General features: G+C 42.6%; 1 protein-coding gene across 1 annotated transcript; it reads right to left on the reverse strand.

Annotated features, from left to right (window-relative positions):
- Positions 1 to 5,016: 5,016 nt before the first annotated feature.
- On the reverse strand, positions 5,017 to 58,679 carry LOC309549666 (mast cell carboxypeptidase A-like). The gene is made up of 11 exons (XM_082250069.1): positions 58,561 to 58,679; positions 58,372 to 58,447; positions 51,791 to 51,915; positions 51,493 to 51,589; positions 51,310 to 51,411; positions 44,980 to 45,081; positions 43,039 to 43,149; positions 39,663 to 39,753; positions 37,729 to 37,931; positions 6,426 to 6,510; positions 5,017 to 5,415 (listed from the first exon to the last, which is right to left on the reverse strand). The coding sequence occupies exons 1-11, from the start codon at positions 58,662 to 58,664 to the stop codon at positions 5,228 to 5,230; spliced, it is 1,284 nt and encodes a 427-aa protein (XP_082106195.1). The 5' UTR covers positions 58,665 to 58,679; the 3' UTR covers positions 5,017 to 5,227.
- Between the last annotated feature and the right edge of the window lie 13,410 nt (positions 58,680 to 72,089).

Here is a 72,089-nt window from a genome sequence, read left to right on the forward strand (position 1 = left end):
GGGGGACCCCACTTTCCACACCCGCCCAATCCGAGTACTCCCCATTAATCACCACCCTCTGTACTCTCCCCTGGAGCCAGTTCTCTATCCAGGTACTCACCTTATGGTCCATACCTATCTTCCTTAGTTTGTACAGTAATCGTTTGTGGGGAACAGTGTCGAAGGCCTTTGCAAAGTCCAGATACACCACATCCACAGGCTTACCTTTATCTAGGTGGCAGCTCACTTCATCATAGAAGGTTAATAGATTGGTTTGGCACGAACGATTTTTCATGAATCCGTGCTGATTAATACTTATAATACCGTTTTCATTACTAAAGTCTTGTATGTGGTCCCTTAACATCCCCTCCAATATTTTGCAGACTACAGATGTTAGGCTGATCGGCCTATAGTTACCCGGGATATATCAGTTGTGATCTAGACTTTGAGTTGCCTGTTTTTACCATCCCCTGACCGCTCAGAAAAAGTCTTAAATGGGCAAAATTATCTGAAAAAACTGACCCTTTAACTACTTCAGCTCCCCCTTAATGACCAGACCATTTTCTGCGATACGGCACTGCATTGCTTTAACTGACAATTGTGAGATCGTGCGACGCTGTACCCAAATACAACTGATGTATATTTTGCGCTATAAACATAAAATTAGCGACAAATCCTTTTTACTTTCTGCTATAAAACATTCCCAATAAAAAAAAATCAAATTTTTTCATAAATTTAGGCTAATATGTGTTCTGCCACATATTTTTTGTAAAAAATCCTAAGGGTATTTTGATTGGTTTGCAAAAAAGTTATTACATCTACAAACTATGGAACTTTTTATTTTTTAATTGTTTTTACTAGTAATGGCAGCGATCAGCGATTATTAGAGGGACTGCGACATTGCGGTGGACAAATCTGACTCTAAATAACACTTTGTATATTGACCCCCCAAAATAATACCTTGCCACCCCTTTGCCACCCCTGTTTTAAAAGTCTAGCTCCGCCACTGTTTTCACATGCAAGTTGCTGCAATAAATTGTCAACTTTTCATTCTATATTGTGACTTGGCGCCCTTTGTTTTCTTTTTTTCTGCCACATGCCTGGAGGGTCTCTCACCTCCCGAGGAGCTATCTGCACTTTATATGCCACATATACCCCGATTTGGACCCTATGACCATCCACCACAAGGAACTATCTACATTGTGATTATCACCGGACTGTGGAAGGATTTCATTCACAGATGAGGTTTCTGTACTCCTATCTCTGACCTGTTTGCATTCAACCCCCCCCCTTTTTGCCTCACCATTTTTATATTTATACATGTTTATATATGTTTTTATATATGCTTTTATGCATTTTACCTCCCATTGTGGGACAGTGAGCGCTGACTTACTGACTTAGGTCAGTTTTTTGTTTACAGCAATGTAAGTACTGAGGGGGCACTGTCACTACTGAGAAGCGCTGTGAGTACTAAGGGCACTGTGGGTACTGAGAGCACGCTCTGAGTACTGAGGGCAATTGCAATTACTGAGGGAGCACTGTGAGTACTGAGGACACTGAGTGTTGAGGGACAACGTGAATAATGAGGGAGCACTGTGGGAGCACAGTAATTACTAAAGGGCACTGTGAGTACTAAGGGGCCATCGTGTATAATGTGGATCACTGTAAGTATTGAGGGGATGAGAGGGCACTATTAGCACTGAGAGTACTGAGGGGTTTTGTGAGTACTGAGGACAATGTGAGTACTGATGGTGCATTATGAGTACTGAGGGGCACTGTTAGTACTAAGGAGCATGATGAGTACTGAGGACACTGAGTATTGAGTGTGCACTGTTAGTACTGAGGTGGCAATGTGAATAGTGGGGAATGTGTGTACTGAGGGGGCAATGCGAGTACTAAGGGGCACAATGAGTACTGAGGGGGCAATGTGAGCACCAAAAGGATCACTATGAACACTACGGGGCAACTGTGTGGGATTGAGGGGCTTTTTAAGTAACAAGTACCACATTTTAAAACATTTTAGGGCAAGCAAATAGTGATGAAAAATTGAAATTTACAAATTTTTTTTAAATAAATCATTTGATTATCCCCATTGCATTACTGGGTAACATGTCCTACAAGAGTGGTGATGCGACCTGGAGCGCATCCTGCTCCATGTAAACATCCTTGAACAACCGATCGAGGGCAAATTCTGCTGTACAAGATTTGAACAAATTGTTTGTTTGAAAGCCCAGATCCTGGATCTAAAGATTCAACTGACAACACTGCGAAGCATGAACAACCTGGAAAGGAGTATAGATCTTAGCCATTATTGCAGGTTGGGGCTAGTATAAAGAAGGGAGGTGCAGATGCAAAAGGTAGGTAGCTGAGTTACAGTTAAGAGGCTGGGTAGTGGAAAACATTATATAGAGGCTGGTCCTGAGTTAAACCCAAATGAAAAATATTGGTTTTGCGATTGATAGCCCCCCATGATCGCATACTGGATTAGATACATTTTTTCCGAAAGCACATGTGAATGTTGCTAATTAAAATCATTTCTGGGATGCATTCAATGCGTTTATTAGGTGCAGCCTCAAATCCACAGCCAAAAAACTTGCCAAGGCATATGAGCATGCAGAATTTCCAGAAAACCTTACTGATTATATGCAACATGAAAATTCTAAATGAAAACATTTTTTTACTAAAAGGACATAATGAGAGTATGGTAATTATTCCAGCGAATTGTTGGTTTTAAAATCCGGAACAAGGATGGGTCCATGATCACTGATGCTCTAGAAATGTTGAATCCTTCTGCAATTATTCCAACACATGTATATCTCAACACCTAACAAAATTCAATATGATTTACAAACATATCTAGAAACAAAAACCTTCCCACTACTGTTATCTACGCAGGTTCAACTGTTAAAAAGAGGAAATGACTGGGGAAGGAAAAATACAGGTCTTTATCATGTCTGCCCTCCAGTAAAGTATCTGGTCCAGGCGGCTTGCTTTTGGAGGCAGCATACAGAAGGTATATGGACTCCATCATATCTACCCTATAGATTTCAGACCTTTAACTATTGGCCAACTACCAAAATCAGCATTGGCCAGCTGGCAAGGATCCCACTAATTGCACTTCTTATAGGCCTTTGCCCCAAACCTTGATTTAAAAATTCTAAGATTCAAAATAATTTTATGCCTGGTAAATCAACCGCATTTATTGTTCACATGGTTCAACTTTTGGTGCATATCTGGGAGATGTGTGCCCTGGCCTCTCTGGATACAGCAATGGCCTTTGATTCTATTGAGTGGGTATTCTTTTATCCTGTCTTGTTCATGCTGGTATCTCTGAAATGTAAAAAGATAAGTATACTTTATGCTTTTCCACAATCTAATATTTTGGTTAATAGTCTAATATTTCCATCATTCTCACTTAGCATAAGCGTGAAAGGCTAGGGGACATTTTTCAAAGTGATTTCTCAACAAAATAAAGCATGGAGAAATAGATGGATGGGTGAGCTTGCTCTGAATATATACAACAAATTAAATATGATTTTTGGTTTGTGGTGCTCAGATACAGGTAGGTTTCACTTTACCATGTACAATTCTGGTGCAATAAGAATTGGAAGGACTACTGAATGTCTAGGGATATATGCTGATTATTTAATATTATTTTTTCAGGACATAGGCCCCTCCATATTCTTAGCTATAAACACTTTTTTTTAACAGTTTGGAGACTATTCTAGGTTCAGGGTTTGGATGCATGTCTACTTCTAATTGTATAAGATGCTTCGAACCTCACACTGACTTTGTACATCTCATTTGGAATTGACCAGAGATCGTTGCTTTTTGGAGACAGGAAGTTATCTTACTTGCTATTTTATTAAAACAACCTCTCCTCTAGATGCCTGAAACCTGTTAGTATTGTATACTTAATGATGAACATTGAAGACAAGAAAAGAGAAGACCGGGCGCCGATCTAAGTGTAGTAATGCAGAATTTAATAACAATTTAAAAGAGTACTACTCACAAGAGTATGGTAAAAACAGGCATCTCAACAAAGTAGTGGGTTTGGGCAGAGTTCATCCAGGGGGTCCTTCCGTGATCCTGGCGGAGCTGGTGCTGTGGAGGAGCCTCTAACCTCCAATTCACCGACGAGTGTGATAGACTAGAGGCGGTTCTGGTACCGCCCACGGGGGAGGGGATTCTCCTGTAGAGAAGCAGCAAGTGTTCCTGGAGAAGAGGTTGTCTGATGTCCGAAAATCATGAAGAGCTATCATCTGCCTTTCATAAGAGAGGAGGAGGAGGGGCCGAGTTCATCCAGGGGGTCCTGCCGTGATCCTCCGCCAGGATCACGGAAGGACCGCCTGGATGAACTCTGCCCAAACCCACCACTTTGTTGAGATGCCTGTTTTTACCTTACTCTTGTGAGTAGTACTCTTTTAAATTGTTATTCAATTCTGCATTACTACACTTAGATCGGCGCCCGGTCTTCTCTTTTCTTGTCTTGGATCTATACAGGGTAACTTCACCCTTCACTGGAGGCGGCCATCAAAGTGCATAGCAAACTATACTGGACTTTGTTTTATTGAAGCCAACCTTGCCATATCTGCTCTATGCATAGATTACTGCATGCGGTTCTGACAATCTGATTGCGCCAATCTCTCCCCTTCTCCTTAATGATGAACATTGTCCACATTATACTAGAAAACAAGTCTTAGGTAAGCATAGTTCATGGCATGTAAAGTCATTGCTATCAAATAAATGACCGCATTCCCTTTTTGTGTATCCTAGTTGAAAATGTTTATTTTCAAAAATTTTCAACCACATGATACCATATATGAAAAAGTTGTGTATGGAAGAAGGAACTGCCCTCTAAAATTACATAAAATATGGGGATTTATGATGTGAATCTCATTTTACCCTAGCAACATGAGGAGTTGGCCATAACACTTATAGAGCACAGCATGGTTACCTACACGTATTTTAAGTACTTTATTTTATTTAAAGTAAAAATGTATGATCACTCAGATTGTCAAAGTAAATACTTTTATTTTATTATACTGAATGCTTAATATACAACATTATATTCTAAATATAACACACACTGGATTTCTGCAAGCTTATAGTGTATTTTACAACTGTTTGAGATTAATAAAAAGAGAAGTGTACTTATTTCTTACATGAAATTGTAACAAATGCTTAATGCAAATAAAATACATTTTAATTGAGTAGGTCATGAAAAATAGACAGTGATGTGTACTTCCTAATTATCCAGATCAATCAGATAGCTAGCAATTTGTTTCACAGCTAGCATGGTCTCTCTGCAGGTTGGTTCAATATCATGTTCAGGAAGAAGAAAACCATATGTTCCATCATCACGCAATTCAAAAACATATGAGTATTTAATTCCTTCATCATACATCCAGTCAATTGATGAGCCGAAAGCCTGGTCTGCAAATACAAATTGTACATATATACAGTACATACACACATGATGGAGCTGTTTTCTAGCCAATACCTGTAATCTGCCAAATATCTATAAATTAGTGGTGGGCTGCATTTTGGGATCACATTAAAATTTACAGCTTGTGAGAGAGATCTGCAATTTCTAGAAGTGATTGCAAGGCAGATAGAAGGTAAACATTTACTTTTTTAAGTTTTGGATAGAGTATGGAAAGGATAGAACTTCTGCCAGGTTTTTACTGCTATCCCATGCCCTGATTTCACAATACAGAAACTGAAGAAACATGATCAACAGCAAAACAATCAGAGTATACACAGTAGAGGGGTACACTGCTTACAAATTCCATTGGAGATGTGATCAATGCATAAATGCTTTTGTATTTTTGTGATGCACGATTTCTGTTCCTGCCTAACGAAGGTGCCTATGTGCATTGTAATGTTGCTAATATGTACAACCCACTTCTAATTTTACTATTCACCTTATTAAACTAATAGTTAGCATATTTTGTTGTGAATATACATCTGATTGCACCATATACGATTCATTTCAGCTTGGTGGATGACAATTTTTGTTTATTAGAATGTGAAAGGAAAATAATGTGCTAATTTGGGGGTGGGTCTCTGTCAGAGTGGATTTTTAGCTGGATGGATTGGTGTGTACTGTCTGCCTAAGTAAAGGAACCCCGTGTGGCCCTGAAATGTTGAACTTTGTTTTTAATGGTAACTTTATAATAAAGTTGAATCAAAGCAGCTTCATTGTAAAGTCACCAGTAAAACATGGCATGGGTAGCAGTACTCTTATATACCACCTTCTTTTTAGGGTCGCAAACTGTATATTAGTAATTACATTTTTGTGACAGAGTCGATTAAAAGGACAACTTGTTATTTTTCTATGATTGAACAAGGCTAGAGGGAGTGTTAGTCTGCAGCATCACTACCTCATCACTTATGGGTATTGCGAAGCTTTATTTTTGTCCCTTTACCCTTTGTATACTTACATATTGTAGTGGCAATGGGTCCATATGTGTAGCTGGTGTTATAAAGGCTGTTCAGGGAATCCACTGCAGATTTTGCTATCTTGTTCTGCAGAAAAAAAAAGAAAGATTCTGTATATAGTATGATATAGGGTAAATTGGATAAACCTTGACTAGGGATAGGCAAACATTGGCTGTTCGCCTATTTGGCGAACACACAAATTATCTGAGTGTTTGACCATTTGTTTGGCTCGCACGGTGCATTGGAAGCCCTGATTGGCTGAAGCAATGAAAGCTTTGGGCACAGAGCACTGTCAGAGCCCTGACTGGAGAAAGTAATGATGACTCGATCTAATCACGGCTCATTGTTCTTAGTCCTGTCCCACACTATAAAAGTACTCTTTCAATAGCGGCCATTTGTTTGTTTTTTGAAAGGTGTTTATTTTTTATCTTTTCACAGTACATTTCCATAAACTTAACATGTTTTACAAGAGCAAATGTATAAGAAAATGCATATCACAATGAGCCTTAAAAGGCCAATAAGTGGTAATATAATAGGTTTGTTTCCCCATAGGGAGAGATAGTACCTAGGATAACAGAGCTAGTTCGGTTGGACCACATCGAGCCCTGAATATAGCTCAGCTATCTTTGTACAATTGAAAAGTCAAACAAAACAAAACAACCAGCCATCCACACACATCCATACAACACTCATGCCCCCCCCCCCGGCGCCTCCCATTCCCTCTAGAACGAGTGCCAAGAAGCCCACAGCTTGGGCTGTGGCACACAATCAAAACATAGATATTGAATTATTGCTGCCTTTTACAAGTGTTGAGATAGTGGGGTATCCTTCCAAAAAGGAGTCTGTGATATCAAGCCAGATTTTAAAGAATTGATTGGGGCAGGCCCTACCCTTATATATCAACTTGTAAACAGGTAGATCTTTATTCACCAATTTATAAAAGTTTTGTACCAAAGGTGCCCCAGTATTCTTCCTTCTCCACAGAATAAATTTCCTAGCATAGAATAGTAACACACTAACCAAAGTTTGAGCATGTGTCCGGTGTATAAAGTAATTTAGAATACCAAGCAGTCCAAACCTTTGGGGTATGAGGCACAGGCAGATGGAGGGTTTTATCAAAAAAGGAGAAAATGTCTTTCCAATACTTTGATATTTTAGCACAGGTCCAGAAGATGTGTATAAGATCTGCTCCTATCGAACCACAGCGGGAGCAGGCAGCAGCAGAGTCAAAGATTTATAATGCAGATGATATATAAACCTACATTGTGTATAAAGATCATTAGAGCTAATAAGATCCTGAAAACAGACCTCCAAGGCCTCCTCCCATCCCTCCTCAGATAACCTAGGCATCAGCACCTCCCATTTCTGTTGTGCCAGATGGAAGGGGTTGCTCCCAGCAGACTGGAACCGTGAATAAACAGTAGTAACCAGTCTGTTTATATCAGGGTAAGATAATAACACCTCTATAGGTGATTATGAGAGCTCTTGGGTCAAGCCCCCAAACTGTGCCCGAACTGTGGTAAAAATAGGTATTTAAAAAGAATTTATTTGTCACACCATTCCGAGCCTTCAACTCATCAAACGAAATAAAAAGGATAGAAATAAAAATTTGTGAAGTGTGGGTGACCCCAAATCAGGTCCACCACAGAGAGTCAGGGTGACCCAAGAGCTTTGTGAAATTCATATAATGCCACAGCGGGGCATTAGATGATACCTTGACAGTCCGTGATAACACTTTACCACCCTCAGGCCAGGCCAGCAAATTGAGTTACGTAAGCAACATGTAGCACTGGATCTGTGTAGTGTGTCAATAACATTGGGCTTAGACCCATTAAATGCAGACACTAGGGCGGTGGTGGAGTTTGAGGGAGACTAACGAAATTAATCATAAATAAAGGTAAGTTGTGATACCAGGAAATAGTTCCGAAGATTCGGACAGATCAAGCCACCATTAGACTTGGAGGCTTGGAGAGATGCTTTAGCGATAAGTGGGTTAGCCCCTGCCAAAGAAAAATTGAGTCAATTTTTTTAAATAATTGTTAAGGGGATAGCCAAAAAACATATAAAATTGTAGGTAGGTAAATCATTTTAAAAATGTTTACCTGGCCAATTAAATTCAGAGGCAAGGAAGACCAGGTAAGCAGCCTAGTCTCCATATGTGATATAATTGGTAATATATTAAGAGGCTCAAGAGTGGACAAATCCGAATGAATTTGTATCCCTAAATATTTGAAGGTGGGCCAAATTGTCAGATTTGGGGCCTGATTGGAAATGCCCCTGATTTGTCCTATCCAGCTCGTAGGCCAGAGACAACAACAAGCTCCTCCACCACCCCCATCAGAGACATAAATGACATCTCAAAGCCATCCAAATATATAAGCGCAACATCTGCATAGAGGGAGATCTTTTCAGTTACTCTTCCACACTGCCAAAGCCAGGAGCTCAATGGCTAGTGCGAATAGAATTGGCGAGAGAGGGCAACCCTGTCTTGTGCCTTTGCAGGGAGAACATTGCCGATACATCTTTATTCGGGCACACCCTGGCCCTTGGTTTGGTATAGAGTAGGGATGAGCAATTTCGAGATCCCCCATTATCATGGACTCATACCTCTGAATTCCAATAAATCTCTTGGTGGCTGGCTAATTCAAACCCACAGCCCTCTTATTGCAAGCCTGGTCTTCTACCACCTACACCATCATTAAGCCTGCTTAGCTGAGCACACTTTCCCTAACTTTTATCTCATCCACTGTGTGTAGGGTGAGATAGGAGTTAGTTAGTCAGGCAGGGAAAGTGTGTTCAACCTAAGTGTACTTGATGGGGACGTAGCTGGTAGAATACCAGGCCTGCAATTGTTAGGTTGTGGGTTTGAATCCCTTGGCCAGCGGGGGATTTATAAGTGGAATTCTGTAATTAATAACACATTGCTGGCAGGGAGATAGATTTTTGCTTTTTACAGTTTGTTGAGATCAGATAGTGCAGTGTACAGTGTATACCACAAAGTTATAAATATATATATATATATATATATATATATATATATATATATATAAATATATATATATATATATATAGGCACTTCAGTTTATATCAGTTTATGTCAGTATTGCTGAAAAAAAAACAACATCATGTAATTTATTCACTGCACCCGAGCAGTGCATTGTGGGGCGGCTCGTGACGTCAGATCCCTATAATAGATCTGTCAAAATCAAAACAGCTCAGAGCGCGGGAAGCGTCCGGAGAAGCAGGAGCTTCTTTTTTTTTTCTATTTTTCAGGCGGGTGGGCGGGCGACTGATCATCGGGGGACACTATATTTTTATTTTCTAATTAAGGACTTTTCCAAAACTGACTTTTGTCTTTATTTTTTTGTACACTTTTTTGGTGAATGGGTAGGAGTACCATAGGGGTGGGGGTCGGGATCTGAGGGCCCCCTTGTTAAAGGGGACTTCCAGATTCTGATAAGCCTCCCCCCGCAGACTGCCACAACCACAGCCCACGGTTGTCAGGAAGAGACCCCTGTCCCCATCAACATGGGGCAAGGTGCTTTGGGGTGGGGGGCAGAGCCCACCCCCCCCACATGTTGAGGGCATGTGTCCTGGTATGGTTCAGGAGGGGGGGGTGCTCGCTCGCCCCCCACCCCCATCCTGGCCAGCCAGGCTGTGTGCCCAGATAAGGGTCTGGTATGGATTCTAGGGGGAAACCCCACGCTGTTTTTTTCTATTTTATTTTGGTACGGGGTCCTCCGAGGGGTCTGGTATGGTTTTTTGGGGGGACCCCCACACCGTTTTTTAAATTTTTTTATCTGTATTGCGGGGAGCCGACAATACATTACAGCCGCGAGCAAGTTTTTTTCTTTAGAAATGTCAGTATTGCTGCAGCAGGCTACATACATCGCACAAATGCGTCACTTTACAGGCACATTAAGGGGGCCCCCCAGGCACGATATTTAAAGGAATTTTTCATTTTTATTGTTTCACTTTAAGCATTATTAAATTCACTGCTCCTGTAAAAACGTTCGTTTTAAAAGAAAAACAATTTCTGCATTGATTCATGTCCCCCAGGGCAGTACGCAGGTCCCCATACACTTTTTTGGGCCAATAACTTGCATTTAAGCCTTTAAAATGAGGACTTTTGATTTTTCATGTTCGTGTCCCATAGACTTTAATGGAGTTTGCATGTTCGCTAGAACATTTCCCCTGTTTGAGATGTTCTGGTGCGAACCAAACAGGGGGGTGTTCGGCTCATTACTAGTATAGAGCAAGCAGACCCTTTAATGTATTGGATACATGGTCTCCCAAAGAAAAGACCACCTGACATTGTTGAAAGCCTTCAACACATCCAATGAAAGTTCCAAAACACTCTTTTTGTCATTGATTGCTTTATATATGTGTAGATAAAGGCGACAGATGTTATCATATGTGCTCTTTCCAGGCATGATCCGGGTGTACAGGTTGGGAAATAACCTTTTGTAGTCTTACAGCTAAGAGCTTCGCAAGCACTTTCACGTCACTATTGAGCAATGAGATGGGACGGTAAGATCCGCATTGCAACTTATCTTTCTCAGGTTTGGGCAATCCCACTATCAATGCCTTGCACATGGAAGCAGGAAGCTCACCCTCCGCCTGTCAAGGAAGAAGTCCGAGAAGAACTGGCAAATATGCCAATGCCCAATATAACTGCACTAGTTCGTGCATGTGCATTAGCGAAAGGCACGCAGTGGCGAATCATTGTACGCAACGGCGCATTGGCGTACACAAAGCATGCTAATTGCCAGTGTTCACTGGCCTATATAAGGACATCAGTGGCTATCATACATTGCTGGATTATCTTCAGCTTGTATCCTGTGTTCCTGTGCCTTGTGCTTCTATTTGATTGGTAAGATAATAACACCTCTATAGGTGATTATGAGAGCTCTTGGGTCAAGCCCCCAAACTGTGCCCGAACTGTGGTAAAAATAGGTATTTAAAAAGAATTTATTTGTCACACCATTCCGAGCCTTCAACTCATCAAACGAAATAAAAAGGATAGAAATAAAAATTTGTGAAGTGTGGGTGACCCCAAATCAGGTCCACCACAGAGAGTCAGGGTGACCCAAGAGCTTTGTGAAATTCATATAATGCCACAGCGGGGCATTAGATGATACCTTGACAGTCCGTGATAACACTTTACCACCCTCAGGCCAGGCCAGCAAATTGAGTTACGTAAGCAACATGTAGCACTGGATCTGTGTAGTGTGTCAATAACATTGGGCTTAGACCCATTAAATGCAGACACTAGGGCGGTGGTGGAGTTTGAGGGAGACTAACGAAATTAATCATAAATAAAGGTAAGTTGTGATACCAGGAAATAGTTCCGAAGATTCGGACAGATCAAGCCACCATTAGACTTGGAGGCTTGGAGAGATGCTTTAGCGATAAGTGGGTTAGCCCCTGCCAAAGAAAAATTGAGTCAATTTTTTTAAATAATTGTTAAGGGGATAGCCAAAAAACATATAAAATTGTAGGTAGGTAAATCATTTTAAAAATGTTTACCTGGCCAATTAAATTCAGAGGCAAGGAAGACCAGGTAAGCAGCCTAGTCTCCATATGTGATATAATTGGTAATATATTAAGAGGCTCAAGAGTGGACAAATCCGAATGAATTTGTATCCCTAAATATTTGAAGGTGGGCCAAATTGTCAGATTTGGGGCCTGATTGGAAATGCCCCTGATTTGTCCTATCCAGCTCGTAGGCCAGAGACAACAACAAGCTCCTCCACCACCCCCATCAGAGACATAAATGACATCTCAAAGCCATCCAAATATATAAGCGCAACATCTGCATAGAGGGAGATCTTTTCAGTTACTCTTCCACACTGCCAAAGCCAGGAGCTCAATGGCTAGTGCGAATAGAATTGGCGAGAGAGGGCAACCCTGTCTTGTGCCTTTGCAGGGAGAACATTGCCGATACATCTTTATTCGGGCACACCCTGGCCCTTGGTTTGGTATAGAGTAGGGATGAGCAATTTCGAGATCCCCCATTATCATGGACTCATACCTCTGAATTCCAATAAATCTCTTGGTGGCTGGCTAATTCAAACCCACAGCCCTCTTATTGCAAGCCTGGTCTTCTACCACCTACACCATTATTAAGCCTGCTTAGCTGAGCACACTTTCCCTAACTTTTATCTCATCCACTGTGTGTAGGGTGAGATAGGAGTTAGTTAGTCAGGCAGGGAAAGTGTGTTCAACCTAAGTGTACTTGATGGGGACGTAGCTGGTAGAATACCAGGCCTGCAATTGTTAGGTTGTGGGTTTGAATCCCTTGGCCAGCGGGGGATTTATAAGTGGAATTCTGTAATTAATAACACATTGCTGGCAGGGAGATAGATTTTTGCTTTTTACAGTTTGTTGAGATCAGATAGTGCAGTGTACAGTGTATACCACAAAGTTATAAATATATATATATATATATATATATATATATATATATATATATATATATAAAAATATATATATATATATATAGGCACTTCAGTTTATATCAGTTTATGTCAGTATTGCTGAAGAAAAAACAACATCATGTAATTTATTCACTGCACCCGAGCAGTGCATTGTGGGGCGGCTCGTGACGTCAGATCCCTATAATAGATCTGTCAAAATCAAAACAGCTCAGAGCGCGGGAAGCGTCCGGAGAAGCAGGAGCTTCTTTTTTTTTTCTATTTTTCAGGCGGGTGGGCGGGCGACTGATCATCGGGGGACACTATATTTTTATTTTTTAATTAAGGACTTTTCCAAAACTGACTTTTGTCTTTATTTTTTTGTACACTTTTTTGGTGAATGGGTAGGAGTACCATAGGGGTGGGGGTCGGGATCTGAGGGCCCCCTTGTTAAAGGGGACTTCCAGATTCTGATAAGCCTCCCCCCGCAGACTGCCACAACCACAGCCCACGGTTGTCAGGAAGAGACCCCTGTCCCCATCAACATGGGGCAAGGTGCTTTGGGGTGGGGGGCAGAGCCCACCCCCCCCCACATGTTGAGGGCATGTGTCCTGGTATGGTTCAGGAGGGGGGGGTGTTCGCTCGCCCCCCACCCCCATCCTGGCCAGCCAGGCTGCGTGCCCAGATAAGGGTCTGGTATGGATTCTAGGGGGAAACCCCACGCTGTTTTTTTTTATTTTATTTTGGTACGGGGTCCTCCGAGGGGTCTGGTATGGTTTTTTGGGGGGACCCCCACACCGTTTTTTAAATTTTTTTATCTGTATTGCGGGGAGCCGACAATACATTACAGCCGCGAGCAAGTTTTTTTCTTTAGAAATGTCAGTATTGCTGCAGCAGGCTACATACATCGCACAAATGCGTCACTTTACAGGCACATTAAGGGGGCCCCCCAGGCACAATATTTAAAGGAATTTTTCATTTTTATTGTTTCACTTTAAGCATTATTAAATTCACTGCTCCTGTAAAAACGTTCGTTTTAAAAGAAAAACAATTTCTGCATTGATTCATGTCCCCCAGGGCAGTACGCAGGTCCCCATACACTTTTTTGGGCCAATAACTTGCATTTAAGCCTTTAAAATGAGGACTTTTGATTTTTCATGTTTGTGTCCCATAGACTTTAATGGAGTTTGCATGTTCGCTAGAACATTTCCCCTGTTTGAGATGTTCTGGTGCGAACCAAACAGGGGGGTGTTCGGCTCATCACTAGTATAGAGCAAGCAGACCCTTTAATGTATTGGATACATGGTCTCCCAAAGAAAAGACCACCTGACATTGTTGAAAGCCTTCAACACATCCAATGAAAGTTCCAAAACACTCTTTTTGTCATTGATTGCTTTATATATGTGTAGATAAAGGCGACAGATGTTATCATATGTGCTCTTTCCAGGCATGATCCGGGTGTACAGGTTGGGAAATAACCTTTTGTAGTCTTACAGCTAAGAGCTTCGCAAGCACTTTCACGTCACTATTGAGCAATGAGATGGGACGGTAAGATCCGCATTGCAACTTATCTTTCTCAGGTTTGGGCAATCCCACTATCAATGCCTTGCACATGGAAGCAGGAAGCTCACCCTCCGCCTGTCAAGGAAGAAGTCCGAGAAGAACTGGCAAATATGCCAATGCCCAATATAACTGCACTAGTTCGTGCATGTGCATTAGCGAAAGGCACGCAGTGGCGAATCATTGTACGCAACGGCGCATTGGCGTACACAAAGCATGCTAATTGCCAGTGTTCACTGGCCTATATAAGGACATCAGTGGCTATCATACATTGCTGGATTATCTTCAGCTTGTATCCTGTGTTCCTGTGCCTTGTGCTTCTATTTGATTACCAGTTACCGACATGGCTTACCCCTGACCTGCTCTGGCTTCTCTCCTGGCTCTGAACCCAGCTTGCTTCACGGACCTGCTCCTGTCAATTCCAGATTGTCTTCCTGTGTTTGACCCTGGCTTCACCTTGACTATGCTACCTGCCTCTGCTCCTGATTGACATCCAGTGTTTGACCCCCGGCCTGGCTTCTGACCTTGCTTTTGCTTACCCTACTGTCATGACCCGCCAGCACTTCCAGAGAGCCATTGGCTCTGACCACCTTCTCTACCGTGGGTGTCCTCACATCTGGTTTCATCAGGCAGCTTCAGCTGCAGGCAACCTGTGCATCTTTGGGCATAGCACCCTCTGTCACCACCTTCAGGGGTACTCTGCACTCAGCAGCAAGGGGAGCCCTCTCGTCACCTCAGCCTCCAGCCAGATACGTGACACCGCCAATGCTGTGTCAAATAGTGCATGTAGTCTCTTGGCTAGGTCATCCTCATAGTTCTGGTACCATTCTGCAGGTAAACTATCCAACCCCAGGGTCTTGTTTGAAGGAAGGGAGTGAATAGTTTCAGCAATTTCTTTAATCGTCAGGGGATTATCTAGTATGAGTCTGTGGGAATCATCTAATTCTGGAGCATGAATAGACTCAAAGAACCGATCAAAGTTAGTTTCATTGGGCAATCCTTGTTCAGAGTAGAGGGTTTAATAGAAGGATTGAAACGCCTGATTAAAAATCAATGGGTCAGAAGAGAATGATCCATCAGGTAGCTGTATCTGTGGTATAGAACAGTCAGTATTTTCAGTTCGAGAAATGTAAGCCAACAGCTTCCCATTTTCCCCATTGTTATCATGTAATCTAATAGATAAAGAAAGCTGTTGTTTCCGTGTCATATCTACCATAAGGAGTTAGGGAGTATTCTGTGCCCCGACCAATGCTCCATGGGAGTCTGGGGTAGGTTGTGCCATATATTGGGCCCTAGATGCATCCAAAGAGGTCTCTAAGGCCTGTAGACATCCACATCTGAAAGGATGACCTATGTCCCAATATAAGATGAACTCGGAGGGCAGAGTGGTCAGATATTTTTTAGGCTATATAGGAAATTGTTGAATGCACGGTACCATATCCGCAGTAACTATTGCATAGTCTAGCCTGGAAAGAGCATGATAGATCTGAGATTGACATGAATAGACCCTGGCCGTAGGGTACTTCCATCGCTAGAAATCCACATATCCAAATGAAGCACACCACTGACTAAACAGCTTAGATTCAGACTGGAGAGGCCTCAATCAGTCCAGATGTGGGTCAAGCACCAAATTGAAGTCACCCAGTCCAGTATAATAATACCCACAATTGGTAAATCAGACAAATGAACAATCAATTCCGTAAAGATTGCAGCCGTGACCGGGGGGATGTACTGTATACCACCACCAATAGCAATGGCATAGCATATATAGTACATAATAGGAAAATATATTGCCCTTTGGGATCAGAAATCACTCGGACACAAGAAAACGGGAGTCCCTTTCGGATCCGAATGGACACTCCCCTGGCATAGTTAGAGTAAGTGGAATGATAGCCATACATTACCCAGTGTTTTTTCAATGCGAGAACATTAGACCCTGTCGAGTCGGTTTCCCGCAAACTTAGAATATGCAGTTTGTGGTACTTAAGAAATTCAAATAAAGAAGCCCTCTTAAATTTTGAGTTAAACCCCTTAGATTCCAGGAGATACATGTGACATTAAACACAGTCATATATTAACCTAGGTGGGCAGAGTGAGAAAGGGGGGATGAGGCCCCGTGGACCAGCTATGGGCCCCAGCATGGCTGCAAGTCCCGGGAGGGGGAGGGAGGCAAAGCAAAAAGCATTCTCACTCATACACACCACATACCCACCAACAAAAACAACAAAGAAACCAAAGAACATTATCAGTGAAAAACCACACATAAAAAAATGTGCTCCTGCCCAACACCAAAAACAGAAAGCAAAAGTAGAGATCATGGCCAACTAGGCCAGAGTTTCAGGAACAAAACGTGTGGATACATTAGTGGGTGTGGATACATTAGTGGTGGGATATTACGGTACATTGTGGCCTCATCATGTTTACAAAATAAAGAAAGCTTGCAGGGAAAATGTCATTTGTTTGGCTTTATAAATTTAATTATTGCTGCAGCAGCTTCTATACACAGTACCAATGTGCCACTTTACAGGTAGACTAAGGGGAGCCCCCAGGCACCATATTGAAAGGAATTTTTCATTTTTATTGTTATTTTTTAATTTTTATGCTTTCACTTTAAGCATCAGTAAATCACTGCTCATTTAAAAAAGACATTTCTTACAAACTTTTATTTCATTAATACATGTCCCCCAGGGCAGTACCCGGACCCCCATAACTATTGTATGCCCAATGACTTACATATAAGCCTTCAAAATGGGCACTATTGATTTTTCTAGTTTGGGTCCAATAGACTTCAATGGGGTTCGTTATTCGGTTCAAAACTTTTGCGATGTTTGAAAGTTCTGGTGCGAACCGAACAGGGGGTCGTTCGGCCCATCCCTAACCTTGACAATCAAAATACAACTTTTGGGGGGGCGTGGCGTCCAGCGAAGAAAATGGCAGCATGAGACAATCGTTCGGCTCGGCCACCCAGGACAACAGGCCGTAGCAGGGACCTCCTTCCACACCGAAAGCCGCAGATCACACCCGCTGCTCCACAGCATCCGACGCCATGACCAGCTGCAAGAAAGAACACCCGCAGTTAAGCAAACTGGCAGGTTTCTTCAAGCCGGCAGGCGCCAGGCTCCTGAAAAATGGCGGCTGTCCACGGCAGCAGCAGTCACGAGGAGCGGTTTCAGGAGCACATTGTGGGGCAGCCTCTGCACAAACCAACCGACAGATAGGCAACCCTGATAGTGTGAGATCCTCTGGCTCCTCTTCACCCTCCACCAGCAGCCCTGTAAAGGCAAAGCCACACCACCACTCACCACTAAGGCAGGTACTGGAGGCAGGCATGGAGTTAGGCCCTTCATAGGAGCCCATATTGAGCCCCATACAACAGGCACCAGACCCTATATATGTATTCCCGACTGGGGGGCAACCTGTATCAGACACTGTGTTAAAGGAAATGCTGATATCCTTGAGATCTTCCCTTCAATCTGGTCTACTTGATTGTGTGAAGCAATTCCGAGAGGAATTGCACTCCCCAGGAGACAGGATCAATACTGTAGAATCCTCAATGGGAGAATACACTTTCTCATTCAACTTCATGGTGGATGCTCACAATGCACGTTCTGAGGGTATAACATGACTCAAGGCCAAGGTGGCTGACGTGGAGGACATGTCCAGTAGAAATAACCTAAATATAAAGGGAATCCCAGAGTCTATACACACCACCCAGCTATTACAATATGCTAGGAATCTCTTTTCCACCTTGGTGCCTTCCCTTTCTAAAGGCAGACCTCTCCACAGATAGGATCCACAGGCTACCCAAACCTTTCTTTGTAGCCCCGGAATTACCCAGAGACATTCTACTCAGAGTCCATTTCTACCAATCAAAAGAAAAAATCATATCAGCCTTCAGGCAAATCACTAATCTCCTAGAGGAATGCTCGGGTCTTCAATTGCTTTAGGATCTGTCTAGACACACTCTCCAAAGCCGAAGGAATTTGGCTATGATTACAAAAGTGCTGAGAAACCATAACATTTCCCACAAGTGGAAGTATCCAGCATCCCTCTCCATCACCCACAATGGATCCACATCCTTAATTATAACACTAGAGGAAGGCATAGAAATTCTCCAACGATGGGGGATACTACCTCCTCAAACGATGCCTGCACCCTTTTTCCACGCTTCAGCGGCCCTCTGTGACAAATGACAAGTGGTTTCAAGAAAGAGATCCACAAAGTCCCATGATGGAGGTACCTGAATATCATAATATGAAGTCTGTCATCACCCAAGTCCCTGGCCAAAGGATAACAATACATCCTACTGGCCCCTCACACTGTTTCAACAGTTCCACCTGTTCACAGGTCACTCTGGTGGTCCCCTTTTTATGTTCTACATCCTACCCTATACCTGTTCTTGGTTTATCTGTTTCATCTTCTGGTTTTTAGGGTCCCAACAACAGAAGAATACTCGAATATACATATGTCCTTTTCTTTAATACCTAATAGTGACCACATGCGCAAAAGAACTTTACATCACGAAGCTACGGATTCACTCATGTTTCGCATCTTGCCATACAATGCCTATCAAATGCCTATCTAATAATGCCAACAGACTCAATCACCCTGCCAAGAGATTTTCACTATGGAAAGAAGTATCGTCAAGCAAAGCAGACATAGTTGCAGGCCAAGAGACCCACTTCTACAGTCAGAACCATCCCAAGTGCGAACACAAGGACTTGCCACATGTCTTTCCAGCAAATGCACCAGAAAAGAGGAAAGGTGTCATGATAGCTATTAAGAACACAGTCACCTTCAAGCTCAAAGGTTCCATCTTAGATGAAGAGGGATGATTTATCATACTCACGGGGGGCATAAATGAACTGCCTCTCACTCTGATATCCCTATACGCGCCTAACTCACACCAACTCCATTTCCTTTGCAGGTTATTTAAGCTGATGTCTAAAGTTGAGTATGAAAACCTATTGGTATGTGGGGACTTTAATTTAGCAGTCGACCCCAGGATGGACTCAGCATCTCCTGCCGGGGGACAACCAGTCTCTTTGAGACCTTTGCTTCACGAGGAGCAGTTGTATGATGTCTGGAGGTGTCAACATGCCACCGAAAAAGATTTTACATTTCCCTCCTCCAGGCATCATTCCTACTCCCGTATAGACCTTTTTGTCACAGAACCTCCTCCACATACATTAGGGACATCACATGGTCCGATCACGCTGTGATTGAATTGATTCTTGAGGAGGGGGTGCCTCTGGGAAGAGCTTCCCCATGGCATTGCAATATTAGAAATTTACAGAACCTTCTAAGTGGCAAACATATCTCTCCGCATCTTCTGGAAATTTTCCAGATTAACTCCCATTCTGTAACAGACTCATGGGTTCTGTGGGGCGTACACAAAGCCTTCATGAGGGGAGTGTGCATTCAGCAGAACTCTAGAATTGAAAAACAATATAACATCAGATTATCTGAATATTTGTCCGAGATTCACACCCTAGAGACCATGAATAAACAAACACCTATGCAAGCAAACTCTGAATCCCTTTTTAAAATGAGACAGGATTTACAATCCTTGCTCTCTGAACAATATGATAGACACCTGAGGAAACTGAAACTTAACTATTACGCCCATGCTAACAAAGCTGGGAAGTTCTTGGCAAACATGATTAAAATCAAACAAGCCCAATCCAGAGTATCATACTTAATTCATCCTACATCCAAACACAAAATAACACCCCCACCCTCCAAGAAATAGCTGACGAGTTTGCAAATTACTACAGTGCTCTGTACAATTTAAAAGATAATCCTGATACCCTTCAACCGTCTATACCTATATATAAATACAAAAAGTGCAGCACAATCAAATATATAGAAAATATTAATGAAATGCTAAGATAGTGACCCATATATAAACATAGCAATATTGTGTCAATATAAGCATAAGTCCAATGTATAGCTCAAAGTTTACATATAAATTATAAGAAAGTTCCAACGTTTTCTGACGCCAAAGAAATAGGAGTGTAGAGGGAATCCACCGTGGATGAAAATAAAGTGCTGACAATATTGCATAAGAGGTGACTTCTTTAGTGCAGCAGAACTCCAATCACCCAGGCATTATCTGCCTCTCACCTCCAAACTTAGACCCTGCAGGGTCAAACAGCATATAATCAGGCTCCAAACGAACCAGCTCCAGTCCTCATCTCCTTTCCTCTTTAAATAACACGTTTTTAAGATAATTTTATCTTTATTACTCTTTCATAGAGTTCTTTGTGGATGTATTTAGTTGGGTGTGAGTAGTATATATGGCCATTGAGTGGATTAAGTACAAACATTAAAAACGCTGATTATATATCCTCTCCGTTTGCCTGTGAGGGAAGCAGGGTTTCCATTAGAGATCGACCGATTATCGGCAACACTGATATATCGGGGGCCGATATGCACTGCCCCGATATATCTGTATCGGCCTTTGGATTTACCGATATTGCCAATATTTTCGTGACGTCATTGCGTATGTTGCGCGCACATGTTCTGCCTTCTAACACTGCCTCCTACGCCTGAGCGGCCCATACGTGATGCAACTTCACCGCGCGCTGCACATGTTCTCTGCCTTAAGACCGCCTCCCACGCCTCACACAGCCTCATGTTATAGCCAGCTGCAGTCTGGTCTGGTCATGGTGCCAGCCATCCATTCACCCACAGGCCCTGGCCTCAGCCACCCACCACAGGTTGCCAGCCGCCAGCCATCCAACCTACAACAACAGAACAGGGTGCCAGCGGGTCAGTATCCAGCCACACACTCTACAACAGGGTTCCAGCGAGCAAAGCAGCCACCCAGATGACACCAAGACAGCCACCGTGACCAGTGACCACACAGTGTTCCAGCAAGTCAGCTACCCACAACAGGCCAGGGTGAGTGAGTGACACCAAGCCAGCCACCTACACAACACGGTGACCCCAAGACAGCCACCCACCACAGTGTTCCTGCAAGCCAGCCACCCACCACAGTGTTCCAGCCAGCCACCCACCACAGTGTTCAGGAAAAGCAAGCCACCCACAACAGGGTGACACCAAGCCAGCCAGCCACCCACCCACCACAGTGTTCCTGCAAGCCAGCCACCCATAACAGGGTGACACCAAGCCAGCCAGCCACCAAAGACTGTTCCTGCTAGCCAGCCACTCATAACAGGGTGACACCAAGCCAGCCACCCACCACAATATTCCTACAAGCCAGACACCGATAACAGGGTGACACCAAGCCAGCCAGCCAGCCAGCCACCACAGACTGTTCCTGCAAGCCAGCCACCCATAACAGGGTGACACCAAGGCAGCCACCCACCACAGTGTTCCTGCAAGCCTGCCACCCATAACAGGGTGACACCAAGCCAGCCACCCACCACAGTGTTCCTGCAAGCCAGCCACCCATAACAGGGTGAAACCAAGCCAGCCAACCAGCCACCCACCAACCACAGTGTTCCTGCAAGTCAGCCACCCATAACAGGGTGAGACCAAGCCAGCCCCAGCCAGCCAGCCACCACAGACTGTTCCTGCAAGCCAGCCACCCATAACAGGGTGACACCGAGCCAGCCACCCACCACAGTGTTCCTGCAAGCCAGCCACCCATAACAGGGTGATACCAAGCCAGCCACCCACCACAGTGTTCCTGCAAGCCAGCCACCCATAACAAGGTGACACCAAGCCAGCCAGCCACCACAGACTGTTCCTTCTAGCCAGCCACCCGTAACAGGGGGACACCAAGCCAGCCACCCATAACAGGGTGAGACCAAGCCAGCCACCCACCACAGTGTTTCTGTAGGCCAGCCACCCATAACAGGGTGACACCAAGCCAGCCACCCACCACAGTGTTCCTGCAAGCCAGCCACCCATAACAGGGTGACATCAAGCCAGCCACCCACCACAGTGTTCCGGCAAGCAAGCCACCCACAACAGGGTGACACCAAGCCACCCACACTGCCAGGTGTCAGCCACCAACCCACACTGCCAGGTGTCAGCCACCAACCCACAACATGGTGCCAGCAAGCCACCCACACTGCCAGGCATCAGACACCAACCCACAACAGGGTGCAAGTAAGCCACCCACACTGCCAGGCATCAGCCACCAATCCACACTGCCAGGCGTCAGCCACCAACCCACAACAGGGTGCCAGCAAGCAACCCACACTGCCAGGCGTCAGCCACCAACCCAAAACAGGGTGCCAGTGCCAGCAGCAGCAGAAACTTCAGCAAGCCATTTTTTAAATCTTTTTGGGTCTTTCAAATTGAAATGGAGATGGACGAGGAGAGAAAAAGTAAAAGTGTGGTCTGGGGCTATTTCTCATCTCAACCTTCTCCAAGAAAAGCAGCAGTGTGCAACACATATACAAACAACATAAGCATGGGATCAGTAACTGCAAAAAACAAAAATACGTCAAATCTTTGGGCCCATTTAAGAGTTCATCATATTGAATTGTATCATGAAGCATAGAAAAAACAAAATGAATATCAATGTGATTTTGATTCAATACCTCCTCCACTATCCCAGGCAACAATAACAGATATGTTTGTGAAAAATAACAGATGTCACTGTCTAGATTCAGATGGAAGATCCCAACTGCTGGACAGAGTAATCACAGAGATGATTGTCACTGATAACCAGCCATTTACAATGAAGTCTGACTCAGGTCGTTGACAAAGTAAAAGCTATGCTGCAACCAGAGAATGCTGGCAACTGGCTCTCATTCACGACGGACTGCTGGTTACAAACATAGTCAGAGTCACTAATCATTCTTACATGCCACTTCATTGACAGCAGATGGACAAAAAGGCAATTGGTTTTGAATACAAAAGGGATGCAAGGATCCCACACTGAGTACAGTAGAGAAATGTTTCTAGGCATGCATTGAACAATGGGGAATCAACAAAGACCGAGTAATGCTTGCGCAACTTCGAGACAGTGGAGCAAACATGCGGAAAGGAATGAGGCTTGCTGATATGTCCGACCTCTGTGTCATGGCACACAACACCCTCCAACTTTCAAATGATGGTCTATCAAGCCAAAGAGCTTTGATTGATATATGTTTTGAGAAGCATTAAGAGATTAAAAATGCTGTGCTTGCAAGTCTTTTGAATCCTCGATACAAGAACCATGCTTTCTCTTCTGATGATGTATTGGCTAAGGTGAAACAATGGCTGACAGAAGATATTCAACAGGAGGTGTAGGAGGTTTCTGCCGAAAAGACAAGTCCAGGGCACAATTTTTATGAAGAGCAGCATGCTGAAAAAAAGACAAATGTCCAAAAATATACGTCAACGAACAGAAGAGAATCTTCTTCATCGTGATCCAATTTTTAGGAAATTTTCAGTGTTTTATTGGGGCCTCATGCGGAGGATTAAATTTCTTCTGAATCTGCAACTATGAGCCTGGATAATGAACTTCATCTCTATTTGAAAGAAGCAGTAATTGACAGAAGAAATCATCCTCTTCAGTGGTGGAGAGAAAATGAGGCACGCTACAAAAGACTTGCTTCCCATGCTAGAAGATACCTCTCTCTCTCTGCTCTTCTGCCCTCCACTCCTCCTGAGCATGTTTATGAAGTGGCAGCATTGTATGAACAAAACAGAAGACCTTTAACAGGTGACCATGGACATGTTGGAATGTTCTGCTTTCTGCATTATAATATTGTTCTACTTAACTGGGAGTATTGAAAAGTAGTGTCCACTCCACTCCAATCCACTGTGTAGCTGTTGCCTAGATTTTTTTCTAGCAGTTTTGCACTGACTGCAGTAGTTGCAGTGAGTGCCGTACTGCAGAGGTAGTCCACTGAGTGACTCCAATCCAATCCACTGTCTAGCTGTTGCCTAGCATTTTTCTAGTAGTTTTGCACGGACTGCTGTACTGTAGTTGTAGTGAGTGCCCTACTGCTAATAGTCCAATCCAATCCAATGTCTAGCTGTTGCCTAGCTATTTTTTCTAGCAGTTTTGCACTGACTGCTGTAGTTGCAGTGAGTGCCCTACTGTAGAGGTAGCCCACTGAGTGACTCCAATCCAATCCATTGTCTAGCTGTTGCCTAGCTTTTTTTTAGCAGTTTTGCACTGACTGCTGTAGTTGCAGTGAGTGCCCTACTGCTGTTGTGAAGGGTGTTTTCTTCACCAGGGAAAGAATTCTTCGGTCATCCGCCACAGTTGTTTTCCATGGTCTTCCAGGTCTTTTGGTGTTGCTGAGCTCATCGGTGCGTTCCTTTTTAAGGGTGTTCCAAACAGTTGATTTGGCCACACCTAATGTTTTTGCTATCTCTCTGATGGGTTTGTTTTGTTTTTTCAGCCTAATGATAGCTTGCTTCACTGATAGTGACAGCTCTTTGGATCTCATATTGAGAGTTGACAGCAACAGATTCCAAATGCAAATAGCACACTTGAAATGAACTCTGGACCTTTTATCTGCTCCTTGTAAATGGGATAATGAGGCAATAACACACACCTGGCCATGGAACAGCTGAGCAGCCAATTGTCCCATTACTTTCGGTCCCTTAAAAAGTGTGAGGCACATATACAAACTGTTGTAATTCCTACACCTTTCACCTGATGTAAATACCCTCAAATTAAAGCTGAAAGTCTGCAGTTAAAGCACATCTTGTTTGTTTCATTTCAAATCCATTGTGGTGGTGTATAGAGCCAAAAAGATTAGAATTGTGTCGATGTCCCAATATTTATGGACCTGACTGTACCTCGTATTCTGGCCTTCCTACAAACAGGTCTTGACCAAAATCTAGCTCTAAGCACTCTAAAAGGGCAGGTACAGGCCTTATCTATTCTGATTAAATGGTCTCTAGTAGGGTTGAGCGGACACCTAGATGTCCGTGTTCGACGGGTTCGGCCGAACTTTAAAAAAAAGTCCGGGTCCGTGTCCCGGACTTTTACCGAACTTTTCCCGGACACCGAACCCCATTGAAGTCAATGGGGACCCGAACTTTAAGGCACTAAAATGGCTCTAAAACACCAAAGGAAAGGGCTAGAGTGCTGCAAATGGCAGCAAAACGTAATTAAGAGCATGACAAGTGCTCTGCAAACAAATGTGGATAGGGAAATAACTTAAAACAACAAAAAAAAAACAGAAAAATAAAACAATGTTCTTCTTCATCTCTGAAGGACGAGGCCCATATGGAGTAGGAGGGAGGTTGAGGTGGTGGTGGATGTGGCGGTGACATAGGCATGCGCACAGGGTGTGCCGGGTGTGCCTGGGCACACCCTAATCACCTAGGGCACATAGCATTGCCAGTGAGGAGATGGGAAAGATCTCCCTCGGACCTGCTCTGCTCTATTTCTCTTTGCCTACAGGTACATGGCCCCGATACATTACTCTCCCTGCTGGCAAACACATGCATGTGTATTTCAACTTTGGGGTGCACACCTTAATGCAATAGGCTGCGCACACCTATGGGCGGTGTAGGTGGAAGCGGCGGTGGAGGAGGACCAGGGCCGGATTAAGAGCATCATGGGCTTGGTGCTGAGGATTTTGAAGGGCCTTAAGGGCCGTGCCTTGCCATGCACCCAGAGGAGGAAGGGTGCAGCCATGCATGCCTAATTCAACATGGGATGCTGTCTCTGAAGCCCATAAACACATCCATGCATCGGCAACTGTCCCTCCTTGTCCGGCCTTCGCGCTGTGTGGGGAGGTTCTGAGGGTGCTGCCTGGGGAAGCGAGCATAGAAGCCAGACTTCTGTGTTTACAAGTGACAGAAGAGCGGTAACAGTGAATATGGCCAACCCGGGGCCTATATAAAAAGTAGGGGCCTGGAGCTGCAGCTCCAATAGCCCCTACGTTAATCTGGCCCTGAGGAGGAGGACGAGGTAGCCAACACTGCTTCTTTTCACAAATTTTAAATGAGGGTACACCCCAAAAGAGTGAGAAAGAGCAAAAATGGAACAATGGGTGGGTAAGGTCGGTATCCATTGCTATTCTGCATAAGGTACGGAAAAGTCCCGTGGGATCCATGCCTGGTTCATTTTAATGAACGTGAGCTTGTCCACATTGTCTCTGGACAGGCGGCTGCGCTTGTCTGTTATAACGCCCCCAGCCGTGCTAAATACCCGTTCAGATAATACACTGGCTGCAGGGCACGCCAGCACCTCCAAGGCGTAAAGGGCAAGCTCAGGCCATGTGCCCAATTTGGAGACCCAGAAGTTGAAGGGGGCAGACCCCTCATTCACTACATGTAGGCGTGTGCACACATACTGCTCCACCATGTTGGTAAAATACTGCCTCCTGCTAAGACGTTCCATCTGAGCTGCTGGTGCTGCTGTTTGTTGTGGCGTGTTGACAAAGCTTTTCCACATTTCGGCCATGCTAACCCTGCCTTCTGAGGTGCTGGCGGTGCCCTGGTTGCGTTGGCGACCTCCTCCTCCTCTGCCTTGTGCTTCCACTGCGGCCCCGCTGTCAGATGGGAATGCCAGCAGCATGGCGTCTACCAGCGTGCGCTTGTACTCGCGCATCTTGCGATCGCGCTCCAGTGAGTGAATTAAGGACGGTACGTTGTCCTTGTAACGGGGATCCAGCAGCGTGGCCACCCAGTAATCAGCACAAGTTAGAATGTGGGCAACTCGGCGGTCGTTGTGGAGACACTGCAGCATGTAATCGCTCATGTGTGCCAGGCTGCCCAGAGGCAAGGAAAGGCTGTCCTCTGTGGGAGGTGTATCGTCCGTGTCCTCTGTATCCCCCCAGCCACGCACCAGTGATGGCCATGAGCTGGCCTGGGTGCCACCCTGCTGTGAACATGGTTCCATCTCCTCCTCCAGCTCCTCCTCCTCCTCATCCTCCTCATCCTCCAGAACTGTGCCCCTGCTGGACAATTGTGTCCCTGGCGTTTGTGTGTGCAGGAACCCACCCTCGGAGCCCCTTGCGAATGACTGCCCTGAAAGCCTTGGAAATGTTACCTCTTCATCCTCCTCCTCCTCCTCATCCTGTGCCACATCCTCTTCCATCATCGCCCGAATTGTTTTTTCAAGGAGGCATAGAAGTGGGATAGTTAAGCTGAGAACGGCGTCATTGCCACTGGCCATGTTGGGGGAGTACTCAAAACAGCGCAACAAGGCACACAGGTCTCGCATGGAGGCCCAGTTATTGGTGGTGAAGTGGTGCTGTTCCGCAGAGCGACTCACGCGTGCGTGCTGCAGCTGAAACTCCACTATGGCCTGCTGCTGCTCGCACAGTCTTTCCAGCATGTGCAAGGTGGAGTTCCACCTTGTGGGCACGTCACATATGAGGCGGTGAGCGGGAAGGCCGAAGTTACGCTGCAGCGCTGCCAGGCGAGCAGCAGCAGGGTGAGAACGCCGAAAGTGCGCACAAACGGCCCGCACTTTCTGCAGCAGCTCTGACATATCGGGGTAGTTTTTAAGGAACCTCTGCACCACCAAATTCAGCACATGCGCCAGGCAAGGGATGTGCGTCAAACCGGCTAGGCCCAGAGCTGCTATGAGATTTCGCCCAGGCCGGGCTTGAGGCTCGCTGGCAGCAACCACTCATTTGTCTGCTGTTCCATGCTCCTCCACAACTCTTGCGCGGTGTGTGGTTTGTCCCCCAAACAGGCAAGTTGTAAAACTGCCTGCTGTCGTTTACCCCTGGCCGTGCTGAAGTTGGTGGTGAAGGTGTTACACTGTCCGGATGAGGAGGCGGTAGAGGATGAGGAAGCGGAGTAGGAGGAGTTAGGAACAGGAGGCAAACTGAAGCGCCCTGCAATCCTCGGTGGTGGAAGGACATGCGCCAAATTGCTATCCGCCTCAGGCCCATCCGCCACTGCATTTACCCAGTGTGCCGTTAGGGAGATATAACGCCCCTGACCGTGCTTACTGGTCCACGTATCGGTAGTTAGGTGGACCTTGGCACAGATGGCGTTGTGCAGTGCACACCTGATTTTTTCCCCCACTTGGTTGTGCAGGGAAGGGATGGCTTGCCTGGAAAAGTAGTGGCGGCTGGGCACGACGTACTGTGGGACAGCCACCGACATAAGGTTTTTAAAACTGTGCGTCTCCACCAGACGGAATGACAGCATTTCAAAGGCCAATAATTTTGAAATGCTGGCATTCAGGGCCAGGGATCGCGGGTGGGTAGGGGGGTACTTCCTCTTCCTCTCAAGTGTTTGGGAGATGGAAAGCTGAACGCTTCCACGGAACATTGTGGAGATGGTTGTTGGTGACCCAGGTGGTGGTGTTGCTGACAGATCGTCTGTTTGCGGGGTGGCAGGTGCCGGTATCACTACAGATGTGGCTGGAGCGGCCGAGACTGCAGCAGAAGAGGAAGCAGGATGAGCCAGAGACGTTTCTTGGTTTTGAAGGTGTGTACTCCACTGCAGCTCGTGCTTTGCACTTAGATGCCTGATCATGCAGGTTGTGCTCAGGTTGAGAAGGTTTATGCCTCGCTTCAAGCTCTGATTGCACAGGGTGCAAACCACTCGTGTCCTGTCATCAGCACATTTTCTAAAGAACTTCCACGCTAGAGAACTCCTTTGAGCTGACTTTGGTGCGCTCGTTCCCTTGCTGCGTTGGGCAGTAGCGGGCGTAGTGTCTAGGGCACGGCCGCTCCGCTTCTGCACCCTGCTCCCTCTTCTGCTGTGCTGGTGGCTCTGTGCGACCACCGCCTCTTCCTCCAAACTACTCAGGTCACCTGCATGACGTTCATTCCATGTGGGGTCGAGGACCTCATCGTCCTCCACATCATCTTCCACCCAGTCTTCACCCCTGCCCTCCTTGTCGGTCTCCACAATGCTGAACACCACAGCAGTTGGCACCTGCGTTTCGTCATCATCGGAGACGTGCTGCGATGATCCTTGCATGTACTCATCTTGAGAAATAAGTGGTTGGGCATCGCTGCACTCAATCTCTTCCACTTCTGGGGCAGGGCTAGGTGGATGGCCCTGGCAAACCCTGCTGACAGAGTCATCAAAAAGAAGAAGAGACTGCTGTATGGCTTGGGGCTCAGACTGCTTGCCTGATTTGCAAGGGGGTGAGGTGAAAGACGGTTGGACATCGGCTGCAGGTGCCAACTGTGACCTTTCTGCAGTAGACTGGGTGGGAGACAATGTGAAGGAACTGGAGGCACTGTCAGCAGCAAACCAATCTACTATCGCCTCCACTTGTTCTGGCCTCATCACTTCTAGGGGCGTATGATGCCCTACCAAATACTGATGCAGGTTCTGTCGCCTACTCACACTTGAGGAAGGTGTTTCACTTGTGCGTGTAGCTGGCACAGATCGACCACGTCCTCTCCTTGCAACAGGAGCTCTACCAGCAGCACCACGACCCAGGCCACGGCCCTTATTTGACGGTCTCCTCATATTTCTGTAATTTAAGATCTTGCCCTAGAAAGGTTTTTATTGAATAGCGGAATAGGAAATATGATCCAAAAAAGTGTATGTATCTCGCACGTACAAAACCACACTAGGCCCCAATTACTATTGTTTCTACCCCTAAAAGGATGGATGAGGAGTAGGAGGAGTATGGAACAGACAGCACCCTCAAATCTTCAGAAGTATGAGATGAACCTCAAAAACTTGGAAAGGTGGATCTCACACGTACCGACACAGACTATCCCGCAATTCAATTGATCCTCAAAGGTTTTTATTGAATAGCGGAATAGGAAATATGATCAAAAAGAAAGTGTATGTATCTCACACGTACACCACCACACTAGGCCCCAATTACTATTGTTTGTACCCCTAAAAGGATGGTTGAGCAGTAGGAGGAGGAGTATGGAACAGGCAGCACCCTCAAATCTTCAGAAGTATGAGATGAACCCCAAAAACTTGGAAAGGTGGATCTCACATGTACCGACACAGACTATCACGCAATTTAATTGATCCCCAATGGTTTTAATTGAATAGCGGAATAGAAAATATGATCAAAAAGAAAGTGTATGTATCTCACACGTACACCACCACACTAGGCCCCAATTACTATTGTTTGTACCCCTAAAAGGATGGTTGAGCAGTAGGAGGAGGAGTATGGAACAGGCAGCACCCTCAAATCTTCAGAAGTATGAGATGAACCCCAAAAACTTGGAAAGGTGGATCTCACACGTACCGACACAGACTATCACGCAATTTAATTGATCCCCAAAGGATTTAATTGAATAGCGGAATAGAAAATATGATCAAAAAGAAAGTGTATGTATCTCACATGTACACCACCACACTAGGCCCCAATTACTATTGTTTGTACCCCTAAAAGGATGGTTGAGCAGTAGGAGGAGGAGTATGGAACAGGCAGCACCCTCAAATCTTCAGAAGTATGAGATGAACCCCAAAAACTTGGAAAGGTGGATCTCACATGTACCGACACAGACTATCACGCAATTTAATTGATCCCCAAAGGTTTTAATTGAATAGCGGAATAGAAAATATGATCAAAAAGAAAGTGTATGTATCTCACACGTACACCACCACACTAGGCCCCAATTACTATTGTTTGTACCCCTAAAAGGATGGTTGAGCAGTAGGAGGAGGAGTATGGAACAGGCAGCACCCTCAAATCTTCAGAAGTATGAGATGAACCCCAAAAACTTGGAAAGGTGGATCTCACACGTACCGACACAGACTATCACGCAATTTAATTGATCCCCAAAGGATTTAATTGAATAGCGGAATAGAAAATATGATCAAAAAGAAAGTGTATGTATCTCACACGTACACCACCACACTAGGCCCCAATTACTATTGTTTGTACCCCTAAAAGGATGGTTGAGCAGTAGGAGGAGGAGCATGGAACAGGCAGCACCCTCAAATGTTCAGAAGTATGAGATTGTGTTCACTGTACCCCACAAAGATTGTGTTCACTGCACCCCACAAAGATTGTGTTCACTGCACCTCAAAAAGGATTTTGTTCACTGCACCCCACAAAGATTGTGTTCACTGCACCCTAAAAGGATTTTGTTCACTGCACCCCAAAAAGATTGTGTTCACTGTACCCCCCAAAGATTGTGTTCACTGCACCCCACAAAGATTCTGTTCCCTGTACCCCACAAAGATTGTGTTCACTGCACCCCACAAAGGATTTTGTTCACTGCACCCCAAAAAGATTGTGTTCACTGCACCCCAAAAAGGATGTTGTTCACTGCACCCCAAAAAGGATTTTGTTCACTGCACCCCAAAAAGATTGTGTTCACTGCACCCCACAAAGATTGTGTTCACTGCACCCCACAAAGGATTTTGTTCACTGCACCCCAAAAAGATTGTGTTCACTGTACCCCCCAAAGATTGTGTTCACTGCACCCCACAAAGGATTTTGTTCACTGCACCCCAAAAAGATTGTGTTCACTGTACCCCCCAAAGATTCTGTTCACTGCACCCCACAAAGATTCTGTTCACTGTACCCCACAAAGATTGTGTTCACTGCACCCCACAAAGGATTTTGTTCACTGCACCCCAAAAGATTGTGTTCACTGCACCCCAAAAAGGATGTTGTTCACTGCACCCCAAAAAGGATTTTGTTCACTGCACCCCACAAAGATTGTGTTCACTGCACCCCACAAAGGATTTTGTTCACTGCACCCCAAAAAGATTGTGTTCACTGTACCCCCCCAAAGATTGTGTTCACTGCACCCCACAAAGGATTTTGTTCACTGCACCCCAAAAAGATTGTGTTCACTGTACCCCCCAAAGATTGTGTTCACTGCACCCCACAAAGATTCTGTTCACTGTACCCCACAAAGATTGTGTTCACTGCACCCCACAAAGGATTTTGTTCACTGCACCCCAAAAAGATTGTGTTCACTGCACCCCAAAAAGGATTTTGTTCACTGCACCCCAAAAAGGATGTTGTTCACTGCACCCCAAAAAGGATTTTGTTCACTGCACCCCAAAAAGATTGTGTTCACTGCACCCCACAAAGATTGTGTTCACTGCACCCCACAAAGGATTTTGTTCACTGCACCCCAAAAAGATTGTGTTCACTGCACCCCAAAAAGGATTTTGTTCACTGCACCCCAAAAAGGATGTTGTTCACTGCACCCCAAAAAGGATTTTGTTTACTCCACCCCAAAAAGATTGTGTTCACTGCACCCCCACAAAGATTGTGTTCACTGCACCCCAAAAAGGATTTTGTTCACTGCACCCCAAAAAGATTGTGTTCACTGCACCCCACAAAGATTGTGTTCACTGCACCCCACAAAGGATTTTGTTCACTGCACCCCAAAAAGATTGTGTTCACTGCACCCCACAAAGATTGTGTTCACTGCACCCCACAAAGGATTTTGTTCACTGCACCCCAAAAAGATTGTGTTCACTGTACCCCCCAAAGATTGTGTTCACTGCACCCCACAAAGATTCTGTTCACTGTACCCCACAAAGATTGTGTTCACTGCACCCTAAAAGGATTTTGTTCACTGCACCCCAAAAAGGATGTTGTTCACTGCACCCCAAAAAGGATTTTGTTCACTGCACCCCAAAAAGGATGTTGTTCACTGCACCCCAAAAAGGATTTTGTTCACTGCACCCCAAAAAGATTGTGTTCACTGCACCCCACAAAGATTGTGTTCACTGCACCCCACAAAGGATTTTGTTCACTGCACCCCAAAAAGATTGTGTTCACTGCACCCCAAAAAGGATTTTGTTCACTGCACCCCAAAAAGATTGTGTTCACTGCACCCCACAAAGATTGTGTTCACTGCACCCCACAAAGGATTTTGTTCACTGCACCCCAAAAAGATTGTGTTCACTATACCCCCCAAAGATTGTGTTCACTGCACCCCACAAAGATTCTGTTCACTGTACCCCACAAAGATTGTGTTCACTGCACCCTAAAAGGATTTTGTTCACTGCACCCCAAAAAGGATGTTGTTCACTGCACCCCATAAAGGATTTTGTTCACTGCACCCCAAAAAGGATGTTGTTCACTGCACCCCAAAAAGGATTTTGTTCACTGCACCCCAAAAAGATTGTGTTCACTGCACCCCACAAAGGATTTTGTTCACTGCACCCCAAAAAGATTGTGTTCACTGCACCCCAAAAATGATTTTGTTCACTGCACCCCAAAAAGGATGTTGTTCACTGCACCCCAAAAAGATTGTGTTCACTGCACCCCACAAAGATTGTGTTCACTGCACCCCACAAAGGATTTTGTTCACTGCACCCCAAAAAGATTGTGTTCACTGCACCCCAAAAAGGATGTTGTTCACTGCACCCCAAAAAGGATTTTGTTCACTGCACCCAAAAAGATTTTGTTCACTGCACCCCAAAAAGGACGTTGTTCACTGCACCCCAAAAAGATTGTGTTCACTGCAGCCCAAAAAGATTGTGTTCACTGCAGCTCACACACAGAAAAATGGATGTGGATCACTGACACCTGCCTATCTCCTATCCCACACCACACAGCAATATCGATTGTAGTTTGTAGAACACACTTTCCCTAAAATTCAGCAGCAGCAGCCTCTCCCTAACAGGATTGAGAAGAGATCGTAGATCAGGATTGAGTGCAGAGTCACCCCACCCCCCACACAGCAATATCGATTGTACTTTGTAGAAGACACTGACCCTATAATTCAGCAGACTCTATCCCTAAAATGCCTACAACTCGCCCTGCCTAAACACTCCGACCTGTCCCTCAATTCTATCCGGACACAAATGGTTTTTTCCTGCCTGTCTTTCCCTAATCAGCTGATGTGTGCTCTGTCCCTGATCTAAGCAGCAGAATGAAGACGCTGCGGCTGCCTGGAACTTATAAAGACTTGGTCACATGCTTCAGACGGCCAATCACAGCTACTGAGACATTTGCAGGCATGGCTGGGATGACTTAACCACTTAAGCCCCGGAAGATTTTACCCCCATTCCGACCAGGGGGTATTTTGCGATTCAGCACTGCGTGACTTTAACGGAGAATTGCGCGGTCGTGCAACGCTGTACCTAAACAAATTTGGCGTCCTTTTTTTCCCACAAACAGAGCTTTCTTTTGGCGGTATTTGATCACCTGTGCGATTTTTTGATCACGCGCTATAAACAAAAAAAGAGCGTCCATTTTGCAAAAATAGCAATATTTTTCCCTTTTTTTTATATGAAATTCCCCCCAAAAAAAATGTAAAAATCAAAATTTTTTAAAATTTTCGGCCAATTTGTTTTATGCTACCTATGTTTGGTAAAAAAAATCGCAAAAAGCGTATTTTGATTGGTTTGCGCAAAAGTTATTGTGTTTACTAACTAAGGGAAAGATTTTTGTCATTTTTGTTGTTTTTTTTTTTAACGCATAATGGCGGCGATCTTTGCGGTACTGCGACATTGCGGCGGACAGATCGGGCCCTTGACTGACATTTTTGACACTTTTGGGGTTACCAGTGACATTTCTACAGTAATCAGTGCTATATATATGCACTGTTACTGTAAAAATACACTGGTAGTGAAGGGGTTAACTTTATTTGAGAGGGAGGGGCTGTGTGTGTCCCTAGGGGCGTGATTCTAACTGTGATTGGCTGGGGCTTCAGCTGTATGCAGACTGATCAACGGATCTACATAGTAGATCCAGATGATCAGCTCTCATACAGCGAGGAGAATGACAGGCAGCTTGTTTATACAAGCTGCCTGACATTCTCCCTCTCCCCCGCCGATCGCAGAGTGGCCGGCGGACATCGGGTCCGCCGGTCACACGCGCGGGGGGGTCCGTGACCACTCGGGAGCGGGAGCGCGCCTCCGGGGGCGCGCGCTCGCTCCCTAGACCCTCACAAGCTAGTGACGTAGCCCTACGTCACTTTGCTTGTGAGGGGCTGACCGCCGACGTAGATAGTCGTGCGGCGGTCGGCAAGTGGTTAAGGCACACCAGTTAAACAATTGTTGATTGGCTGTTGAAAGCCCGCCATGAAAAGAGCGCCAAAGCATGCAAAACCCGGAAATAAAACGACCGAACGCGGATTTTTACCCGAACATACAGTAAAGTGTCCGTTTCCGTGTTCGGGTACGAAAAATCCAATTATTCGGTACGAACACGAATAATACAGTCCGTGTTCGCTCAACACTAGTCTCTAGCTTCACACTCCCTTGTAAAAATCTTTATTCAAGGTGTTTCTCATGTTAGCCCCCCTTTACAGCATTCTATGCTTCCCTGGGACCTTGGCCTGGTTCTCTCTGTCCTGCAGAAATGTTCCTTTGTCCCATCAAGGAGATTCTACTGCTTCTTTTAGAAAAACAGATTCCCCGTTTGTTCCTTTTTTTTTAGAACCTTGCAGGGGACACCCTGCTATAAAATCCACCATTGCATGGTGAATCAGGAACTTAATTGCAAAAGCTTATGCTCTTAAGGAAAAAACCTTCTATATTGCATGCTCACTCCACTAGATCTGTTTGGGTAATCTAGAATTTTTTGGCACCAAGCCTCTAATGCCCAACTGTCGATGACGGCCACTTGGTTGTAAACAAGTGCAGTCTATTTTCTCCACTGCAGGTGGCACTTGACCGTAGTGGTAATGCAGGTGGAAGAGGAAGGTGAGTGGAACCTAGTTCCTCTATGGTTTCCTTGGTCACAGGGAGGCAGCATCTGATTGTATGCTGGCGCCCCATATGACATTGGTGGCCATCATGGGTCAGGCAGAGTCTATTTAAGACCCTGTCTCCCAGGTTTAGCACGTATTTTGTGTGTGGCTTGAGTAGGGACAGGTCACCCGACTGACAGGGAAAGTGTTTAGCATCAGAGAGAAGTTTTGGAGGAGTAGGGAGAGCACAGGGACAAGCCATCTTTTCTGGAAGCCTCCCCCCTTGGGTACAGACTGGACAGGCCACATTTCACCCCTCAAGACAGATGTTGTAGGCACACCTGAGACCTACGTTTACTGACACAGTTACACGCTGTTATATGCTGTGACTGCTCCTGGTCAGGTTGCCTTTCTGCCGGGCCTGTTCTGTATTGCCGAACTTCAGTTACAATATATTTCTGTTTTTTTAGCACCGTTTCTGCCGCCACACCACACGCACCTGCCCACAAGGTCCTCTGTTCATATTTTCTAAAACTTTTGGCTACAAGGTTCCTGTGCTGAATGATGAAAATAACAAAAAAAATTTACTTGCCTGTAAATTCCATATCTTGGAGTGCAGTGCAGGAAGCAGGTCACCCTCCCTTACCCTCTTTGGTTTACTCTGAATTGCTTTGCTCCAAATCTGAGGACTCACGCAGTGGGTTAGGGTATAGGGTGGCACCCAAGAGGAGCATGTCCTCAAATCTTGCCAGTTTCCAATCATCTGAAGGTATGAGCCTATAGTTCATGGTGTGTAAATACGTTTCCTGTGTCTTGGACGGTAGTCCAAGATAATAAAATGTACAATTAAGTCAAAATTCCTTTTTTCTTATTCCCAAATTTTCTGTAAAATATATTTATTACCAGTGAATTCCAAGTGTTTGTATTTGAAAATGGAAGCTTTTCTCTAGTGACAGCCCAAGCAAAGCATCAGAGGAATGTCTGCAGCCACTACTATGCCCCCATCTCTCATCAACAGCGGCATTACATTACATTGTTAAGTAGTAGACAGATCATGGTCAGTCTGTTTTTCTCAATCCTTCTCCCAAAACGGTGCCTGTATTACCCCTCATGTGAATGCTTTACATAAATTGAAGCCAGCAAAAAGTAGACATGGGAATGATACTTTCAAAACAAAACACTTGTGCAGCTGCATAAGTCTAGATTCACACTGGTGCGATGTGGGAACCACAGTGATTTCTGTGTGGGTTCCTGCAACATATCTGTATTGCAGGCAGTTTTGCACTCTGCGAGCCACTGTAGGTGTCAATACAAAGGTAATGACACCCTCAAATCAGTTCTCAGTGCGAACTGTGTAATCAGATAGCATGGGTCTGAACATCCATGCAATCCGATTTCCGTGCGGACAGTGCTTTAAGTGGCCCAAAAGAGGTGATGGTACTCTATTATAGCCTATACATTTTGTCCCCCCCCCACCCCACATCAGGGTCCCCACAGAGCACCCCCCCCTGGCCTGGGCTGGGACTCCAGGGCAGGGGGACTCACTGGTGGGGGGGCAATTAAGGGCGCAGATGTCCAAAATGAGCGTACTGGTACGCTAAGGTGCACGGAGAGGTGGCGGTATGCTCAAGAGCCATATTTGGAAGTGGCACGAATGTGATGCAATTTCAGCCATACAAAGTGTATGGCTGAATATGCATCGCACAGACATTGTATGTGATGTGCACAGCAATGCAGTGCGAATCACATGCTATGTCTGGCATCCCACCAATGTGAACCCAGCCATACAGTATATCTTTTAAACTTTTATTGTAAAGTTTGCCCATTTGCTGTAAAAAATGTAGTACTGTAATCCCAATATTTTCATTATTTATGATGCATGAAAATAAACTTACCAGTTCCTCATGATCTGGTGGCAATTCCATAGTATATCCATAGGGATACAGGAGCAACTGTGAGAAAGCATGGAAACTTATGTACGCCTTCATAATAGAAAGGTGTTTACGGATGTGTGCAGTAACTGCTTTAGTCTCTGGTTCAGACTCAGGGCCAGCTCCAGAATAAATGTCAAAGCATGGATCGCCATACAATTCGTCATCTAAAAGAAGCACATTTCTCAATTACTATTGCAGGTGTCTATTTAAAGTACTCCTTTATATGACACTGGATAGAAAGGCAAAGGCAATGACCAGACATTTTGTAGTGTGATTAAAGAATAGTACTTTGCCAGTTTTTATTGTTTTTTTTTTTTTAAATCGGTCGAACTAGATGGACTTTTTTCAACCTGGCTAACTATGTAACTATGTCAGCAGTGGACATGTCCTCTGATTTCCTGTCCCAATGGCAGTGTTATCAATTGAACAGGGAGACAGGGAAATCAGTATGATAACAGTAAAAAAACAAATTTTGTAGAATTATAAAAGGCAAGAATCTTGTAATCTGTGCATTACTGTTTGTGTATGTGAAAGAGAATTCTCTTCTTTGACAATGTTGCCACTGGGACAGAAACAGAATTTTCCCCTACGGAAACAAAGACAGCATAAAACCTGCCTTAGTCTAATCAAAACTAAAAAAAGTTTATCTGGGATGCTCTATCAACAGACATTCCTATGTCATCCTTTCCACTATGGAAAGAGTTATAAGTTGCTTGCATTAGCCACTTCCCGCGAATCGGCGTAGCTCTACGTCGGCTCAGAGAAGTGGTTGTACCGGGGTGATGCCTACAGCTAGAGGCCATTACTCCAGCGAGCGGGAGGGGACACCTCCCCTCTTCCAACGCCTTCCACGGCTATACCAGGGTCTCCCGTCCCACCGGGAGTCCCGATCAAAGCCGATTATAGCGCAAAAAATAAAAATCGGAGAGGTGATCAAATACCTCCAAAATAAAGCTCTATTTGTGGGAAAAAAAGGACATCAATTTGATTTAGGTATAGCGTTGCACGACCGCGCAATTGTCCGTTAACGCAGTGCCGAATCACAAAAAAATGGCCTGGTCATTAAGGGGGCAAACCCTTCTGGTCCAGAAGTGGTTAAAAAAAGTCAGTCAGTATTCAAAAATGCAGATTTCGGCATTTTGAATACATGGAAGTGCAGTGGAGGGGTCTGGGGTCTTTTAGACATATACATGTCACTGCCTATTACTGTCAAAAGGGATGTTTACTTTGCTTGTGACAGCAATAAAAGTGATCAGATTTAAAAAAAATTTTTAAAAACTGTGCTAAAATTTTAAAGCGCCCCCGTCGCCGTGAGCTCACGCACGAAAGAAAACGTATATGGAAGTCGTGCCCGCAAATGAAAGCGCTGTTCAAACCACACATGTGAGGTATCGCCGCGATCCTCAGAGCGAGAGCAATAATTCTAAAAAAAGAGCTACTGTGTAACTCTAAACTGGTAACCGTTAAACATTTTTAAAGCATCGCCTATGGAGATTTTTATTGATTGTAGTTTGTCGCCATTCTGCGGAGGTGTGCAATTTTAAATCATAACATGTTAGATATCTTTTTACTCGGCATAACAACATCTTTCACAATATGAAAAAAGAGCTAACTTTACTCTTTTGTTTTTTTTTAAATGCAGTGAAATTTATTTTTTCCCAAAAAAATGGCGTTTGAAAGACCGCTGCGCAAATACCGCGTGACAAAAAATATTGCAACAACCACCATTTTATTCTCCAGAGTCTTTGATAAAAGAATATATATATATATATATATATATATATATATAATGTTTGGGACTCTAAGTAAATTTCTAGCTAAAAATACAGATTTTAACTTGTTAACAACATGTGTCAGAAATGGGCTCAGCCCAGAAGTGGTTAAAGAGAACCCACCTGTCCATGAAGCATTGAAATTCCTGTTGAGGTCAATGCCAAAACAGTTTTTATTTGGAGTTGGGGCACGATTCTTTCTCCATAACCGATCCTAGAATAAAAAGAAAATGTTTTGCATCATACACAGCTGTTTTTGAAAAGTTAACCTGTTCATGCTCAACCAGTATATGAATGTTAGAACATCTCTTACTGACCTCTGTAGCTTCAGGCATTGTGGATAGACATGTGCAATTTGTTTCATTACAAATTAGTTTTAGGACGTAATTCGGCATATTCGTTCATTCGGAAGCATCCGAATGAATGAAAGACTCTTTAACGAATGCATACAAAAACAAATTGTCAGAACGAAAATCTGAAAGAGCGAAAAACAATTCAACCTACAAGTTTAACCATCTATTTATATTTGGATAATTTCATTTTTTTTTGTATTTTCGTTCTTTCCGACTATTCATTATTGCTGAATATAAAGAAATAATGAATGCATTCGTATCTCTTTTGGATTTATTTTGAATAATTTGAACAGATGTGACACATTTAGCGAGAGAGAAATTATTATTCATTTCTAAATAAGTTTAGATAAGCTTACTCTTATTCCCTTTCCTGCAGTTCTATTTTTTTTTTCTCCTTTTTTTACAACAAAACCAATCCAAATAAACGAATGGTCCGAGTTCGAAGTAACTAATTCCGCATCCAAATGAATGGAATGAAACAAATATGAATGCATCTGAAGTTATGAATGATCTGAAGTAATGAATGCCCAATCTAAATGAATAGAACAAAACGAATATGAATGCATCCGAAGTTACAAATGATCCAAAGTGACGAATGCCAATCATAACGAATGATCCAATAAATGAAAAAAACAAAAATGAATGTAAAAAAAACAAAACTAATTTGACGGCAGTGCACATGTCTAATTGTGGAGCAATATATTCCAAAAGTTAATAACAATGTCACTTCTGGTTTGGTTGGATTCTTAGCAGCTTTCTCTCACTTTGTCCTGTCCCCTTAGAATCTTTTCAGGGTTCTAGTGTAAACCCGGTGTACTTGTTCTTTGTTTACATTAGAAGGCTGGAAGGCCAACCCTAGTGTTGTGGATAGAACTATAGCTAAGAGAGAGAGAGACCAAGCAACCAACACTTTCAGAAGTTTGTTGGACAGAGATGATTTTACAGCCAGCACAGATTTTTCAAGTGTTAGTTCACCTTTAATGGCTTTTGCCAAAAACATCTCTATGCATTACAGTATATTAATATGCAGTGTTATGTTTTTTGAATGAATGCTTATTTTTTAAGCTGCTTATTCCATTTTCAACCCTCTCTGTTCTGCAGATAGAGAGGACATAGTGAGCATCGGATGCGCGACTCCGGAAACTCATAATTGAGTACATGGCTTTGTTCCCTATCCATACGTGTCCATTCCACTCTCTCTCTTGCAGCTTAGCGTTCTGTGAGAGTGAAAAAGAGTGGACTGCACATGTGTGGGTAGGGAGCAAATCGAGTTCTTGTTCATGAGATTCCAGGGCCACATTCTAGAGGTGCATTATCTGCCATCTGCAGGACAGCATAAAAATGTACTATTGATGCTCTAGTGCCCAGGGACATTTTTGGCAAAAGCCATTTAAGGTGAACTTTATTATAGCAAAGACTGGCGAAGCAGGCTATGGGCTGAATTTTTTGCTAAACTATTTTTATCTAGTTACAGAGTCTCTTAAAGTGTAACTAAAGGAAAAACTTTTGAATAGAGTGCAGGAGAATTAGAATGCTTATTGCTGTCTGTACCCCCTGGAGATTCATCCTCTCTATTTGTCCTGTTTACCATTATCATTAAAAGCTAAACTAAAAGACAATCCCAAATTTTACACAATACAAAGGAAGCACACAGAATATAAAATACTTCCACTCAACGCTAATAAAACCACAAACTCATAATATGTAGGAGAGATGAAAAATAACAGCGGCCACTATAATAGAAGATACAATCATAAAAATATGCTAGATAACCCGAAGAAGAACTAACATTAGCAGCGCTAATTAGATATGTATTGATATATAAGTGCAGAGTCTATATAGTAGTCCATGCAATGAAATTAAACACAAAAGAGATCTAGTTAGTCCATATGTTGAGATGACACAAAATAAGATCAATGCGGTGGTGAAATCACACAGAAAGACCAAACGGTAAAGGAAGGATGCAAAGCCATCACCACACCTTGTGGAATCCTCTCCCCTTAAGTAATGCACTCACCACAAAGCAGATTCATTAAGCCATAAATCTCATGACACTAGCACAGATCTCCTAGTAACTCCCCTCCGGACGGGTAAAGATGTACTGGGGGTCACGGATTCTTAATCGCCAGACACTAGACCACAGAGTCCTTAACATAGAGGGCACTATACAGCACATGGCATGGTGGACACTACACTTCACATGACCTGGGGGGGGGGGTAGCAGCAGTCTTCCCCCAGTACAATCATTGCACCCCCAAAGGTCAGTTACTGCACAATCCTCAGTTTGCTGACCTCATCCCAGCAGCATGCTGATCTCCTTCCTCGCGGGCTCCTGCTGAATGAAATCAGCGCCCCTCCCCCAGACAGCTGCCTGAAGCTCCCAGAGAGACCTTTGGGGTGAAATGATTGTACTGAGGGAAGACTGCTGCTACCCCCCCAGGTCATGTGAAGTGTAGTGCCCATCATGCTATGTGCTGTATAGTGCCCTCTATGTTAAGGCGATTAAGGATCCCCATTACATCTTTACCCGTCCGGAGGGGAGCTACTAGGAGATATGTGCTAGTGTCATGAGATTTATGGCTTAATAAATCTGCTTTGTGGTGAGTGCATTACTTAAGGGGATAGGATTCCACAAGGTGTGGTGACGGTTTTGCATCCTTCCTTTAACCGTTTGGTCTTTCTGTGTGATTTCACCACCGCATTGATCTTATTTTGCGTTATCTCAACATATGGACTAACTAGATCTCTGTTGTGTGTAATTTCATTGCATGGACTACTATATAGACCCTGCACTTATATACTGTATCAATACATATCTAACTAGAGCTGCTAATGTTAGTTCTTCTTTGGAATCCCAAATTTTAGGTTGTCCCCAGAAAAGAAAAGAGGGGAAATCTTAAAATGGGGGCACCAATTCTGGTGACCTGGGGGTCCCCAAAGAATCCCCTTAAATTTCAGGGATTTTCTCTCACTTCCTATTTAGCTATGGGACAGGATGTTAAGGGAAATCCCTACAATGGGACACAGATGGTTAAAAAAAAAATCTGAAAGGGGTTCTAACCCTCCCTTAATCTATCCAAAATAAAAAAAAAGTTTTGCCTATAGTTTTACTTTAAGGACCTATTAGACAGAAGCAAAATTCTTACACTTGTCCAGGTAAAGATATAGCCGTCAATATTAAATACAGGCAAAACATGGAATATGAGGTTATCCAAGAGTTTAGTCATAGCTTTATCTTTTCCATATGTGTGAATTGCCTATTGGGAAATGAAACACAAAAGTTGTTATTACAGTGTGTAATTAGTAATGCTTGTATCAAGTTATATAACAAAGTGCTAAGTCACAAAAAAACATTAAAATATACACCATACCAAAGCAAATATCACAAATCGTTCTAGGGATTTTGTTAATTTCTATTACATCATCCTCTTGTGACAAACTTCTGTACACATGTTCCTGTCTTTTTATAGATCACATCTATCATACGATAATGGGTAGCTATTGCTGGCCTGAACAAATGCTTTAAATACCTTCAAACAGCTTCTATACTCCTGTGTAACAGACCCAGGAGAAGCATGCAACAAATGAAAGTCAGACTTTTGGCAGTTCAGGGACTCAGAAAATGTTGAACCTGAAGAATCACAATGACAGCTAGGCGACTAGTACTTTAAGGAAGAAAGATGAACAGAAGAGCGTTATTACTAGCCTTAATTATCTCATGATTTGTTTCCTTATAAATAGTAAGGTATTGTGCTTATAGCTTATAACAGGGTGTTCATTTTACTTTGTTTAATTTGAATGAGATTTATGCTGCAGTTCTCACTTTCTTTCATTATATGCCCTCATGCCTTTACGCAAGCACGTAACAAAACGCGTTGAGATCACTCAGGCGTCATGGAGGATACCATTGGGAACTCTGCAAGACTTTAGTGGGGAGTGCGGAGAGAGGCGATACACTCGCCGCTATTCAGTGCAGCGATACAGCTGAAGTGGAGAAAACAATGGAACGGCATAGTTTGACATAGCCTGAAGTTCCCGGTGACAAGCTCACTCTTTGGATACACTGCACCCTCTTTCATGGATGGTTGAATTAGCCTTAGAATACACTCCTGGCAATATATGATCTGGAGAGGCAGCAGTACAGCTAAGTTTACGGGACCCCTATGTGACAAACATTATCCCCGCATCGAGGTGTGGTAAGACTTCTTAGTACTCCAATAGGAAACATGCTGTCTATACGATATTGATGCCGTCCTTGCATTACCTCTGCAGCTGATTTGTTTACTTTGTTCCCCTCCCCCTCTACATTTGACAACTGTCTGATCAAGGCTGGAATACTTGTGGTGGACGTTGAATGTTGTTGCTTCTTTATAGACTGACGTAGATCACTATTCCCTGAAATACCCACAAGCCACCCTGGTTTGCACCACCAGGCTATCTGCCAGTTTTAATCTTCCGGTGTGCTGAACAATTCTCTGAGCATAGTGCAATATAACACTGGCAGTCACTTCCATTACCTACACAGGTATCTACACCCCTGGGGATGCCTGCTCTATGTTCCCTGATGCGTCTGGATGCTGCACAATGACTTTTTTGTTTGTTGGTCTCACCCTATTGGTGCACAGTTTTGTGTATGTCTATATGTTTGTCAGCTTTATGTGGTTCATTGTGTTGGGTCATAGGTCCCTATCCCTCCACATGCTGTGATTTGTACCATAGCCAATTTTTGGAAAATACACTACATTTTGGCATTTTTATTTTTATTACCTATATTTCATAATAAATTAGGCACCTGTAATCTATAACCTGTCTGTTTTGTCAATTCATGACCAACTTTTTGGCCGGTAGCCTCCCTCACGGCCCAGTCTTATTCTTCTGGAACATTGGCAGGGGACCAGAGAAGAGGAGGAACAGATCACTGCTGCTCTGTGCAAAATCACTGCACAGAGCAGGTAAGTACTGTATAACATGTTTATTGAAAAAAATTAACCTTTAATATCACTTTAAACCAACTGAACACATTTTACTGCTTTTCTAAAATAGAATTTAGCTGAAAATAAAATACATAAAAATAAAATAACAGTTACCTCATTCACAAACCACTGGCAGAAAGCTGGAGAAATCCACTCTCTGGCATGAATGCCACATTCCAAAAACACAGCCTTTTTGCTGGTCTTTGGGTTTCCAATCTTAAAAATATAAACAGGATGTTATATAGTTTTACTTTACTTCCTTGTAGCTATTACTACCATTTAAAATGTTGACACTAGATTGAAAATGTGTGTGTAGTAGCTCTTGCAATTACTTTTTAAATATTGGAGGAGGGTGAAGTCTCAGTTGATCTCCATATAAAATGATAGCATGGCAGTAGTCTTATATTACAACTCAATGTTTATTTGTGCTGTAGCAATTATGCAAAATACCACTATAGACAATATCTATATTAGGTTTTTGCAGTGTATTGCTCTTTGTTTAACACCTTGTATGCTAACAAATAGGGATGATCGAACTTTTGAAAAGTTCGGTTCGACCAGAACACCCGAACTTCACGAAAGTTCGGTTCGGATTTCAGAACCCCATTGAAATCAATGGGACCCGAACTTCTGTAATCAAAAAACACCATTTTTAAGCCCTAAAACCCAATAAATGCCCCTAAAAAGTGCCTAGGGTTCTGGGTCATGCTCCAGGGACTATTAATCACACAAAAAAAAGTTCTTAAAAATTGTCATTTTTGATAAAAAAGCCAATTATTGAAAAATTAAAAAAAAAAAAAAAAGAGATTTTTTTGATTTTTACTTTGGATTTAGTATCTGGGGGGTCTAAAAGGTGTGCATGTGAAGTTTCAGCTCTGTAGCATGTCCAGAACCATGAAAAAAAAAAGATAATTTTTCAGTAGAACAGGGATGTGGTTCGGGAGCCTCCTTTAACTTTAACACCTATATGATCTTTTTTTCTGGTTCTGGACATGCTACAGAGCTGAAACTTCACAGGTACACCTTTTAGACCCCCCAGACACAAAATCACACAAAAAAAGTTCTTAAAAATTGTCATTTTTGATAAAAAAGCCAATTATTGAAAAATTAAAAAAAAAAAAAAAAAAAAAAAAAAAAAAAGAGATTTTTTGATTTTTACTTTGGATTTAGTATCTGGGGGGTCTAAAAGGTGTGCATGTGAAGTTTCAGGTCTGTAGCATGTCCAGAACCAGAAAAAAAAAAAGATCGTTTGTATTAGAAAACTTTAAGCACAGGAATATGGCTTCTCTGCTGTAACACCTTGCCGGTTTAATAGCAGGCATTTTTTTGGGTTCTTTGCAGTCAGGAAAAACATCTGAACTTGTGTATAGTAGTACTGTGCACAAGTTCTGATGTTTTGCCTGCCTCCAAAATTCCCCAAAAAATGCCAGCAAAAACACACCTGGGCATTTTTTTTTTTGACGCTAGCGTTTTTTTTTGGCATTTTTTTGGGGTTCTTTTGAGGCAGGCAAAACATCTGAACATGTGTATAGGGGGGATATATAGACATATATGTCTGAATATATACCCCTAGACATATATAGGTGTGATAGTAGCAGAAATAAATGCTTGCGCTAATGAAATCATTTACAGTAATATATTTCTGCTACTATCACACCTATATATGTCTCGGGGTATATATTCAGACATATATGCCTATATATACACCCTATACACATGTTCAGATGTTTTGCCTGCCTCAAAAGAACCCCAAAAAATGCCAAAAAAAACGCTAGCGTCAAAAAAAAAATGCCCAGGTGTGTTTTTGCTGGCATTTTTTGGGGATTTTGGAGGCAGGCAAAACATCAGAACTTGTGCACAGTACCACTATACACAAGTTCAGATGTTTTTCCTGACTGCAAAGAACCCAAAAAAATGCCTGCTATTAAACCGGCAAGGTGTTACAGCAGAGAAGCCATATTCCTGTGCTTAAAGTTTTCTAATACAAACGATCTTTTTTTTTCTGGTTCTGGACATGCTACAGACCTGAAACTTCACATGCACACCTTTTAGACCCCCCAGATACTAAATCCAAAGTAAAAATCAAAAAATCTCTCTTTTTTTTTTTTTTTTTTTTTTTTTTTTAATTTTTCAATAATTGGCTTTTTTATCAAAAATGACAATTTTTAAGAACTTTTTTTGTGTGATTTTGTGTCTGGGGGGTCTAAAAGGTGTACCTGTGAAGTTTCAGCTCTGTAGCATGTCCAGATCCCCAAAAAAAGATCATATAAGTGTAAAAGAGGGGTCCCACCATCCCTGCTCTACTGAAAAATTATCTTTTTTTCTGGTTCTGGACATGCTACAGAGCTGAAACTTCACAGGTACACTTTTTAGACCCCCCAGACACTAAATCCAAAAAAAGTCATGCCTGCCTCCAAAAATGCCCGATAAATGCAAGAAAAAGCGCCGTAGAGAAGCCGTATTCCTGTTCTAATAAAAATTATAAGAAAATGCTAATTTTTGGGGGGTTCTGGACATGCTACAGAGCTGAAACTTCACATGTACACTTTTTAGACCCCCCAGATACTAAATCCAAAGTAAAAATCAAAAAATCTTTTTTTTTTTTTAATTTTTCAATAATTGGCTTTTTTATCAAAAATGACAATTTTTAAGAACTTTTTTTTGTGTGATTTTGTGTCTGGGGGGTCTAAAAGGTGTACCTGTGAAGTTTCAGCTCTGTAGCATGTCCAGAACCATAAAAAAAAAGATCGTTTGTATTAGAAAACTTTAAGCACAGGAATATGGCTTCTCTGCTGTAACACCTTGCCGGTTTAATAGCAGGCATTTTTTTGGGTTCTTTGCAGTCAGGAAAAACATCTGAACTTGTGTATAGTGGTACTGTGCACAAGTTCTGATGTTTTGCCTGCCTCCAAAACCCCCCAAAAAATGCCAGCAAAAACACACCTGGGCATTTTTTTTTTTGACGCTAGCGTTTTTTTTGGCATTTTTTGGGGTTCTTTTGAGGCAGGCAAAACATCTGAACTTGTGTATAGTGGTACTGTGCACAAGTTCTGATGTTTTGCCTGCCTCCAAAACCCCCCAAAAAATGCCAGCAAAAACACACCTGGGCATTTTTTTTTGACGCTAGCTTTTTTTTGGCATTTTTTGGGGTTCTTTTGAGGCAGGCAAAACATCTGAACTTGTGTATAGTGGTACTGTGCACAAGTTCTGATGTTTTGCCTGCCTCCAAAACCCCCCAAAAAATGCCAGCAAAAACACACCTGGGCATTTTTTTTTTTGACACTAGCGTTTTTTTGGCATTTTTTGGGGTTCTTTTGAGGCAGGCAAAACATCTGAACATGTGTATAGGGGGTATATATAGGCATATATGTCTGAATATATACCCCTAGACATATATAGGTGTGATAGTAGCAGAAATATATTACTGTAAATGATTTCATTAGCGCAAGCATTTATTTCTGCTACTATCACACCTATATATGTCTAGGGGTATATATTCAGACATATATGTCTATATATACCCCCTATACACATATTCAGATGTCATGTCTGACATCAAACATGTCCTCAAAAAAGCACTGGCAGTGGCAGCCCCTGCAGCATTAAAAAATGCTTGCTGGTGAGAAGCCACATTCCTGTCCCGAAGCAGAGAAATGATCATTTCTCTATAGCGGTCACCCTGCTATGGAAGGGTTTTGTCACCCTGCCATAGCAGTCACTGTCAGTTAACCCTACACTACACTACGGTCCCCTGACACTTAACACTTTCCCTACAGAAACTAAATTTTTGAAGCTAACTTAAGTGTAAAGGAGCACTCTAACTACACTAGATATCCCTTTCCTCACACTAAAAATAGCTAAATGACACTTTTAAAGTAAAATTAACAGAACTGCTTCCACTCTCTTCCATGTCCAGTATAACAATGCTGGGAATATGGCGGGGGCGATCTTATATACTGGGGGGCGTATTCACTAATGATTGGTCTAGGGACCCCCTAGTCACTCCAATCACATTCCTAGCATTCTTCTGCCCCCTCAATTGGCTTTTGCTAATGGTTCTGGTCCAATCACGGGCTTTTAAAGCCCATTTCCTGAAGCATTGCATTTTGGGCGGTTCTGGTTGCCGAATTCCGAACTTTTTGGGCAAAAAGTTCTAAATTCGGCCGAACCTCGAACACCCAATGTTCGGGCCGAACCGATGGTGGACCCGAACCGTTCGATCATCCCTACTAACAAAAAATTCTAGAGAAGGACAGTATGCAGTACACTGAGATTGAATTACTGCGCATAAAGTTCCCTGTGTTTTGCAAAATAAGAATTCCCACTAAATTAATTCCATCCTAAATATTTCCTCTTTATTTCCTGTCTGAATGTAAGATAATACCTATTCAGACCCATCTTTAGAGCAAGTGAGCAATTGATATCACAATATAGCTTGATCTCCCTTTCCACCTGCCAAAATATTGTTTTGGCCCATTCATTGTTGGGCAAACTTCTCAAGGAAGTGTCAGCTAAAACATTATAGTAGGTAAAGAAATCCCACAGGGACTTCATGCACCTAAAGAACAAAAGAGCATCATAGGAAAATATAATTTTATACAAAGAATGCCTTTATCATATTTCCAAAATCGTATGAATTGTTTGGATAGTAGAACTGTCTTCTCTAAGGAACACTTTTCTTCGAAGGTCTATATTTATCATTGAACTTGCTTTCTTCCACAGCACAAAATGTGTTCTTTTTCCTTTTGTTCTTTATAAAAGAATTAAGCTTTTTTTTCAATAAGGTAGCAATGTTATGTAAAGCAATTGAATTCAACAATCAAAACACAAAAAACACCAGTGAATATCCCGCAATAGTGTCCATTCAAATAAAGTGATAAAAACAGTCCCAATGGAATGTACACAGTGAATAAAAAGTCAGAATCCAAAATGCCTGGTGAAGAAAGAATTAAACTGATAATGTGTAGACCACGTGAATAGGAATTCAGCGTCCCACCACCGGCTTAACTTCTTACCAGAAGGTTGGAGTTTATGGGCGTATAGAAAAAGTTCTGCTCCAGAGATCATGCAGTAAAAGGGAAAAGACCCAAACGGGTTAAGCCACTAACTTTTCCCAGATGGAAAGAAGGAGAGTAGCTGGCCTCTTACCGGATAATTAATAACTTGGGCTGTAAATAATCATGCATTCCTGTCCTGCATAAGGTAGGTTAGAAAGGATCTCTGGTGGAATCTCATGTATCTTGTCCTCAGTATGTATGGGAACAGAAAAAAGGGGACCGCCAATAGTGCATTATCGTTTAAACATTTATTGAAAACAAAAGAAATACACTTACCCTTATGTAGTCGGCCTAGTGGATCAGAGTGTGGAGCTGAGCTGCGAGGTCCAGGAGAAACTGACGGTGGAGCAATGGCAGAGGTTCAGTGTCACCTTCCAGGGGAGCCCCACAGTCGCTGAGCTGCGAGGTCCTCCTGGACCTCACAGCTCAGCTCCACACTCTGATCCACTAGGCCGACTACATAAGTGTAAGTGCATTTCTTTTGTTTTCAATAAATGTTTAAACGATAATGCACTACTCTCCTTCTTTCCATCTGGGAAACGTTAGTGGCTTAACCCGTTTGGGTCTTTTCCCTTTTACTGCATGATCTCTGGAGCAGAACTTTTTCTATACGCCCATAAACTCCAACCTTCTGGTAAGAAGTTAAGCCGCTGGGAATTCCTATTCACGTGGTCTACACATTCTCAGTTTAATTCTTTCTTCACCAGGCATTTTGGATTCTGACTTTTTATTCACTGTGTACATTCCATTGGGACTGTTTTTATCACTTTATTTGGATGGACACTATTGCTGGATATTCACTGGTGTTTTGATTGTTGAATTCAATTGCTTTACATATCTTTGTATATGTGTTTACTTTATCATATCACTAGCACCTATTGATTGTCTCATAGACTCTATCACACATGTTTTGATATACATGATTTATTTGTTATTTGGTTAGCGCACCTGATTCACTACATTTACTCCATACACTATTCATCATTCTAAGGTAGCAGCTTCCCACTACCCAATCAGCGCACTTTTTCTTTTCACATTTCAAGGTAGCAATGTTAGTTTGTAAAATATATGACTGATAGTTTGGTATGTATATATTTTTACATGCATTCTTTCATAGTTGCCTGAAAATATATAATAAAAAGAACATACATTCCATTTAAATGTGAACACTTTTGCAATAATTATAGTGCAAGTATTATATATTATGGATGAGGTTTAGGATTTTCAACAACGTTGGGTGTTCACTGCTTGACAACTGGCTAAACTAAATAGGGTGTTTACCCAGCTAATGAACTAAAGCAGACTTGCTGATCACTATTCTATATTTAGGTTTTTCAAATAACGTGTCTTATCCTGAAATTCCACATAATGTGACAGAAACTTTTACCTTCAAAACGTGGATTGGGTTTCCTTCAAATGTATTTCCGATTGTAATCAAGGAGGCCAAATTTGGGTATCTTAATGAAATGGAATAAGCCCAGATGGCGATCTAATGAAATGGGTAAAACCTTAGTAAATCTTCTGGCTGAAGCTATGTGAAAGAATATAGAGGAATTTCTTTATTACTCACCTCCCTCCATTGATGGTACCTTGGCATACTCTTCTCATATTTGCCTTGTTTTTTAAACTGGTTGTCAACAGCTTCTTGCAAGTTAGGGATAATGACCCTGATATGGAATAACAAAATCACAATATGAACCAATCTGAAATGTACAAACTTCACTTCCAAAGCATTAGCAGTGGCACATTTATGTACTAGCAGAATACTAAAAGACTGTCTTATATTTCTAATATATGCGAAACAGACATGAATAATGCAATCATTCTTGCTATTCCATATTAAGCACAAAATATATTAAAACACTTACTTGTACTGAATTCCTTTCTTGTTTAATAGATGCCCAATGATTTCTGAGTGCTCTGCATTAGCGCGGAAGTACACGCTGGATTTTGGGGTAATATGATAAGATGATTTAGGTTTCCAAAAATCAAGCTGCAAAAGTTATAAATGTCAGCAAATACATAGACAGAGGTAAATTTGATGCATAATTACTGTTAGTTAAACAACTGATCTAACTACATCTATGAGGGGTCTTTAAAAAGTTTCTGCACTTTTAGATTTTAGTTGGGAATGGTAAGGGCGCGAGGGGTTATGCTGATGGCGTAAAAACGGTACACTGATGGGAAAAATGCATTGCAAAGGAAAGTGACAATGTAGAATAGTAATGTAATTTGTTTTTGAAATTCTTAAGAAAAAACTAGAAAAAGTGCAGAAACTTTTTGAAGAACCCTCATATGTTTAGTTTTCTTTATTAAAGAGATCTGCAGTTCTTTATATCTTTTGTATCAATATTATTTTAGTTGTTTTGAAAAGGAGCAGTGCTATCTTATTTAAGACAGATTTTCTATAAGATTGTGTGGTATGAGTTCCCTAAACTCCTTTGGTGGTAATGCTTTGTTTATTAACACATAGGCATAAATGAGCTCTAAAACTTAGCAAAACTGCACAAAGTAGGAGCAGAGATAATGTAAAAAGCATAGAACTCCACAGTCACTAATAAGATTTATATATATTGTAGTAGAATCATTAAAGGCTAAGTTTACTTTTTTTTTCTAAATTTCACCTTCCCTATGTACCAGTATACCATTAATGTACCTTTGTTGCAGAAAATAAAATGTTTTCTCTATATTCTATAACAGGCATTAGCTTCCATTATCTCCTATGGAAAAACCCCCTCTATTACTTCCTGGTATGACATTCTTAGAACAGTAAAACTGTTAGAAGGAAGTACTTCAACAGCTGACCTCATTAATTCACACCCTGCACCTGTCCTCCTCCCCCTCCAGGAGATTGCTCCAGCCCACCTCTGTACTTACATGTTTCTCCAATGCAGGCGATGTCAGTGGGCAATGTTCTCATTAACTTCTGCAGGTCTGCCCCAGGACGGCACCTATGCCCCGAATCACGTATAAACATATATATATATATATACATGATCCCGCTCTTCTGGGTAGGACATGAGCATGCGCTCTGCCAGCGGCAGGTACCAGAGACTCGATGTCCCAGACATCTAACCAGTGTTGGCAGAACTGCGGACAACAGGGTTCGCAGAACCACTTAGTGTGGTCCTGCCAATCACTAGCTACATACTGGCCTTCAATCTTTTGAATCCTCTAAGATATCATGTCTGTCCCAATATAATTTTTCCCAGAGTTAGCCCTATTGAACTTAGCCATAGAAAATATCCCAAACCCATTGAGAAACACAGTAGTAAATGTATTGTTGGCAGTGAGACTAGTGAAGACTTGAGACTTGATGAAACACTGGAAATCTTCCCTAGTCCCAACGACCTCCGAGGTGGTATCCTTAGTTCACCAACATTTCACTCATTAAAAAATGTATGCACTGGCCCCTGACTCTCCTAATGCCACTATTGATAAATGGAATTCCTGGTTAAATGGTATGACAAATATATCAACACTGTGAAATGAATACAATGCAATCACAATGATTTTGCTTCTGTTCTGACTCATGTTCTGTTCTGCTTTGTTCTTTTCTTTTTCTTTGTATTTTTTGTTGGGTTTTGTATGTTCCTAAGTGCTATCAAAAATTGTGATAATGTCTTCCAAATACGGGCCTTGGCCTATTTTTGTGGATATTTGGAAGCTTTTACAATTAACTTTGTGTATACTATGTTGAAAAAGCTAATAAAAACGTATTGAAATTAAAAGAGAAGTATGGGAATTAAAAGAGAAGTATGGAATCGGGTTTTTGCAGATTCATACTTACCTAGCTGGATGCTGCATCTGTCTGATGCTGCATCTGTCCCTCGCTTGCTCTAACACTGAGAACCAAGTGATCAAACACCGCTGATCGCTCAGTTCTTAGGGCTCCCTGAGCAGAGAGCTGGTGACTGTCAGTCACTGCTCTCTGCTCTGCCCCCCCCCGCACTCACTGGAGCACTGGGCTGTGGAGAGGGCAGGAGCAGCTGGCTCAGGCTCTCAGCAGGTCGCTAAGAGGCTGAGCTGGGTGCCAGTCCAGGCATGTGGGTGGATCCCAACTATATGGTCGCGATCTTGGGCCTGGGCCGGCTCTGTGAGGTCAGCCCACAGCAGGCTTCAACTTGCTGTCTGCTGAAAACAAGTCACAGAAGTGCAGCTCGTTCTGCACTACTGTGACCCGTTGCTGTCACTGATGTCACAGAGCCGGTCCAGGTTCAGACAAGATTGCGACCATATGGTCGGGATCCACCAACATGCCTAGAGACACAGGAGAAGTCCAGCCAAACAACTTTTAAAACATGAGGATGGGCTGTATAGTATATGAGTATATGCATGTAAATGCATGTACATGCACACAAGGGTAAAAATTCTAAAATCTAGGGGATGTGGTGTATGCATGGAAAAGATATGACCAGCAGCAAATGTATATGTCTATATGTACTGACCCATCAAAAACAATGGGCTGCATTTAAGTCAGCCGGAATGCATAAAAATGCAGCATTTTTTGGTGTCTCTTTGCAAGAGCCCTTGAAGTGTCAGTAAACTTAAATTGTTTTTGTTGTCATGGAATAAAAATTGTCTTTTGTCTACCTATAGTTTGAACCTTTTTATCTTAATTATTTGCATTCCTAGGAAATACCTGGTTAATCCTGCCATTGTTTTTCTTCTGATTTGCAACTCATTTACAGCCAACAACCTGGCTCCTGTTGTGCCATTCTCCATGTGCATGTTCAGGTTATTCCCTGGGAGGAAGCGTTTACTTCCTCTTTTTTCCCTTTGAAGCCACCCCCTCATGACTATTTCCAGTGTTTTTTGAAGTGGCTCCAGCAAAAGGGAATAAAGGATTCTTCTCCCTTCCTAAAAGCCACCCCATGTGACTACCTACAGTGGCTGGAGGAGCAGCTACCGCAAAAGCGATTGACAGATTCCACTTCTTCTCTGCTAGCTCCATGTAATACCCTTAAGCAGTTTGAGGGGTGGCTCCAGTTGTCAATCTGCAGACAACCCCCCCCCCTCCATCGGTCTCAACATTATACATATTTTTTTTATTATAGTTGTCATCTTACATTTAACAAAGGGCTTTCATGTTGTTTATGTACACTTTTAATTAAAAATAAAATAGTGTTTTGTTTTTTATTTTTTATTTCAACACATGACTGCATCCCTCGGCAAAAACTTGTGAACGTCTACTGTGGTGTCATAGGTTGCCTGCATGTTCCACCCATAGATCTCCCAGTGTAGTTCGAAGGAAGGAGGGATGGTCACGTGACTGGGTATAAAAAGCTTAAAAAAAAAGTATTTTACAATAATTTTAAAAACTGGTCTGTATGCAGTTGTTTACAGGCTTCTATTCTCTTTTTATATAGACCAAAGCAGGGGTTAAAGGGTTTAGATACATTTTAGGAGATGTTATTTGATAGGTGGATTAAGGCTATACCACCATCATTCCTCTTTAGTCTTTTTTACTAAACCTGATTATATGAAGCTAAATAGTAGAATACAGGCATACCCCACTTTTAAGTACACAATGGGACCAGAGCATGTATGTAAAACGAAAATGTGCTTAAAGTGAAGCAATACCTTATTTCATTTCTCAATGCATGTAAATACACAAGCTCTATAGAAAATCTTGGTCAGCTTGACATGGCATTGCTCCCAAACCATGTGATAAGGACACCAAGCTTGGGGAGCATGTTAAGGGGATCCAGGACTATGACATGGTAGATTACCTAGGCAAGCTGGCCGGCCACAAAAAGGATATGTTGTAGTCCTGGGTCCCCTCTCGGTGCTCCCTAAGTTTGGTATCCCTGTCACTTATGGTTTGGGAGCAGTGCCATGTCAAGCTGACCAAGATTTCCTATAGACGCCAATGTTAAAAACCGGGAGTAGTGTCATGCCAAGCTGAAGAAGCTGTGTCCTTACTCGCGAGTGTATGTAAAGTGAGTGTACTTAAAGCGGGGTATGCCTGTATATAGAACAAGTTAAATAGGCTACAAGAAAGAGAGATATCAAACAGCATTGGTACTATTAAATAATTAGGTAAATATTAATTAATTAGAACTATTAATTAAAAGAACATTCTGTGTAATCTAAATAGAATGCAAGAAGAAGAGTGGATCATAAAGAGTATTTTTAGTTTTAAAGCTGTACACACCTAAATGCATATATGAAAATCATATAGGTGCAGTTTTGCTTGCCAAAGGAGTTGTATTTCTGTCCATCCAGCTCTGAGATTTACACATCTCTGGTACACAGCACAGCCTGATTTTTTCACTGCTGCAGTGAAGTAACACTTACAGGTCCTTTCTGTCCCTCAGTCTGTGACTGAATGTTGGAAAATGAAGCCGCAAATGAATGGGCTCATCTCTCTGCCACTCTGCTCTCACCAGCATTTTCTTGCATTGCAGTACAACTATTTATCTCCCTGTGATGCTTCTACACCACCCTCTCTGAGCTCTGCTATTGGAGCTGCAAAAGTCTAATATATTAACGTCACGTACTTATGTTTAATCAATCTAAAAACTTACATTTAGTGATGTATTAATGAAATTTTTTTTAGCTCTGGATAGAGTAAGGAACGGGTGGACCATCTGTCAAATATTAGTTGTTGCCTGTATCTTCAATGGAAATAATTACTCCTGTATTGATACTGTTGATGAATCACAAAACGCACAAAAGTCCTGATTTTAAAAAGAATATTCTTTAGAAATTCGACCCATGTATGCCCAGCCTAAATTCTACACCCACCAGACATCTAACCTATGTTGGCGGAACTGCGGACAACCGGTACCACTTAGCGTGGTCCTGCAAATCATAAAACATTTTAGCTCTGAATACAGTGAGGAACTGGTGGACCATCTGTCAAATATGAGTTGTTGCCTGTATCTTCAATGGAAATATTTACCCCTGTATTGATACTGTTGACGAATCACAAATCGCACAAAATTTCTGATTTTCAAAAGAATATTCTTTAGAAATTCGACCCATATATGGCCAGCCTAAGTTCTACCCCCAACATCTAACCAATGTTGGCGGAACTGCGGACAACCGGCTTCGCTGTACCACTTAGTGTGGTCCTACAAATGAAAAACATGTTAGCTCTGGATAGAGTGAGGAACGGGTGGACAATCTGTCAAATATTAGTTATTGCCTGTATCTTCAATGGAAATATTTACCCCTGTATTGATACTGTTGACGAATCACAAAAAGCACAACATTTCTGATTTTGAAAAGAATATTCTTTAGAAATTCGACCCATGTATGGCCAGCCTAAGTTCTACCCCCCAGACATCTAACCTATGTTGGCGGAACTGCGGACAACCGGTACCACTTAGTGTGGTCCTGCAAATCATAAAACATTTTAGCTCTGGATAGAGTAAGGAACGTATATTAAAAAAGAATAGCGCGCAAATGCAAAAGAAATAACTACCAAATCTGAAGACAATCCATAAATAAAAATGGGGGTTTGGTCCCACCATATGGCCATATCGTGCTCAAGTAAGGAACGGGTGGACCATCTGTCAAATATTATTATTAGTTGTTGCCTGTATCTTCAATGGAAATATTTACCCCTGTATTGATACTGTTGACCATTGTCACCAAGTGAGTTGTCCAGCTGTCAGAACATGAGGGAGGATTAAATCGTACAATGGGCTGACAGCAAACCCCCCCCCCCCCCCAAAAACGGAATGGATTTTAACCCTTTCTTACTCTAAATATTTTTTTAATGACAATAGCTGCATAATTTTTTCATCTTTTACATCTGCCTGGAGTTTAACTTTAAATTATATAAATATTTTTTACATTGGCATTTTCCATTCAGCCCAAATAAATAGTGTTTGAAGATGCTTTTAATAGCCTTGATTTATACTTTTTACTTGTTCAGTACAAATTTATTTAATTTGTCGGCACATTTTAAATGTACAGTCCCTGGCAGGCATAGTTTTTTTTACTGAATTCTACTATTCCAGCAAAGACATACTGAGGATGATTTTCCAAAGCAGTTGAGAATCTTGACACAATAGATTGTATGAATATTCACTTAAATTATCCAATCGTGTGAAAGCAAATTTCTGTTTACTTATTTCATCTGCAAATGACTAGATTGACTAAACTGTATGAATATTCACTCAGGTTATTCATAAGAAATAAAGGCTTGTAAATTATTTAAATAATTGATCCATGCAAAACATGTTGATTGAACAACTATATTTTGGTAAGTGAACCAAATATTTTCATGCCAACAAATATTGAAAGAAAAAATACTCACATTTACCATACCTCATATAATTTTGCGAATCGACCCGTGTCTCATGCAATTAGATACAATGCTACATATCTAGTTATAATTGGCAATGTATTGCCAGTAACCAGTACAGTAAAGGTTGGAATTTTCAGTTTGACATGAGCACATATTTAGATCAGAAAAGTTAAGTATTTGTCTTACCCTCATTGTTTTATCCAAATGTTTAATGAACTTTACTTCCATTTCATTATGTGGTTTGACATGGAATACTTTTTCGCTGTGAAGGTGAAAAGAAATCAGCTGCAGCCAGAATTTTTATAATGAATCTAAATATATAAATCTATATTAGATGGATAGATAAATAGGTAAGTAGACAGACAGAATACATACTTGTCAAAGCGACGCCTTTTGGAAAAGCTGACACTTGCCACCACACAAGGCAAAAGCAGCAGCAGCTTCATATTGTTCAGGCACAGAAATCTCATTTTGGTCATTTTCAAATATTTTTCTTTAATCTTTCTTCTTTTTATATTTGTTTCTTATCTTTAGAGTACATGTGATCATCACCAGAATGTCTTCAGTTATTTTCTTATCATATTTCCAACAACGCTTGTACAAGAATTAAGCCTTATCTAGGATTCAATCATTTTCAGGCTTAAATGTGAAAGATCTAGACAAGACTTTGTATTTGTTCCAAACAAGCATGGAGCTTGAAAGGATGATATTGTGGAGATGTAAGGGTCTTTTCACACGGACTTTCCGATCAGGTACACCTGTCAGTTTTTCAGGCGGACCTGATCAGATGCTCCATGCACCCCTTTGGAGCAGTGAATGCCAGCAGTGACATCTCCGCTGACACCCGCTGCTATCCGATCCAATCTGGTCCATGAAACCCTATTTTCCATCTGTCTGGAGGATCGGTTAGGATCAGATGAAAAGGACAGTCCGTTTTCATCTGATCTCCCATAGAAGAGAGCGAGGATCAGACAGAACTGTCTCTGCAAATTAAGCGGACACAGACCTGTCATCTGCCTGCTCAGTGGGTTTTAATGGAATTGAGAACATCAATTTCAACACAGAGGGCTTAATACAACTGTGGGAAAAATGCAAAGCTGGAGTTTAGCTATAAATTGTGTGTATATATATATATATATATATATATATATATATATATATATATATTTTTTTTTTTGCTATCTGACGACAGCAAGTAAACACAAAATGTCGGAATTGTCACCAGAGAAAGGGGTGAGGGGAAGTCCTGCTGGCTCCTGCTGCTTTCAATCACAGCAAGTGGGGCGGGAGTAGGGGGTGGGGCTTATAGATGTCTTATAGATGCAGACAGCTGGCTTGGGAACGAGCATGCACGACTGCCCCACACAGCAAGCGACTTGCTATGGGGGCACTCAGCAAGGGGGAGGGGGCTAAAGCTTTGACAAGTAAAACCTGGAAGCTAATTGGTTTCTATGCACAGCTGCACCAGATTTTGCACTCTCCAGTTTTAGTAAATCATTCCCAATATCTAGTCACGCGCAAGTAAAATAAAAAAAAAACAAAAAAATAAGATTTTTGCCTGCACATGATTGGATGAGGAATGTCCGCTTAGCTTTACCACACGCTTTCACTTTGCAAAGTAAAAACTCAATCTGAAAATTAAACCCACTCTACTCCTTGAGGCCTCTTTTACACGGGTGCCTGCATTTTACAGGATCTGCTTGCTCAGCGGGGGATCGCTCCACTGATCCCTGCTGAGCAGGCGGATGACAGGTCCATCTTGCTCACTGTGCAGAGCGGAGACAGACACAGTCCTGTTCTCCTCTATGGGGAGATCGGGTGAAAATGGACCACCTATGTGAAAACGGACCACCTGTACATTTTTATTTGATCATATCCAATCAGATCTGCCAGACGGATGTAAAATAGGACCACCATCTGTCTGGATATTGCGGACAGGACCGGGTAGCGGCGAGTGCTAACGGACATGTCACCGATGACATTTGTCGCTCCATAGGGGTGGATGGAGGGTCCGATCAGGTCCGCCTGAAAAAGGCGGACCCGATCGGACAGCCTGTGTGAAAGGACCCTAAAGTCCCGTACACACGATAAGAAAATCCGAAGGGAAATTTCGTCCGACGACCGATCTGCCGATTTTCGCATTGTTAGTATGGTGCTTTCGACAACCGACTCCGACTTTTCGGCTGACAAAATCCTGATATGCAGGCTATATAATTTTTGTTGTCCGTCATAACAACATCCGAATTTCATCTCATTAGTACAGAAGATTTTGACGGAAAAAAAATCTTAAGAGCAAGACTAGGCATGCTCAGAGACGAAAGAACACATACAAAACAATCCAACACATGAAATCACTTCTGAAGTAGAATTCTGTCGTACGGGAAAATTAGTATGAAAATAACCTCTTCACTTTCCACATCAGACTAGCATGCCACAAAAAACGGACGACATATCGTTCGATAATCTGATCGTGTGTACGGGGCTTAAGTGTATCACTGTGAGATGCTTTGGACTTATGACTAGGTTTGCAGCTGCATGGATGCATAAGCATATGCTCTTTTTTCTTTAGTAAGTCAGGCCAAATATTTTTGTACCACAACAAGGAACAAAAAATGTACTAACATCAGAAAAGTTACATTCCAATATATTTATTCACCATCATATCAAAAAAACTGTAAAACAGTCAACATCACATAAATTAGTGCCTCCCATCCCAACCCTTCCCCAACCATTCCAGATCACCCAATATCTAACCCCACAAACCACCCTCCAACAACCCCCCCAACAAAAAAAAAGCATCCCCCCACCCCCATAGACCTGCCACAAACCCAGCCCTAGCAATCTGTAGCAGCCCCTGAGAGATTAGGTGCTCAGACCAGTACAAGGACCTCAATGGTTAAATATGACCTGGCAACCAAAGATCTCCTCCTACTAACTGCACTAGCATATGAACCTAGTACTACCTATCCCCTCAAAGAGGGTCCTGTCTACAGTCCAACCATAGTAGGTACTAGTGTTCAAATATACTGAAGCACCCAAATGCTGATGAGTCCACAGCTGGGTGTTTGCAGGCAGAAAAACCAGGTGTAGGAGGGTGTGCAGTCTCGATATAATCCCTGTATGAGCCAACCAGTCACTCACAGATTTAGACATAGACTTGACACTGATGAATCCGCAGCTGTGTGCATGCAAAAAGGGATGTCAGTTGTAACAGGATGTGCAGTCTGTTTAGATGTTTAGGCTGGTAGGCACCGCTTACTGCTGTGTTTCATGGCCCAGCCTGTGTGAATATGGTATTCAAATGTATAGTGCAATTTAGGCAACAAAGATGATATGACCGATGTACGATTAAACACAGCAGGGCCAGTCGGTACTCACAGTTGAAGGAAGGTCTCCCCGCACCCAAGCGGTCAGCCACAGATATGCTATGCCCAAGGCTATTGCACTGCCTTGCTGGGCTGAATGTAAAGCCATTAATGCAGTACTACTGGGCTGCTGTAATCCACTAGGCTGGCATGCACTACAGTCTGGAACGCATCCTGAGGAAGTCCCCGGTTTGGCCGCCCTAGATCATTTCATTAGCCGAAACCTGCTGACAAACTTGTGCTGTACCCAATGCCAGCCCCAAAGGCTGTGTAGTACGGGTGCGTTGCTGAGCCTGCACCTGCCACCCTCTAAGTCTTTTTACTGTGAGCGGCCAGCAGGTGATAAAAAATGTTTTTATTTAATTTGTTTACTTTTTTTTTTTTTTTTACACTTTTTACACTTACTATCACAAGAAATGAACAACATCTCTTGCGATAGCTTGGACAGTGACAGGTACTCTTTATAGAAAGATCAGGGGTCTCCTCCTCCAAGGCAGCCTATCAAACTGAAATCAGTACAGTACCGAAACCAGAAGTGACAATATCCACATTGCTTCTGACTTCATTAGTCACTGATATGCCTCTCTCTCCTCTGGGGGCAGCTGACCCAATTGTTTACAGTGGCCTAGGTTCCCCAGTGGATTAGGAGAGCCCATTAATGTTAGTGGGTAGCGGCCAGTGGTAGTGGGAGGCCCTCTTGTGAGCCCGGGAAAAGTGATCAAGCGGCTGTAGAGCCACTTGGATCAATTATACCTAAAGATGTTCGCTGGCTGAAAAAAAAAAAAAATGACACCAGGATCATAGCTGCAGTACAGTACATGTACATAAATACATAGGTATATATATATATATATATATATATATATATATACTGTGACAGGAAGTCAGATAAATCTGTGGGTGTTGTCACAGACGGGAGATACATTTCTGCCTTGTTTAGACAGTTCACCAATTACTATCAGGTGTCGGCTGCAAAGGTAGCCAGAAAGGTTTAAGGACGTTGGAAAGCTTCAGCTATTCAGAATGAGGCAATTAAGGCCTCTATAAGTTACCCAGAGGATGGCTACTGATTGCTGCATCCTGTGGCTTTGTGCGTTAAGGAGAGCAGTGAGCTGAGAGACTTCTGAAGGTGAGGTGGTGTTGACTTTTTCTGTGTGAAAAGAAAACAAAGACTATTGGTTTTCTGCTGTATGACCAGCAGTGTCTGCCCAGCAGTAGGTTGGGACAGACTCCATAGGTAGGTTCCTGTGTTGTGAAGGTAGACGCCCCAAGTGGCCAGGGTTTATTTTATGTTTGTTTGATTTATGCTGTTTTGATGCTTGCACTTGTTTCCAGCAAATTGGAAGAATAAACCATAGACCCTTGTTTTCAACCACTCCTCAGCTGTCTCTCTGTGTAGCGAACCCACCCAAGGGGTCACCCACATCCGCTACTGACCCAACCCCTTACAATACACATACATAAGCTAGATCGGAAGTGGATGAATGATATAATGATTAGATACCAGTTTACTAAATAGACTACAAACCCAAAACTGAGGGAAAGGCTTCTTATAGGGCCAGATACACTTACTTTGCTAAGAGCTGTTGATTTGGGGTGCCAGATGGAAATTGCTCTCTAGGAAGCCAGTACAATACTATGCCCCATAAAGGGTAATGGAGCTCTTTTTTAAGTGTAAAAAAAACAGACAGCACACCAAATGCACATTGTTTTAACTGTGGAGGGAACTGCCGTAAGGAAGGCATGATGCCCAGGACAATCTGAACCATTTGCTAAATGATTTTGTTCCACCCCAAGGACATCTGTTCACAACTGAAAGCAGATGGATTAGAAGCCTGATAATATGCAGATTTATGTAATCAGAAAGTATCAGACAAACTGTCTAAACTGTCGCTGTGTAATTGCTAATGTCAAAGTCCTGCTGCTGTTAGACATAGCAGCAAAGGTTTCCATTTTTAATTCAATAACTTACAGTGCCCATTTTCATCTTTACCCACTCCAGGAGACACTGACTACACTAACAGGCTACAGTAATATCTACATTTTTGTGTTGGGTAAGGTAACATTATCGGTCACACACCAAAACAAGCTTTTGGGCAATTTTGCATTTTTATTTCACTGACAGGTTAGCCAACCTGTTAGGGCTAGACTTGTTTAATGCACTGGGATTTTAAGTTCTAGATCAGACAGATGCTGAAATATGCCAAATAAACAATGTCTGGAAAGAAAGATACCCACAGGCCTTTCCCTGGAATGGGTCACATTCACAAATGTTCTCATAATCCAGCGCTGAACACTCATATATCTCCAGTGATACAATCCGTGCGTAGGACCCCCTTAGCATTTTGGGTTGTGGTCAAGGAGTAGCTGCAAAGACTCCTGCAAGAAGATATAGGACCCCATGGGTTTCTAACTTAGTCGTATTCCACAAGAAAGAAGGTCAAATTTGACTATGTTGTGACATGGTAAACAAAACAATAATACCAGGCTGTTACGGTACCCACTGTCAGAGGATTTAATGTCCAAATGTCAAAACTAGACTTTGATAAAGGCTATTTAAAAATCCTACTTGCATTGCAGACCAAGAACCTAACAGCTTTAGTTAGGCAGCTGAGACTTTTCTGCTTTAAGGCTCCATTCACACCAATGCGTTTTTTCATGCTTTTTGCAGAAATGCAGGGCATTTTTTTAACATGGGTTCCTATGGAACATGTTCACATCAATGCATTTTTGTGCCTCTGCATTTTTGGAAAGGTCACAGATATTTTTAAACGCAAAACGGTGCTTTTTTGGTTCAATATACTTCAATGGAGAAGCTGCAGAAAAGCATGTAATGCGTTTTTACCACAATTTTGCCACGATTTGCATTTGTGTTTTAAATCTGCCCAACAGCAAATCTCCCCCTCCCCCCAAAAAAGCTGAAAAAACACAAATTGCAGCAAAATTGCAGAAAAAAAAAAAAGAGGGGGAAAGCACAGCAAATAGCTCTATAGAAACGCTCAAAAGCAACATGCATAGGTGTAAATTGAGCCTAAGCCCTCATTCACACTTGTGCAATTTGTCATGCGAATTTGACAGTTCCAAATCACATGACAAGTTGCACCCGATTGCCGATAATTGAACTGTTCATATCGCCGTAACTCATGTCGTAGCGGTTATGAAAAAGGTTCCTGCACTACTTTTTTCTGATTTCATTGCAACTTGCATAGACTTCTGTTAAAATAAATCGTAAGCCGCAATGAAATGCAAATTGCGCTGATCGGCGACTTTGAAAGTGAGCTGAAGTAGTATTACTTCAGTGCGATTTCATAGCTGCACCAGGGTGAACCAGGGCTAAATGCATGCCTTTTGGACTGTGTTCAGCTCCAAGCTCTTTTCAAAAAGTAATGGGTACTGCTTTTGAAACAATACCTGGTGTAAAAATTGAACAATATTCTTATCCATGCTCCCTCTCTGAAGCTGGGTTACATAGTTACATAGTTAGTGAGGTTGAAAAAAGACACCAGTTCACACTATTGCGAATTGGATGTGGATTTGGGCAGCACAGTGGTGTAGTGGTTAGCACTTTCACCTAGCAGCAAGAGTTCAAGGAGAGGGGTGTTGGGCGCTAGTGCCAAAGGGGTGTACACTAGATGCGAAGCAGCCAGATGATCAGGGGCTGTTGCGGATCAGACTTCACAGATATTGCTGAAATTCAGGGCAGCTCTGGCAGGTAAAAAACAGGAAATCTTGCTGGCAGCAAAAAAGAAGAAAACAGGCGCCACTGAATGTAGCAACAGGCTTTATTACATGACAAACGATAAGTAGTAACTCACATTAAATGTTGCTCTAATCCATGTTCCATAATGTGGCCGTTTCCCGGGTTCAGTCCTCCATATCCTGACCGCCCCGCAGCCAGGAGATGACGATCCAGGAAGCTTCACAAGGGAGCTGGTTAGATCGGAAGCTGCGGTGAACCGCAAGCTAACCGGAAGTGACGTAACGCTTTTCGGAGCATGCACACTCGGCTCCTTCTTCAGACGTCAAAGAAGGAGCCGAGTGCGCATGCTCCAAAACACGTTACGTCACTTCCGGTTAGTTTGCGGTTCACCGCAGCTTCCGATCTAACCAGCTCCCTTGTGAAGCTTCCTGGCTGCGGGACGGTCAGGATATGGAGGTCTGAACCCGGGAAACGGCCACATATTGGAACATGGATTAGAGCAACATTTAATGTGAGTTACTACTTATCATTTGTCATGTAATAAAGCCTGTTGCTACATTCAGCGGCGCCTGTTTTCTTCTTTTTTTACCTAGCAGCAAGAGGGTTGCTGGTTCGAATCCCAACCACGACACTACCTGCCTGGAGTTTGCATGTTCTCCCTGTGCCTGCGTGGGTTTCCTCCCACAATCCAAAGACATGCTGGTAGGTTAATTGGATCCTGTAAAAAAATTGGCCCTACTATGTATGTATGAATGTGAGTTAGGGACCTTAGATTGTAAGCTCCTTGAGGGTATGGACTGATGTGAATGTATATTTAAAAGCGCTGCGTAAATTGACAGCACTATATATAAGAACCTGAAATAAATAAATAAATAAAAAAATTCTCCGCATCCAATTCACATGTCAGGAGATTGTGACTGGCTCTCTATGGAGCTGGTTCACATATCTCCAGAGCAGCTCCGTTGCAAATTCTGCGAGTCCTGCGTGTCTTCTGGTCCATTTCAGGTCTGAATTCAGCCAAAAATTCAGACTGAAATTGAACCTGGATTGGTGAACAGGGACGCACCAGACCCCTGCTGTGAGCCGTTCAGTGGGAACCCAGCCTGAAGGAACACAGTTCATTCTTTACTTAAGTAAATGTGGCCCTGCATGCCACATTTTTCTCAGTACCTATGGCCCACTTTTGATCTTGCACACAGGCCCACTGATTTCCTTATACACCACTGCGTGCATTACATTATATTTTATGCACAAGATAAGAAAGGAGGTGGTGTGAAATACTATTAAATATCAGCAAGTAGAATAATGTCGTATGTAACAGTCCGCAGCCATTTTTAAAAGTTGCAAAATTAAATACTTGGGAGGGAAGGGATGAAACTATTCTTGCTCAAAGTTCAGTCTATATACAAAATGCATATAACTTGAATGGCTAAGTTCTCTGTTAACATTGTTTGATTTTCATTTGATTCAGGGTCTATTCAGTCTCATCTAGTCTGTTACATTTCCTGAATGCAGCATGCATGTATTGTACATTGTGTTAAGGTAGGCCATTTATTACAAATCAATCAACATAAGGGCAATAGACTGGAAATGCATATGACCCTTTTTTTTACCTCTGCAGTGCTCCACAATGCACATTGAGCTCTACTGTACAGTACATGGGGGTTCCATTCACAATGAACAGTGCTATGCGTCGATGCATATTATATTAATATGCATTAACACAGTAGTCTTAACGTGGAAGCGGCATCCCCTGCTCGGGATTGTTGTTTCAGAGCACACCTAACCGGATTATTGTGGAATGCCCAAATGTAAGTTTTACTATGCTTTGATAAATTGGAAATTTTACTTACTACACCATGAGGTTTCCTTCGTTGTATCTCTTATCCTACACATGCCTGCTTGATCGCTGAGTCATCTATACCTGGTGATAAAGCCCAAGGAGGATCGCCCATTTGTTGCACTGCCTGATTTGAATGCCTGTAATAGGGGTCAAATCATTCTGGTAAGCAGCTAGTGTGTGTCATAAGCCCTTAATGGAAGTTACCTGGTGGAGGCTGCACCTACCTGCAATAGCACGGGTGATTCTGTACAAGGAAAGAAAATCGTTTTTCACCTAGGAATTAGGACTTTTTCTATTATTACCCACAGTATAAGAGACTCATCATTCCTCCTTGAATTTATGTGTTTATGTCACGCACATTTTGTTGAATCAGGATTGGATTCTTTATTGATACACAGAATTTGGTTTGTAATCACTTTATGGAATATTATGCTTTTTCGATATACACTACTTGTTTTGAGCGCGGCCTTTTCACCCTTTTTTGCGCCTTAAAGTTGCACATACCACATTAGTATATTTGTTAAATGTGTAATTCTTTTTCTATGAAACGTATTTTTTTTTTTTTTTTTTAATTTTAATAAAATGATCAAAATATTTATATAACAAAAAGAACCGTATAGATGAATCTTAGTTAAATAGCGCCAGAATAAAAAAAATGGTTGGGTGGTAGATAAAAACTTTCTCTTTCTTGTGTAGTCTAGTTCTAGTTTTCATCCTGGTTCATGTAGAGGACTGTCTCCCCCTAGTGTTCAACATGCACATTGCTCACTATAGCTGCTTTCTTTCTTTTTACTGCCATTGTTCCAGAAAGGAGCAGATTTTTTCTGATATATAATTATAAAATGCAAAACAAGTTTATTATCAGGTATAAGACGCACACGTTGACATTGATGATTTCCCATTTAATAGTCACATGTTCATTGCTTTAAATCACAGAAAGAGCATAATACACTATATGGGCATAATCTTACAATGATTCCTACAGAATATACAGAGCTAGTTTTTAAAAACAATGGTGGAAAACACGCTGGAAGGTTTAAACAAAAAAGCTGCTGGCAAAAAAATAGTTAGACAAACTATATAATAGTGGTAGTTATATACATTGCCGTGCTAAACGTGGAGAAATAAATAAATGTGACTAAATAAATTGAATGTAACATATAAAGTACACACAAGTGCATACGTTAGAAAAATATTACAAATTTCAAAATGAAATCTTCAAAACACTGCAGTAACACTTTGCAAGGAAGGAGTGTTCAGTTGGCTTTGACAATCACCATGCGAACCATCACCACCCATTAAAAATGGACTCTTACCAGAACATAAGGACTCTACTACAGAGTCAAGTCAGCCTGTATATGACACTTTGAGAAAAGCACAAGGCGCCTCTTAGTGCAGCATAGAAATGTCTATGTCTATGTCTATCTATGCTGCACTTAGAGGCGCCTTGTGCTTTTCCCAATTTTCTCCAGAGCTGCTTCTCCTCCTGAAGAGCTGCCTTAGTGTGTGCTGACAACTGCTCTCCTGGACCCAGCTACGGTCTCATGGAAGCGCCCAGATTCTCCTAATTTGTATATGACAATACCATCAAACAGAAATCTGGCTCATATTGATTGGCTAGAGTTTCAATCAGCCAGCCTACTAGATAATCACTGGTATCACCATTCAGTATTCCTCAGGCTCCCATCTCACTCCCAAAAGAATTCAATCCAATTAACCACATGTCAAAGGAAGGGGATCGCTCATCGTGTGGTTGTAAAAACAGGTTTAATATTAGGAAAAAAGTACTCACGTATAAGAGTAACAAGGCATATCACATGCGAAACATTGAGTGCCCCGGTGGACATGATGATGTCACCGCTATAACTCTGCCCTTCGCACTTCATCCAAACAGACATTGTCACTGGGGCAGCGGAGGCTGACTGGCTTTGGTACCATGTGATTGCTGTGACCAATGACATGAACAGTAGTAAACAAGGGCTGTCAGTCATTACTATTGTGATCTCTCTGATTGTTCACAGTGATCATATAGTATGGGGCCAATCACACTGGACCTGTACAATATGATAGCCATGAGCAATCACAGGATTAAACAAAGACAACATTAATGATGCCAAACACAGCTAAGAAATGATTGCTTATACAGTGATTGTCACTGCTTTGGTGACAGTATGTAACAAAAAATTGAAGAAAAATAGGTAAACCAGAATTTTTTTTTTTTACATACTGTCACCAGAGCAAGGGCAGCGTTCTGGGCAAGAACTGGGGTGAAAGTGTCCGGTCTTGAAGTAATTAAGTGAGATTCCACACCAAAAACAAAAAAACTAAAACAAAACAAAAAAAAAAAAATGAGGTTCCCCCTAAATATCCATACTAGATCCTTATCTGTGCATGCAAGGTTGCATATCAGTAAATTAGTGAGATAAGTGTGTGCTCCCTCCTAAACCATATTAGGCCACATGCCCTCATTATGGGGAGGGGGGTACCTCCTCTTATGTTATTAAGGACAAGGGTCTTTTCTCCACAACCCTGGCTTTCTGGTTGTGGGGGTCTACATGTTGGGGGGGGGGAGCATTTTTTTGGGGGGTTTTGACCACAAATAAAATTTAAGAGAGAAGGCATAGTGTTTTTTTTTGTTTTTCTGAAATACATTGAACCCCAGTTCTTAAAAATTCCCTTGATGGCAAAAGTAGGCTAAAGAATGAATTATTTACAATAATATATTCAACTACCTCTTCCATGCACAAGGATACCTTAGAAGTGAAAGTATGCCTTATTTGCTGGGGGGAACATGGCAGGGCACAGAAAGGAGCTCATTTTGGCTGTCAATGGCTGAAAACTGCCATGTCATGACTATGGTAAGACAGATGCAAACACCCAAATTCCTGTACAACTATGACCACCCCCCCTTAGATGTTACCAATAGTTAGAGAATAAATAGACAACACCTGTTTTTGGAGTGAAAATTGCCTGTAGCGGCCTTTTATTAACAAAGAACCATTAGAAAACGTTTGTTAACAAAAACACAAAAATCTCAATGATAATACTAAACCAGGTTGCCGATATTTGAAGGAACTGAAGAACCCCAATTTGTTTTGTATCTGCGTGACCACATACAGGTCCTCAACTGCAACACACCGACTTGGGGATAATCCCAACTCTCCACATCTCCTAGCCGCAGAGAGGATCCGGTGTGCCGAGGACCAGTGGAGCTGAGAGGGGTCGAGTTTCAGGAAAGCATTCCCAGTCGTGAGTACTGCAAACTGCCCCTGGGGGTCTGCCTAGTGAGAGAGGACCATTCCGGAGAAGGTCAGAGGGGTCCAGGAGCTAGCTAGCAGGGCCAGGAGCAGAGTAAAGGGGGTGCCAGTGTTGACCCTGAAGGGTAAAGGGGGTGCCAGTGAGTGGGCCCTGAAGTATTCAGTGTACAATGGAAGTGTACAGTGGAAGTGTACAGCGTGCAGTGTACAGTGTTGAGAGTTGCAGCAGCAGCAGTGTTAAAAAGGCTACCTCAGTCAGGGAGGACTGGAGGGAGCAGTGTCAGAGACTTTTGAGCTAACCAGAGCATCAGAAGTTAGTCTTCAGTATAGCCAAGGACTTTTGAGCTAACCAGAGTGTCAGAAGTCAAGTTTCAATACAGTGCAGCAAGTCAGTGATTTCAAGCGCCAGCAACCGTTGGTTGGCATCCAGCCGGCGTCAAGTCAGCGCTGAAAGGCGTTTTTCTCAAGTTGTCCCAATTTGTACCTATTTGAGCCAGAGGAGTATCCCACTCATTCCCTTCTCCCATCCCCAATTTTATATAAAATAAACAAAACAACCCAAAGATGCCGGACTGTTCTTTGACTCAGATCTCACACTTGGGCAATCAGCTTAAATGTGCTGTTGGTGTTACCGGGGACCATGGCAGACCCATATCAGGCCAATGCCTGGAAAAATTGCTACATATAGTTTTTTGGCAGACACCCAAGACAATAAAATGGCGGTCATCGCAATTTTTTATGTCACACAGTATTTGCGCAGCAGTCTTTCAAACACAATTTTTTGGGGAAAAATACACTTTAACCACTTGCCGACCGCCGCCCGACTATATACGGCGGTGGTCAGCCCCTCCCAGGCAAAGTGACGTACCGGTACGTCACTAGCCTGGGAGCGAATAGGGGACAAGCGCGCGCCGCCAGAGGCGCGCTCCCGCCCCCGCTCGTACCCGACGAAGCCGGCGCGTGTGACCGGCGGACCCGCGATCGTTGGGTAGAGAGGGAGAAAGGCAGGCGGCTAGTGTAAACAAAGCCGCCTGTCACTCTCCCCTGTGTAAAAGCACAGATCACTCGGTCCTGCTATGTAGGACCGTTGATCTGTGCTATTACACCACTAGCCACATCCAATGACAGTTATAAACACGCCCCTAGGGACACACTTAACCCCTCCCTCTCCAATAAAGTTAACCCCTTCCCTCCCAGTGTCATTTTTACAGTAACAGTTTATATGTATAGCACTGATTACTGTAGTAATGTCACTGGTACCCCCAAAAGTGTAAAAAAAGTCAGTCAAGAGTCCGATCTGTCCGCCGCAATGTCGCAGTACCGCAAAACAAAATCGCAGATCGCCGCCATTACGCGTTAAAAAAAAAATGACAAAAATCTTTCCCTTAGTTAGTAAATGCAATAACTTTTGCACAAACCAATCAAAATACGCTTATTGTGATTTGTTTTACCAAACATAGGTAGCAGAAAACAAATTGGCCAAAAATGTAAAAAAATTTTGATTTTTACATTTTTTTGGGGGGGAATTTCATATAAAAAAATGTGAAAAATATTGTTATTTTTGCAAAATTTTCACTCTTTTTTTGTTTATAGCGCATGATCAAAAAATCGCACAGGTGATCAAATACCACCAAAAGAAAGCTCTGTTTGTGGGAAAAAAAGGACGTCAAATTTGTTTGGGTACTGCGTCGCACGACCGCGCAATTGTCCATTAAATTGACGCAGTGCCGAATCGCAAA

The sequence above is a fragment of the Pelophylax lessonae genome, assembly GCF_965119305.1.
Source record: "Pelophylax lessonae genome assembly, chromosome: 3".
NCBI lineage: Eukaryota > Metazoa > Chordata > Amphibia > Anura > Ranidae > Pelophylax > Pelophylax lessonae.

Coding starts and splice junctions, on each gene's coding strand:
- LOC309549666 (XM_082250069.1), bottom strand. CDS start 58,664: ATGACCAAAATGAGATTTCTGTGCCTGAACAATATGAAGCTGCTGCTG. Junction 45,082..51,309: donor ACCCAATCCACGTTTTGAAG/GTAAAAGTTTCT, acceptor TATATTTTTAAG/ATTGGAAACCCAAAGACCAG. Junction 5,416..6,425: donor ACCCATTGCCACTACAATAT/GTAAGTATACAA, acceptor TTGTATTTGCAG/ACCAGGCTTTCGGCTCATCA.